A 72,089-nucleotide genomic window follows, 5' to 3' on the forward strand; every position below is an offset into this window, starting at 1 on the left:
ATCAGTGGAAGCAAATGCATATGCTCAACCAAACTGTCCCTCTGATGCGCAGCAGGGCTGTTATCACCATATGCAGTATGGACAGCATGAGCATTATGGTCATGAGCATGGACAGCCATCTGTTGTACATGAGCAGCAAGATGACTATGAGCAGCATGTCAGAACTATTGTTGAGTTGACCAATGGTGATGAGCAGGTGTGTAAATTGCTATCTAAGGCTAAACGCGTTAGACACATTACTAGTGATATGATACGGGAACTGCATGCTGTGGGCTTATGCTATCGATGTGCTAAGCCACTATCTTGTAATCACCAAGCCACATGTAGTGCAAAGTCTGCCAAAATATTCTTGGTATTTGAATATTATGATACAAATGATGGAGAAGATCTTGTTGAAGACCATTTTGGTATGAGTCCACAACAAGAACCTCAGTTCAAGAAAGCAGATCATGGACATCATGTGGATTTGGATGATCATCATGTAATGGTGACTTCAGTCTCATATGCTTCAATTATACAGAGCATGGTGATGCCTGAGAGGCTTATGGAAAAGTTAGTGAATACCATCATGATGATCATGCTTCCAGCTGTACTTGACTTTGATCTTATGAAAGTTGATCCAATGCATGGCAACGATACCACTTTCCCTTTTGATCCGGGTGGCTACAGGCTGATTTTGACCCTCTGTATAGTTTAGTACTACTATTGAATATTAGGTAATCTTTTCTTTTACCACTTGTAATGCTGTACAGAGTAGTACTCTGCAGCCCCTACTTGGCTATACCAATAAGTCCAATATTTGTTTTTGAGGACAAAAACTTCATTTTGAGTGGGGATGGATTGTAAGAAGCTGAGAATAAGGAATTAGTGTAAATAATATTGATATTATGCCATGTCACACTGACATTGGTATAAAAGGAGAGGATATGTAATTTTACACATCTTTTTGACACATTAATACAATTACAATCTTTCTCTCCCTTCTTGCTCACAGCTTCTATGGCTTCCTCCTCTTTCCTGTCTTTCTCTCTCTAAATCTAGTCTTTCTCTCTCCTCGTCACTCTTCTTCTCTCTCTTCCTGCAGTCTTTCTCTCTCTTTTGCAATCTTCTCTCTCCTCTTTCTCTCTCCCTAGTTCTCTCTTTGACATTGCCCATGTAATAATGACTCTACATTGACTGCCTTGGACTTGAATCCATGCACATTAGGATTCAAAACTTAAGGTGTTCAATCAAACACGATGTGTACATATTGACAGCTTGAATTTCTACCTCTCCAATACTCATCGTGCAATAAATGGCATGCATGGTGGTAGCCTAAATTGTGTATCTCTAAATTGTTGCTTGAGTTTTCATCTCCTTGTCTTCTATGGCATCAATTCTTCCATGGAGTCATTGGCCTAGTTTGCTACTCTCTAAAATTCCAACTATCCTCCTTAGTGCATCTCTCCATTAGACCCCAATATACCTTACAAAAAGGAAAAATGGAGGCCACATAGATCATTCAAGATGCCATAAAGGTTTGTGCCACATTAGTCTCCCTACCAATCCTATTGTAATGCCAATTTATCTTGGAAACTTAATTCTTTTCTTTTTAAAGAACCAAATGAAGTGATCTTCAATTATAATTTCTATCTCAAGTGGACAACCTAGATATTGATTATGATGCATGGTTTAATGAACTTAAAGCTTAGCCCATGTAGCCTATTTGGAAACTCATTTGAGACAATGTAGACAAGATTTCGTTTAGAGCATGGACTCATCTTGCAAGTTGGCGACCTACATTGTTGAACCATCCATAACTCAAAGTTATACATGTCAACCCTCTCCATATCAAGAACATGGTGATCCTTCATATGGTAAAACTTTCCAATCCAATAGGCAGATAAATATTTAGAAAAAATGAAGATATGCTATAAGCTCACCCTAATGCAAGAACACCTAAGATAACTCAAACTTGTTGGGTGTAAAGGCTCATGTGCCCACATCGCCCATGTATTACTACACTAAAGTATCCATAACCATGTACACTGCAAGTGGCAGGCACCCATCATTGTCACTTCATTCTTTATTCTTTTAGTGGCTTTTGAATAAGGGAAGGATGGTCACACATTGTGACTATTGTAGTTCTAATATCTGACTCTCTCTCTCTCTCTCTCTCTCTCTCTCTCTCTCTCTCTCTCTCTCTCTCTCTCTCTCTCTCTCTCTCTCTCTCTCTCTCTCTCTCTCTCTCTCTCCATCTGCCATACCTCGCTCCTCCATTTCTTTCACTTGTTTGTGCTCTCACTTAGGCTTCTCCCTTCAACTAGTATCAAAGCATTGGTTTGAGGAGCTTCCGTTTAGTGTGCTTTATCCCAGATTTGAAACCTACAACTCTCAAGGTTTAATGGCCGCCCTTCAAGAAGGTATGCATCAATCTTATATTTCATAGATGTCTTCCAAACTTGTATGGGATCCTTCCTAGTATCAAGTGGACTTGACTGAGCTTCAACAACTACTCTAATGTGGCCACGAATACTAGTAAGTAGGACAAAATTGCTATTTACTTTGTGCATTTACTCTATGCAAGATAGACCTGCTATCTACTCTTTACATGATAGACTTGTCTCTACACAATAGACCTTTACTATCTACCTTGTGCAGGATAGACCTCCTATTTACTCTGTATAGGATAGACTTGCTGTTCATTGTGTTGCAAATAGATCTATTGTTCACAGCATTAAGGACAAACCTACTATTTATTGTATCTAAGACACATTTTTTGTTAATTACTGTTCAAGATATACCACGTGTATACTCTCACTACAAGCTATTTGACTATGAAAATTATGCCTCTTGCCATTAGATGCCATTCGGGTAGTCTAGTAGATATATTAATGTATGACATTGAAACTATGCACCCAGATATGCTTATGGAATGTCTTGAGTTTTGCATTTGAGCTCACTTATATGTATTGGGGCTTCAGCTAGTTGCTACAGTTATCATTAACATTATGGGCTTGAAGATTCTCATGGGTTTTATGCTCCCAACTCTATGCTTCGTGTATCTAGGATTCAAGTGACTCCCAGTAGAATAAAAACAAATGCCAAATAAACTTAGCTATTTTGCATTTGAGTAAATCTTTGGATTTATGTAGTTGAGCTTACTTCAGTGAGACTATGGGACTCGATTGAGTTATGTCTATGCTCTTTAGATGTTATTTCGATGTAGTTGTTGCCTAGTGGGTTGATTTATGTAGTTGAGCTTACTTCAGTGAGACTGTGGAACTCCATTGAGTTATGTATATGCTCATTAGATGCTATTTGGATGTAGTTGTTGCCTACTGGGTTGATTTGATTCATGCTTTAAGCCAATACCTATCTTTGTCAAGTTATTGTTAGTGATGTATTCATTCTAGTTGGCTATCTATTGAGCTTCTTTACACTTACTCAATCATGTATCTATAAATTCTCTTCTGTTATCTTGAGATGTACTATATACATGACAATTGTGCCTATTGGATGTATCCCACTTGAACACAATTCTCTTCAGTTATCTTGAGATCTACTATATACATGACAAATGTGCCTATTAGATGTATTCCACTCTAACACAATTATCTTCCATTATCTTAAGATCTACTATATACATGACAATTGTGCCTATTGGATGTATCCCAATCTGACACAATGAGTTTGACAAGTCTTGATACTGGTTGCATGCTCCTTTACCGCTAGTGGTTTGTACATCATCTATGAGGGTAGATGCTTTGACTTGATTGTCATTCTTTAGTTAGTGGGAATAGCCCTCCTCTCTGTTGATTTCATATTCTTAAACACTATTTTGGTTGTGGTTTTGGCCTATTTTGCTATAATTTATAGTAACTTATTTGTCTTAGACTATGGTTTCATTCATTACATTATGGTTGATGAGTCGAATGACAGTGCTATCTTCAACATTGATAAGTGGGATGGCATAAATTATAGCTATTGGAAGGCACAAATTGGATAGGTTCTAGTGTAGAAATTGTAGATTAAGCCATTGAGACATGAGGGTGTAAAGCCCAAACACTTCAATGTAAAGGATTGGGCCAAACTGGATGAGTTATGTAACTCTACGATCATTTTGTTACTCGTAAGTAGCTTTTCTATAATGTTGTCTCTGAAGGAAAGACCATTTGGTAGTTATGGGAGAAGATTAGTGATATCTAGAAAAGTTTTGCTTCATAGATGTAATAGCTAAAGCAACTCACGGATCTTCATATGAAAGGAGGGGACTTTGATGTGTACCAACTTGAATGTGTTTCATTCTATTTTCAACCACTTATCTTTGTAGAGGATTGACTTTAAGGAGAACTTCCTCCCTTGTTCCTATTAATTACTTTTCTTGAGTCATGGGACACATTTCATATTGCTATGTGTGCAAATATGCTTGTTGATAGGTGAAATTGCAAGATGTAGAGGGTATACTCTTGAATGAAGAGATTAATAGAAAGAATATTGATGCTTCCTATAGTTATAATGCTTTGATAGTCATAGGCAATAATGGTATGAGTAGTAATGATCATCGTGGGAGAGACTCTCAGAAGTCTCATTCTTAATTTGCAATAGGTATGATGGTTGTAATTCCTCATTGACTTGTCATTATTGTGGGAAGTAAGGTCATATTTGGCCACAGTGCCATAAAATGCATAATAACAAGTGCAAGGAAAGGGGAAAGAGCAAAGTGCAGGAAAAGACTGATGATTGCAGCATTGTCCCTAGCAAGTCCATCATCAAGATAGAAGAGATTAATGTCATGCAAACTCATCCTGATGATGATTACATACTTGCAACTTTTTCTCTTAATGTTTCACAATTCTTTGATGCCTCATCCACCTATGCTCAATATCATCTAATTGATTTAGAGGCTTCATTTCATGTTACCCCTCACATCAAGAGTGGTTTCACTCCTATTGTAGCATGACAAGATCTATCATATTGGGCAATGACTTTTGGCATTGGATATTGTTGGTATTGGATATATCTAGCTGTAGTTTCCTTCAGGTAGTATGTTTACTTTGCAATATTTATGCCATGTTTCGGCTTTGCTATTTATGCCATGTTTCAGCTTTGCCTAAAATGATACTTTCTGCTAGATAATTGGATGATGAAAGTTATGTTGTATCCTTTGGAGATTCCTCATGGAAGATTACCCATGTGGGAATCTTATCTTGGCACGAGGTGCCAAATCTAACATTATTGATCCCCTACTTGTATTTGCATCTATTGAACCATGTGTTAGCAATGACTATAGTACCACATGTATCATTATGGCATTGTCACCTTGGGCACATGTCCTTAAAGGGAATGAAAATTCTTACCCATTTGTAGTATCTTTCACCCCTTCACTATAAGTATTTTGATTCTTGTGATAATTATTTTTATGGTAGGTGGACCTATAGTTCCAATAAGAAGTTTGGCCTTATGTGAATAGGGGAGCCTCTGGCTCTTATTCATTCTGATATTTATGGACCTATGTCCTTGAAGTTATTAGGTGGCATGAAGTCCTAGGGGATCTACTTATAAGAAATCATATATATAACATGTGTTTAAAGGATATTAAGAAATACATTTTCTTTACATACTATAAGGTTTCAAAATGATTCCTTTTACTTTACTAAACTTATAATTTTTTTTCAAATTATAATTTACAAAATCCTTTTGTAAATATAATCCTATAAAGTTTACTAAATATAATACCCTTCTTTTTGAACTCACGTGATATCTTACATATTTTATAAGGTGGACCTCCCCAGGCATGAAGTATTTTGTTACTTTCATTGATGATTACTCACATAAGGTATGGGTATTGCAAATTGAGAAAGAGCCTTTATGGCCTTGAGCAGGCACCTAGGGAATGGTACCAAAAGTTTGATGCCATTATGCATTCATACGTATATTCCCATAGTGATATGGATCTGTGTTTATACACAAAGAAGGCTTGTGATGGTAGCCTTATGATTTTGATACTCTCTGTGGATGATATGTTGATTGCTAGGAGTACTCATGATGAGTTTGATGCCTTGAAAGGTTAGTCCAAGAAGAGCTTTGAGATGAAGGACATGGGACATGCCTCACATATTCTTGGGATGCACATTATACATGATCGCTTCAAGGATCTCCTTTATTTGTCATAGAAGAAGTACTTCCAAAAGGTCCTTAAGCAATTTTATGTAGAGGCTGTTAAGCCTATTGGCTATCCTTTACCTTCTCATGTGAAGGTTAGTCAAGCCGTTTGTTCGTAGTCTAATGTGCTGAAGACCAAGATGGCCAAGATCCCTTATGCATCTGTAGTGGTAGTTTGATATATGCCATGATAGCCACTCGCCCTGACATAGCATTTGCAATGGGAGTTGTGGCACGCTATATGGCTACACCTAGCCGATGGCATTGGGATGCCATCAAGGGTATCATGTGGTACTTGAAGGGCACAACAGCTATGTGCATCTATTATAGTGGCTAGGATACAAGAGTTGTGAGGTACACTGACTCTCATTATGCAAGGCATGAAGACAGTAGGCAGTCCACCTCTGGCTATATCTTCACCTTTATTGGAGATAATGTTTCCTAAATATCTAGGGTACAAAGAAATGCACATCCCTATCTACTTTAGAGATAGAATATGTTGCAGCCACTAAGGATTGTAAGGCAGATCTCTAGTTAAGGCCATCTGGTGGCAAACCTTGGCATTACTAATGTGGTCCCTACACTCCATTCGATACTATGAGTGCTATTTAGTTGGTCGAGAATGTGGTCTTCTTTGCAAAGACAAATAACATTGAGATATGTATATGTTACCATTCTATTAGAGAGGTAATTGAGGATAAGTCCATTGAGCTTGTCAAGATCTCAATTGACCAAAATCCTACAGATTTACTCACAAAAAATCTTTGAGCGAAGTGTTTTGCCTTCCTTAGGAAGTTGATGGGTGTTGGATGAAATGATATCTTTTCTCATCCTATTGTACCCTATGTGCACTTGTACTTTGTCCCTTTTTTCTTGTTCTCTTCTCACTAGGGGCACATTCATCTTTAAGTGGGAGGTTTTTGGGGGTAAATGTGCATGCCATGTATTAGTTACACTAACAATTCTGCACCATCTATTAGTTACCCCCATACCTATATACTACAGGTGGTGGGCGCCCATCACTATCACTTCATTCTTTATTCTTTTAGTGACATTTGAATAAAAGGAAGTCCAATCACATATTATGAATGTTGGAGTTTCCACATCTTATATATATCTCTCTCTTGCTCTTACTTCTTCCACCGTAGCTCTTGCTTCCACTTCGTGCTTCCACTTTAGAGCTCCCCCTTCAATAACCCCTGTTACACATATGATAGCTATGTATCTCATCACTATGTATACATGGCTAAGTTTGTGCAAGATGTAAAGCGAACTAGTTTTGAAGATGTAGTGGGTAAAGAGCATTGAGATAATAATATGGATAAAGAAATGATCGCACTTAAGGCAAATGACACATGGAATTAGATTTCTTTAACAAAAGGAAAGAATGTTATTGGCTGCAAATCAGTTTAAGGTAAAGCATAAGTTTGATAGAATAGTTGACAATGCTAGTTGCCAAATGGGTGTGCACGGATTCACGGTATTAATTATGAGGAGAACTTTTTCTCCAATGGCTAAAATGGCTACTATAAGGACTATCATAGTAGTAGTTGCATCAGAAGGTTGGATTGTGCATCAAATAAATGTCAAAAATCCCTTTTTGAATTGGCAATTCCAAGAAGAAGTTCATGTTGAGAAACCACCTGATTATGTAGATAACAATTATCCTAATTATGTGTGTAGGCTTCATAAGGCCTTATATGGGCTGAAGCAAGCACCCAACTAAAGAAAGGACATGTAATGTTGTCCCTTTTGATTCTTGAAAAACACAAAGTAAAGAACATGGACGTTTACTTAGAGCCTTTGATCGAGGAGCTAGAAATGCTATGGAGAGGTATTGAGGTGCAAGATGTGAGTGCATCATTGTCCTCTAGAGATTTCACTTTAAAGGGCATGTTGTTGTGGACCATGCATGACTTTCTAAGCTATGGATAGTGTTCAGGTAGTTGCATACTCTATTTTATTCATTCTTACCCTTAATCAAATATATGTCATCATTAACCCACTTGTTTTTATAGGTTTAACTACATCAGGATATCATGCACGTCCAATTAGAGCATGATAAGATTGTAGAATATCTTGTTCACTTTGGATTCTACAAACAACATACTAATCCCTCACTTTATGTATATGAGGGTGATGTGGGTATTATGATCATTACTATATATCTAGACAACTTGATTACCGTGGGTGACAGTGAGATGGCAACTGACCGTGTGAAGGGTCTTCTCAAGGTTGTGTTTAAAATGAAGGATTTAGGAGAGCTGACAATTTTCTTGGTATAAAGATAATCAATATCCAAAAGGGTATATGGTTGTCATAGAGTCAGTATGCTTAGGATATGTTGAAAGAGTATGGTATAGCTAATTGTGAGCCAATCTTGATACCTCTAGATATCAATGCTAAGCTTAATGCACATGAGGGTGATGTGATTGAGGATATTAATATATATAAAAGGACTATGGGTAGCCTTATTTATTTGACAATCACTAGGCTGGATCTAAATTACATAGTTGGTTTGGAGATTCAATTTATGTAACTTCCACAGAAGTCACATTTGGATACCGTGCAGTGCATATTGTGATATGGAAAATCTACACTTGATATGCCTTATTTCGGACTGCATGTGTACCATTGGACTTGCATGGTTACACAAATGCAGATTGGGCTAGTAGTATTTTAGGAGGTCTATCAATGGTTTTATGTTTACCCTTAGGAGTGGTGTTGTTACTTGGAGCAACAAAAAGTAGCCTACATTTGCATTATCTAGTACTTAGGCAAAGTGCAAGGGTGCTACAGTTGCAACATGTGAGGTGGTTTGGCTATGCAAAGGTACTTGGTGATTTGGGACTTTAGGTGGACAATAAGGTTATCACCTATTGTGATGACCTTGATAGCATTCAATTGGCCAAGAATCCATTGTGTCATGCATTGACTAAACAAATAGAGATCCATTATTGTTTCATTTGAGAGTGGATTCTAGCACATGATATTAACTTCGTTTATGGTGGTGTACAAAATCACTTTGCAAATACTTTCACCAAGGCCTTGGGAGCTAAGAAGCTGCGCTACTTCAAAACTATGATTGGATTACATAAGCTAATGCTAAGCTTGAGAGGGAATGCTGAGATGTCGAGCTCCACATGACTTGTCATTCACTATGTGCCTTGGTCATATGGCAAGACTGTACTCATTAGAATGTTAGGTGATTGACATGGAGGATATGCTAGTGATTCTACAACTATATCCATGTAGTCCACTGTTAGTTATGGCACATTCATTGTGCCACCTCATCTATCCTTAGTAGGTTTACACTTAATAACTGCATGTACATATGTTCTACTACTTTCATATTATTATTTTATCATGTTGTATACTAATTACTTTTTTGTTTAAGAAAAATAAAGAAGAAGAAAGAGAATATTTTATCCCCATGCCTCTATGTGCTCAAGTCTCTATTGTATGTGCATGGTTGGTTGCTTCCCCTATCTTTCCTCTTATCTATTTATAAGGGATCCCCGAGGGATTATTTTCATTTCTTGGCAATATCTGTATTTGCTATTGGGAAGCTTCTAAGGCCAAGTTAGTGTTAATTGCAATTGGCATGGGTAGTTATACGACCTAGGTTATATTGTGGGTAGCCAAAATTGAGGTCCAACCTTGAGAGTCTTCATAGAGCTCTACAATATGGGATATCATGCCCAAAGCATCTATAGCCTATGCAAACATATGCTAGCCTCAAGCACTCCAAAGAGAGGTGATCTCTAGTGCAATGAATGCACCATATTTTGATGATAGGTTTAGGATAGCTTAAGGGTTTCAACCATTTTCAAGAGCTCTTGTTGCATAGCATCCAAGATGCTTGGGAAGCATCCAATTTCAATAGGCATACAAGATCCCTGATAAAATAGTATTCATCCCTACTTATTATAGCAATAAAAAAACCTCTATAAAATTGAGCAAATGAGTGCTCAAATCAATCCAATAGTATCTCACATAAATGCCATATCATTTCTCAAGTATCTAGCATCAATACACAAGCATATAAGCATCTCGAGAGGCACATGCATGCTCCAATGTCTAAGGAAACTTTGTTCACACATGTGTAACAACAAGTTTGTTGTACATAATAGCAAGGAATGGAGATTGCGAGCTCCAAAACTCAAGAGATCAATGTCGAGCAGGAGCGTTGAAGATGATTGACCAAGTGCCAATGACCATATAGGAGCTACATGAGTAATCAAATTGAACAAGGCCAACAAACTAATGTGAATCATGCTAATTTTCTAGTCTTGTTGGCTACCATTGCTACCCATAGTAGGGCCCCAAAACAGTGCTAAATATGTCCAAGAGAAGGCTTGGAGCAAGCCTCAGAGAGCCTTTGATCACCAAGAAAGTGAAGTGTACCAACTCATATCTCTCCAAGTTGAGCCATGGTTGCCATGAAACCTATGAACTGTAGGTATCCTCCACAAGCTGCAATGCTAGGTTGAGCTTGAGCTCTTGAGGAAGATGGCTCTATACTAGTTGAAGGGAGTGAGCCCTAAAGTGGAATCACAGAGCGGTAGTAAGAGCTATGGTGGAAGCAGCAAGAGCAAGAGAGAGAGAAACACACAATGTGAGAATGCTAGGTCAAACTCTAGCTCTCGAGGAAGATGGCTCTGATACCAATTGAAGGGAGTGAACTCTCGGGGAAGATGTCTCTAATACCAGTTGAAGGGAGTGAACCCTAAAGTGCAAGCATAGAGCAAAAGTGAGAGCTATGGTGGAAGGAGCAAGAGTAAGAGAGAGACACACACACGATGTGGGAACTCCAACAATCACAACATGTGACTGTCCTTTTCTTTATTCAAATATCACTAAAAGGATAAAGAATAAAGTAACAGTGATGGGGGCCCACCACCTGCAATGTACAAGTGTGTAGTAACTAATACATAGTGCATGTACTATCAATGTAACTAATACATGACAGACATCTTTACCCCCAACAGTTATCATGCCCTAATCCCTTTTCTCAAGAGAATATCCCACAAATACACATTTTTTAACGTTGGAATCCAATTTACTACACAACTCATCAAGAATGTGTACACAAGCAATACATCCAAATACTTTTAGATGGGACAAATTTGGTTTTTAATATGTATACCTCTCCTCACAGGTAGTATCATATCATATATAATACTAATAGATGTCATGCTCATAATCTATATAGTAAATAAGTGCTTCAGGCTAATAGTAATGAGGCATATCTCTATGCCCAAGCCACCTTTGCAATATGCTTGTTTTTCTACTCAATTACTTCATTTTATTGTGGATTGTACCTATATCTAAACTATCTTTGAATATCATTTTTGTCCAAGAAATTAGAAAACTCGTTGGCGAAGTACTTTTTCTCTCCATCAGACCATAGACATTTAATGTAATCCAATCTCCTTCTCAACTAAAGCTTTAAAGCTTTTAAAGTAAGTGAACACCTCATTCTTACACATAAAATAAACCCATACTTTTCGAGTATGATCATCAATCAAGAAGACATAATACTTGCAACCACTCATAGTTGCAGTCTTTGTAGCACCCTACACATGAGAATGTATAAGCTCAAGTGCTTTTTTGAATATATGCCTATTTCTTAACACTAGCCATGTGCATCACTTGTTTCAGTCTTTCCATGGCTTAGTTAAGTGTTTAGGCCACTCTGTTTCTCTCTCAATGAAGGTAATCAATGCAATTGTTTTCTTGAGCATGAGGTTGATGTCAAAGTGGTTAAGACCTAATTTGCTCTACCATGGTTTCATAAATCCTTCCATCTCAGATAATGTTGATGAAACTTTTGGTTACAACCTAGTGATGGGTCTCTCACTATGACTAGGATATGCTTAAAGAGGCTTCTTACTTTTGGGACATAGTCTTGCATGCTCTATTTCTCTTACTACTAAATGTTCATTGACCAAATGGTGAGGTTATCATTATAACTAGTATTTATGAAGTGTTTAATGAAAAGATCCTCAAGTTATATTAATGAGTCTTTCTTAGTGGCATCAAATCTAGTAAACTAGGTTTGCCCCTTTTCTCTGAGGCATAATTTGAATACTTGGGCTTGCTCAACATCCCTAGTGAGGCTGTTCATCTCACAAACTTGTTCAAATTGTTCCACAAAGCCATAATTTTACATCCATCAAAGTAAGTAGCCTGCTAGAAACTATTAATGGTGACCCAGAAGTTATTTGAGGCTCCCTCCCAATTCTTGACCCTTTTCATTGTCCTCACAGTCCCCATGGTTTTTAACACTCCAATTTGTAACCCTTACAATGTTTAAACCATTTAGACATTCGTATGTTCAAGTTTCAATGGTTCAAGTGGTTTTCTAATTGTTTTTTCTCATTTGTGTTGTTTTCCCCTTTTAGTCATTCAATTTTGCACAACTTTCCTTTCTATTTGTTTGGTAATTCAATCAAGAGATAGGATGAATCAAAATTAATTAAAGAAAATCAAAGAAGAAATCGATAAGCTTTTGTAGGTGTGATTCATCAAGCTAGTCAATGAGGTCACATGGCTTTCACCTATTGTAGTTGTGCCAAAGAAGAATGGTGAGGCTAGTGTTTTATGAGTTTTGATTTGAAGAATAGTCATCATTTTTTGAAGCGGTAAAAAGAGTATTATTTGACAAACTTCATGAGGGCGTTTATGGATGATTTAAATGTGCCTATAAATAAGGACATGTATCTAGAAGACCTCAAGTTATGTTTTCATAGGTATTGAAAATTAAATATATCTTTGAACGCTTACAAGTGTGCCCTAGAAATTACAAAGAGGTGTTCTATTGGGTCATGTTGTATGTCAAGAAAGATGTTTGTAGAGGTGCTAGAAGATTGAGGCTATAAAAAAAGCTCCACATTCAAAGAAATGGCATAATAGAAATTTGAGATACTTGTTTGAGGTAAGCACTCCATTATCTCATTTAAGGAAGAAATTGAGTAACTTTGTTTAGGGAGATAATCAAGAAATGACATTTTAGATCTTCAAGAAGACAATGTTGGTAGTGCAAGTAGTAGATTCACTTGATTGGAAATTTCTTTACATTTTCATGACACATTGTATCTATCATGGAAACATCTGGTTTCTAATTTCTAGAAAATTCTAAAAAGTTCTAGAAGATTCTAAGAATGCTGTAGAACATTCTAGAGGTTCTAGAATATTTATGGGAAGGTTCTAAAACATTGCTTGTATTAGCACATATATTAATATTGCCGATGTCACCGATCATGTCAATAATGCTTATGCCACCAATGATTTCATCAAGATCATGTAGTGCTTATGTCATCTTATATCTATAAGCTTTCCCTTAATCTCCTCAACTCTAGTATAAATAAGGGTCTTGGGCTACAAGCCTTTCAATCTTGCCAACACTAGTTGTGAGGCTCATGCAAGGTAAGTCCTCTCCAGTTCTAGTTCAAGCCTTGTATTTGTGATAATTCCTTGTAATTTTTGAGCCAACAATTCTTGTCTTGGGCCAAGTTCTTGTTGCCCTCATAATATTTTGCAAGCCTCCATATTTTGATCTTGCCTAGTTGTTATGGATATGGTGATGGAAAGTGTGCAATGGGTGTGCAAACACACCAAGCACATAGTGTATATGTGCAAGGTGCACACATAAATGGTGCATACATACACACTTGCATCAGCCCATGACACAACCACCTTCCACACCCTTCTACACATGATCCTCATGCACATATGTTGTGCATGCATACATCTAACAATCACATTGTCACATCCTAGTGCTCGTGCCCTAGACCATTAGTACTCTAGTGCAAAATTGAGAGCACATTCCCACACTGGGATATCCCTTACACATCATTTCTTGCATTGATTAACACATACAGACCTATTTACATATGCATTTGTACCCACACACATTCTTATCCATACAATATGCACACAAACCACAAAAAGTAGCACAACATCACATGGGGTGCATGGGCACAACCTTACTTAGCCAAGAAAATCAAACAAGTTACAATCAACAACAAAAATGGGAAGGGTATTCCTTCCTTTTTCAAATTAATTTTATGCTAATAAAAATGTTGATCTATTCACTTCATATTTGAGTAATCCTAGGTAAAAAATATTTTTTTATTTCGACAACAAATTTTACATTTATGACTTCAACTCTCCCTAAAACTAAAAATTAATTCTGACTATTCTCCTCTATCTCAAAAAATAAGATCATAAAGCTCATCTTTAGTGACTCTAGCAGACTTCTTCATTGTTGCCTCATACCTCGATCCGACTGCAATAATCAAGATTTAATTTGATTAATCTATATCCTTATTTGATTATCATACAAACCTCATTTAGCCATTAGATTAAAATATCCATTGGTCAAAACCGTAGTCTCACTGATCTTGCCTATCATTCCACCATTTAGATCATCAGCTTGGTCACTTTTAGCCAATTTTGAAGAGTGTTAGTAGTCACTCCTAATAACTATCAACTACTGCAAGAAGATCAATATCAACTAGGATGGTGGTTAGATTGGCTTGAAGATATTCCTCTTCTTCATCTTCCCCTACTTCAAAGGTAAAATCAATTCATTAAGCCCATAACTATAGATTTGATTATTGCATTAACATTGTCAAAATCATGGTAAATTCATATTCCCCTACTTCATAGGTAAAATTAATTCATTAATCCCATAATAATAGATTTCATTGTTGCATTAACAGTGTCAAAATCATGTAAATTGTACCTTCTTACCCTTTCTCAAATTGATGACTTCACCACCCCCAAACTTGTCTCAACTTAGCTACTTCAGACCAAGAGCTTCCTAATATATGTACTAAGAGACTTCTTTAGTTACATGTTTAAAACTACAAATTTTACTTTAAAGCAAAGGCTTGAAACAATGATCTTTCAGTTATTTAGAACACCAAGTGGTTGTAACCTCCTCTATTCAACCATATTTAGTTTTAACAATCGTGAATCCATTCCAGAACACCCAAATTGAGATATGTAGATTTAAAAAATGCTAACTCCAAATCAACCATCAAGCAAAACTCCTCTAAGCTTCTTATATTTGAAATATAATAACATAAATTTCTAAGTCACCTTCCTCTAGTGCCGAATGAAGTAGCTTAGCTTGAATCTTTGCCTAATAAACAATTAGATTATCCTTCTCCTTCTAAAGCTTACAAAAAAACTTCTCCTAAACATAGATACCAATGTCAACAATTGCTCTAAAATTATATAATATTTGCATTGACCAAAGACTAGAATAAAGCATCAGATATTTGTAATTTGGATATGCTATCAAAATGGGGAATTTAACCGTCTCTTCTTTCCTCCTTATCCAATATATATTTGGAAGCAACTAAGTAGTGAGTTGATTATCAGATTTCATCTAATCCTTTTTTTTGGCTCCTTCCTTTAAACGTTCTCTTTCTCTTTCCACTAAATAGGACCCTTATGCTTCTTAGCTACTCTTGTGCCACTAAATTGAGAACCTAATCACTAGGCTCACAAACATCCTAAACTAAACCACAATTTTAACAATCATAACATATATGATCTTCACCTTCAACTTTTTTATAATAATTATCAGAAGATTCCAAATTTTGAACCTTTAATTGATCTTATGTCTCCATTTCCCCACCAAAACTGCACTATCTATGGATACTTTTGCCTTTGAGTCATAGGCATTCTCTATATTCTACTTCCTAAACAATAACAAATCACCAAAATTTATCTTTCTTCCCTATGTTTGCAACAAAGCTCACAATTTGGGCCAACTTTATGACCCTCCTTGATCACTATAAACACATTTAACTGACCATAAGGTCCTAGTGGATTTTTCCACAACCAATCAGTTTCTTCAATAAGGTCCTCTAGGTTGCCTAGTACGTCCTAGTGCATTTTGCCATAGCCAACTAGTTCTTTGATAAGGTCCTCTAGGTTGCCTATTAGGTCCTCTTCTTCATTGGATAGGTATGGCCTAATTTGCAATTAGATCATGTTGTTGCTTTTGTTGGGAAATATGAACTAAATCCTAACCTCTAAAATTATTATTGTAGTCAAATGACATGACCTTTTACAAATATGACAAAATAGCCTCTCCCTAGATGCCATTGGCACCAACCTAAGGACTTCGATATCTTCAAAGGCAAATCATCCTCTAGCCGATTGTCATTCTTTGCTTTACTCTTCTACTTCTTCTTCTTAAGAGAACCCTCATTTTTTCTTGGTACTAGTATCTTATTCATCAAAATCATATGAAATCAATATAAAATTTTGAATCATTACTACTAAATCCATCCTTAGATTTAGAATTAGAGTCTAATTATATTCTTCTTCTTCTTAAGCATATACACTACTCCATCTCTTTTCTCGACTCTTGAAGCAACATCCTTCTGCAACTTCGCATTTGCAAATGTAGATCCAATTTTAGGCATCCAACCTTTCAAAAAATAAGATGCTTTCATCTCATTAAGAAACTAATCTATTACTTCTAATCCACTTGCCAACACCCTAAAATTTTGGGTGAAGCCCTTTATTAGCATATTCTTTTGTTGCATACCTTAGATTTTCTTGTTGATATCATTGATTATCTTGTCTTTTCTTTTATGAATCTTCCCAAAAAATAGCATTTAGTTCATTATAGAAGCATAACATCAAAGCCCATATGGACTAATCAAGGCATCGCTATCCCCTCCAATGTTGTTGCAAACTAATACATTTTCACAACATTCCCATAAAGGTTATTAAAGCCACTAGCCTGCCACCTTGACAATCAAGATCCTCTTTGGGTTTCCCTTGTTTTTTTTAGAACCTAACTTTGGGTTCTATGGTTTGGTGGTGGTAGTCATGGTGGTGCTTATCATGAAGAACTTGTATTTGTCTAAATGAGTTTCTTCTTCTAATGTCTTGTTCTATTTCCATTGAAATATCTAATACTATTATGGTAATTGTTTTATCTATATTTCCAAATATTGAGAAATAGCAAAACTCACCCATTGATTCGGGGGACCAAGAATTTTTGAAAAGGGTCGATCCTCTATCTCACAAAAGACATATTCTAATTCTTCTGGAATATCCACATCTATACTCGTTTTTGCTTGCTCAAGACTTCAACTTCTAGTAAAACGACCTTTACCTCTACTTGTATAGTCCCGATTTGACATTCATTGACTTAGAATGCATCTTACAAATTCTAAAAAAAACACTCTAAATTCAACATCAAGAGATTCAAAGATGTAAGATTGCCAATGTCTACAAAGCTACCTCTGATCATATACAATAAATATGATCTTAGATAAAGCTCCAACATTTCAAACATTGCATCAAAGATTACTAAACAATCAGGAAACTCAAACTTAGAATATTGCATGCTAATGGACTATATTTCTTCCCTAAATCTAATCACCAAAGACATGTCTCTAAATCATCATAACAAACTTCTCAAACATTATAATCATCATTTTTTAGCATCACTAACTTTGAGACAATCCTTTTGACACTCTCAATCCATGTGACCATAATGAATGATCACAATGACATCAATATGATTGTTCAAATCACAAGCATGGCTTATGACTAAGGGGCTTATGAGTTACCATGGTTTTTCCGATCTCAACAATACCTCTTGCCTTTAGCGAGTAAGTTAGGATCATGGCCAAGATAACAACTGGGAATTTTGCATGTGATACTAACCTTACTAACTAATCTTTAGGAGCATTTGAAGGAGTATAATGAACATGTTGCCTTCTAGTTCTAAAACATTTCATTCTATAGTTAATTCATGTATATGATGGCTAGGAAAATTTCCAAATAATGACATTTCATACATCTATCAAATTACTAAGAGTATATTTGGCTTGCTAAGAGCCTTTGCTACAACTGCTCCCCTTCCTCTAAAGGATTCTCTTCCACATTAGCTTTGACATTTTGGAGCTTTCCATGATTAATTATAAAGCTTGAACGAGGAACCTTATAGTCTCCTCTTCTCCTAAAGGAGCCACATACCCTAGTGCCTTCACCTTTGGGAATAGAAACTCGCATTTTTAAAAGTGGTATGGATCTCACTTTTACTGAAATAGACACATCAAAGGACATATATTCTAGTCCTATAACATTTAAACACACACTACATTATCTACATTAGAAACATGGCATTGAGCATAAGTTAATTGGATATAGCAATTGTTTTAATTCAAGTGACATATTTGTCACTAATTGTACCTTTTCTTTCCTATTATTAAACTATTAATTCAATTAAAGTTTCTATGTATATCCAATATAACTTCATAATTATGTCCCAAGTATCATTGGTTATGTGTGTTAGTGATAATCCATTATAACTTGATAATGATTTTCCAAGTATCATTGGGAGACTTGCAACTCATAATGTGAAGAATCATCATCTTAAAATTACAAATAGATAACCAATGTAGTGCCACTCTAGCCGCTTTAGTCATTATGTTTTATTAATTGCTCAATATGGGACATTCTTTTGGATGTGTAGGTTCTACTTCAACTCTTGTAACAAGGTTCCAATAACCCTTGCCCTTGCCAAACCAAAAATTTTCAATGCAAATTTTCCATATTAGCAAGTTCAATGTATCAAGTTTCTATCCAACTACATTGGCCAATTGGTAAGTTAATACTCGAACAAGTAGCATATGCTTAACTATAAACTTTAGAAAGTATCCACATACCAAGTGCTTAAGACAAATATCTATCACCAACCACATTGATGATCCACAACCAAAGTAAATATTGATCCACCATTAACATATCTAGGACGAGGTAGAATGTAATTGATATAGGATTTCCAAGACAATAGATACCCAATTCAAAGACAATAATTTGCATCATTTAAAACTCAAGGTTCATCTAATTTGTGAATTACACCTAGAAGGGAAATTCTGGTTTATTCTATGACATAGGGTAAACTAGTCAAATATTTTTTTGAAACAAGTCATACAAATGATATTTGTATAAACATATTTTTGTACAAAAGCAATTTGTAGAAATATGATTCGTACAAATGCTTTGCTTTGCCTTATGCATAGATGTATTGTAGTATTTCGTATCCCAATAGCCTTTCTCTCATATGGGAGATGAATGAGCTAAATATCAAATGACTAACCAAAAGGTACTAGAGTTGAAAATCATATATATATATATATATATATATATATATATATATATATATATATATATATATGAAAATTTAGACATAAGAAAATTTAGATCAGTTATTTAAATAGTTTTTAGAAATATTTTAGTCGATAGGGACTATGAGTAAACTATTGATTAGGCTAAATTAGATTTTATCAATAATTTACTATAGCCATGTATATACATTGTGAGAAAACTATTGAGTTTAGAAATAAGGTAGATTTTAGTCATGGCTCTATCATAGCCATGTACATGGACTATGAATATGTTATTGATTTAAGCTAAATTAGATTTTTATCAATACTTTGGCATAACCATGTATATGAGCTATGAGTAGACTTTTGATTTAGGATAAGGTAAAGTTTGATCAATACTTTATATTAACCATGTATATGGGCTATGAAGAAACTATTGGTTTAAACTAGGTTAGATTCTAATACATACTTTATCATAGGCATATATCTAAGACATGAGTAAACTATTGATTTGAACTAGATTAGATTTTCATCTATTACATTACCATATATATGGGTTATGAGTAAACTATTGATTTAGGATACTTAAGATAAGGCAAATTTTTATCAATACTTTATACTAGCCATGTATATGGGCTATTAAGAAAGTATTGGTTTAAGCCATGTATATGAGCAATGAGTAGAAAATTGATTCAAGATAAGGTAAATTTTAAGAGACTGTATACTAGCCAAATATGTGGGCTCTAAAGAGACTATTGGTTTAAAGATAGGATAGATTTAAATACATACTTTATCATAGCCACATTTGTATGGGCTATGGATAAACTAAAAGTATAGGATAGGAATGATGTAAATTTTAATCATACTTTATTATAGCCATCTATGAATAAACTAATGACCTATTTTTGGTTAGGCTTTAACCAATAGCTTACCATAACCATGGATATAGATTATGAGTAAATTATCAATGTAGGTTAAGATAAATTTTGAGCAATACATTATCGTAGCAATGTATGAACAAATTATTAATTTAGGATGACTTGGGTTTTATATGAATTATAAGTGAACTATGAATTTAGAATAAGGTAAATTTTAATCAATATTTATCATAACCATGTACATAGGTCATAGCTATATTATTGATTTAGAATAACTATTTTCATAACTAATAAATTATTATTATTTTTTTAATGACGACACCTCAACTACCCTTAGGGTGCTGAAAAGCGTGTCGAGTTCTTCCAAGTACTTTGACCACACACTTGGAGGGACAAATTCATAACTTTCAAGGGCTAGTATAGGAGAGAGATCTTGACTTGATAAGGTGATGTGACTCAAAGCCTCTTCTCACCAACTCGAGATCAAGACGAGGAGAGCAACCCGCATCCATAGTTTCAAATAATGACCACACACACTGCCCCTACACAAAGAGGGATGATAGTTCATAGAGCTTGCGAGATCAAAGTTGCACATCAACCAAGGGTGCAAGGTTACTAGACATGAACAGCACCCAGCAAAGCTGAGAGACCAATCCAGATCCTACGCGTGCATTTTCTCATCAAGAATGTATGACATATTACACCCACTGATCCTACCTGGATGGAGACAAGGTTGCACCACATGGTGGGATCATTGTCACCTTAACACACGTAGCAGCCCATCATTTAGTCATATAGCTAGTCATGTAGCGCTCCATCCACGCACACCCACTTTGTATCCCTCCAGAGACATTCTATTGTGCATCACTTTGCTTTGCAGTTTGTATCACAGATTACACTTGGCATGATACACTTTGATATTCAGTGATTACTACCCATTGTGCACAATTTTGTCTCATAGTCTACTTTTGCCTCCCCCCCACCCATCTCTCTCTCTCTCTCTCTCTCTCTCTCTCTCTCTCTCTCTCTCGCTCGTAATCTAGTGCCTACCCCTACTAGACACCTGGGTTCAAATCTTCCATTTTTCTTTACCTATACTAAATGACTGTGCGAAATGTAGGAGTTGAACCAAAGACCTTCTGATCACCATGCGTTAAACTTACCCAACTGAGCTACATCTGTTTGCTCTCTCTCTCTCTCTCTCTCTCTCTCTCTCTCTCTCTCTCTCTCATTGTTCTTTTCTCTAACAAGCACAATACCTTCACTCCAAAGTTCTTTTTCACCCAGTTTTTCTTCTGCTTGATAGTACCCAAAAACTTTGTTGGTTTCAGATTCAACAAACTCAACCCTTCTGGATTTGTAAAATTCACACTTATGTGCGGACTCCATTTATTGTTCCTCTCCTAGTCCCCCCTGCATCCATCCAATTTCCTGCTCTGCAGATTCAAAATCAGATTTCCCCATTTTCATAATACTTCACCTGAGGTGGGTTAAGTTGGTTGGATCCATGCTAGAGTCTTATATGATAGGTTTAAATGTATAACATCACACGAATAAGTTTGACTAGTGCCAAAAGAGAATCTAGATCTTGACAACAGTGCTCAACAGCACGGACTAATAACTGAGTCAAAATTTTCCAGGATTTTAGGCAAATCTATCAACTTGGTGATCTGCTTCAACATATATGTGATCCAGCCAGCACCTTTAACTGACAGAAAATTCGATGGGCAAAATCCCTCCACTGGCATGGGCAGATTGTATGTTCAACCACAAAACAGAGGTGCTGATCTCACTCATAATGTTGCAGAAGTAGCAAAATTGAAAGCCTAAAGGAATTGTAATGGGAATAATGCATGCTCATGTCTGGCCAAATACATTTTCATAAGAATGTGTACAATAGATGTAAAATCTTCTCTACATACAGTATTTAGAGTCATGAGAACAGGGTTCTGAAAATTCCAAATATACACACTCCAGCACAAATGGTGCACAAGGAATTGCTAATAAGTTAACAGCAAAATAGGGATTCCACATACTGGTTGTAGAATAGAACAGATGAAATGGTACAGCCTGATAATACCAAAAAAGAATGCATTGAACAGCTGCAAAGCTATCATGTGCCATTTTAAGACACTAAATACATACAACACGCCACAGACTGTCCTGTCATCAAGAATTTGGACGTGTGTTTCTGGTGCTTGAGGCCCAAACGCCAAATACCAAAAACCAGAACACCACTAAGATAGCCCAGTATCGTGCTGGTCCATACTTGATTCTTGGTAAAACACCCTGCACAGTGATTCCATATTAAAGTGAACTGATCAATACTGAAGCAGCCAACAATCTTACAGGTAAATGCTGCAGCTAGGAGTGAAGTAATAAAAATGCATTATCCAGGGGGAAAGAAAAGAGAAGAGGAGCTCATACAAAGCGAAGGAAAACAACGATCGAAAGAGCGCAAAATCCACCGAGGAGGATGTTTAGCCCTTTCCTTGCAATTCCCTGCACGAATTCAAAACGTGATCACTTTTCACCCTTGTACCAGGTCATTTTCCAGGCCAGATTATGCAGCCACATAGCTTTTAAAAGCTAGCTTGTGAAATAGTTCAAATTCAAAGAAAATTTCCAGCCAGCAATGCCTAGCTTCCTCTACAAGAAAGTCTCTCTTTTTCACCAACATTCTGGAACTCTATAGTTTTTTAAACACTTGTTTGAACAATGTATGCAGTAATGCTGGAAACTCCAAAGGAAGGAAAACAGGCAGCGTAATGAGATGGAAGAGTGACTGTCAAGGAATGCAGATCAGCACGACAGAGTGAAGCCTATGAGACTTTGAAAATGTCAGTATGGAATTGCAATACATTATGGCTGGATGCAGGTCAGTTGGAAGACACATTTAAGGGAAAGGACATTGCCATGTACTCCTCAATCTTTGGCTAGATCTGGCAGATCTGGCTCTCCAAGGGGAGGGAATCTGCTCCACAGCAATCAGTGTCTATCCTAACTCGGGCCCCCAAAAGAAGGGGGGGTGCGTGTGGGGTGGGGTGTGAGTAGGTGGGTGTGTGTGTGTTGTGGAGGGGGGGGAGGTTTGGGGTTGGGTGGGTGTGGTAGAGTGTGGTTGGTGGTGTTATCTTGCGACCATGCGGTACATCACTTTCTGTTGGGCATTCTGTAAGTCATGCATTGGTCAAGTGAAAAGCCTCCTCAAGAACACTTGGAGATCATAGGCCCAAATAGCTAGAACAAAGCCTTATTGGCTAAGCTCATTGTCAAGGGTTGAAACTAGCCTTCAGAAATAATCTAAAGGGCAACGAATTATTCATTCCATTTCAACATCAAGGAGATGTTAGCGGCCACATGTGTCATGCATAGCCATCTCCTACTTGTGAGCCTCACTTTGAGTCAAACAGGGGCATTAGGAGCTCTGACACTCAGTCTATCATTTGTTTTGATGGAGGCGGCAGCTCTTTCTAGAGCATGTATTTCTTTATTAGTTGGATTTAGGAGTGTTCACACTGGCTGGTTATTTTTCAGCTCAATGTCTTTCTTTTTTAGTGAATCTAGATGTGTTTACATTGGCCATGATGGGATGATCAACATTTATGATGGTGACAGCATTTTTCTTGATTATTTTATTCATGATGAGCAACTGACCAGCATATTTATAGCCTTCCAGAGCAGGTCAGCCAGATTTGGCTGATTACAGCTATTTATAGCTGTCCTCCACCCTTGGCTGGTCATTTATAGGTTTTCCTCTTTTGTAAATGTTCTACAAAGAGAAGACCACACTCAGCTTGCTGTTTGGAGCAGATTTGTCACAAAGAATGCAGATTTTCTGCTTGTTTGGGCCTACTAAGTGTGTGGGGCAACTACAATTTCCTTTTGTAGGGTGTAGCTGATTTACCCTCTACTCGGGCATTCCAACACCAAAACACAAATTTCCTAGTGTGTTTACAAGCTCTTTTCAAGAGTTATGGACCATCGCTTTGACAAGTTAATGATTCAAGATACAACACCATGATTCTTATTCCAAAACATGATGACAAAATGTCAACATTCAAAATGAATCATGATTGATCATGTATAACTCATAAATAAGACTAGAGTCCTAAAATCAGCTTTCGAGACATGAATTCATACTACAATGGTAAAGTCCAACAACTAAAAAATTGCCAAAAAAAGTAAGTCTCGTCCAAAATCAACTTTGGTGGGCTAGGAGGGCACTACTATTTGCACATGACAAAGAAACAAGAGTGACGGGATGAGCATGGAAGAAGGAAAAAAAAGGACCCCAATTAAGGTCCCATAGCATCGCACAACATTTTACTAATTGGGCTTCATTGTTTCTTTATCATGGAAACATCACTTTTTTTACTCATAGAAACGTTTTTGACTTTTAGAAACATTTCGGAAGATTCAAACCCAAAGTAACGTGTTCCTTTGCTGCTATGTCCACCAATTTCCACAACCCTCGGCTCAACAATCCACTTCACTCCACCAAGAGAAAGAAAAAGTCATTACCCATTCATGGCTCCACAAGAGTTGCACATTTCCACTCCTCCCTCGTATGACTACACGAACATCTACTTCAATGAGGACATCGAGAACATCATTTGTGAGAGCCCTCCCTCCCATACTTTTGCTCAGATTCAGGAGGATGCCTTTAGAAGCTATCTGGCCTTTGTTCCATCAAAGCCTCATATACCTTCCTTCACACCACCAACGGTCATTCCATTATCATCAAATACATTGAAGGCCATGATTCATGAGTTTCCGAATTCCTTATCTCATTCAGAGGAAGATTCAAAAGGAAATTGTCATGAGGACATGTATTTTTGAAACCTCACTTAACATGTGGATTAATTTATAATCACATGGTTAAGTAAATGTTGCACTTGTGAGGTGTAATTGGGGTTAGAGTAAATTTACAAGCCCAAGACCCAAGGAAATCACGGAATGCCAAAGGCAAAAGTTGCTATAAGTTATGCCGCACAGGTACTTAGTGATATCTGGTGTCAGTTGTTAGCCTAGGTCATTCATTTGGCCGTAAGTGTCAGTCGGTGACAATAGAGAAGTGACGTTTAATGGTACCTAATGCCAATCTAATGGTCAAAGATGGCGCAGAGACATTCGAAAATGAAAGTTTCCTAGCCAATTTAATTATTGGCCAATTAGATTATTTTTCAGGGCACCGAAATAATTATCAGATTAATTTTTAGTATTTAAAGACTGAAAATTAATATTTAATTATGGATAATGCTGGAAAAACCATTTGGGAAGGTTGCCACTTGTCAAAAATGCCCATGCAAGACTGAAAAACGTCTTTAGAGACTAGAGAGAGCCATTTTTAGTGTATTCAGCCTGCAAGAGAGAGGGCAAAGTGCTGCTTGTTTGATTTGCAACCATTGAAGGACCTTTCGGGGCAATCAGGGGCAGGAGAAGACCAATCAACAGCAGGTGACAACATCTATAGGCTGTGGAGATTTGGCAGCAACATTAAATGGCTGATTTTCTTCAGTTCTTTGCATCTACAAGCTGTTGAGATAGGGCAACAGCAGTAAATGACAGATTTTCTTCAGTTCTTCGTGCGAAGAAAGTCTGAATTTTCTCTCTCCTCAGCATTCTCTCTCATCTCCCAGCCTTTCTACAGCCTTGCTCCGAAGATTTCAGCAGTAAGATCACCAGAGGCTAAGAAATTCCAAATTTCTCTATTGTAAACCCTAATCTACAGAGCAGAAATTAGGATTTAGCAGCAGCCTCAAAAAGCATGCCAAAAATTGGAAACTACAAGACTTGGATTCAACAAGGCTGAAGCTATTTTTAGCCTATTCAAGTGGAGGGACCAGCAAATCGTTGAATTTGGGGCATTTTCCATCTCCATCAAAGCGGGTGAATGACAATTAATTGCCCGAATTAAGGGGCAAATCAGATTAAAGACTTGTTAGTCATTTTGAACAACAAGGGAGTTGGAATATCGAAAGGGATTGGGAAAATCCCATTGTACATCAACTTCTTCAATTAAGTTAAATAAATACTAAAAGGGGCGCCAGTTTTGGGCCCAATAGGGTGTCCAATGTCCAAGATTATATGGTAAAGTGTACTTTTCAGTTTTGTGAATTTATTAATTGTTGTAAATAGTGCTTAATCAAGTTATTTACCACCTTATCTGAAGAGGAAAACTGGTTTCAAAAATCATATTCCTTTAGTTTCAAAGGGAGTCACTACTCATCATGCGGTCCTTCGTAGACCTTGGCAAAAAGCTTTTCCATACCTCATCTACCTTTGGAGAGGGTGGTCGACCTTGAGCTGCCCTCTCATCTATCGATTACGTAAGATCTACAAGTTCTATCCAAATTAGAGCCTTGGATGTTTCAGCCATGACTTTTTGGCTGCGCCTTCATATTCTTACTAGTATGGAGACATAGAACTAGTGGCTTCTCACCCGAGGTCAAGTTTCAAGCACCCTCCGCTATCACCTTGTCCACTTTTCTTCTTTACAAGTTTCCTTTCCAATGGAATACTTGGATTATTGGTGTTTCCTTCATCGACTAACATTCCCCCTAAATGTTCCTTGGGGATCCTACATTGTACCATGCCTTCCTTGTACATTTAAACAGTTGTATGTGGGTAGAGAATGTCTCTCACTCCTCTTAGGGCATCTTTTTAGGACTAAGAGGGGGTATTGAGCAACCAAAGTCATTAAATACATTAAAAATAACTGTACTACATTAATTCCAAATTTTGGCCTCTATTTACAGCCCCAAAAAGGATTTATTTGTATTATTTGGCATTTGTTGTGCATGACAACAAATGCCCAGTTTTTCCATATAAATAGGGTTGGGTGTTGTCACCACACATGCTATTTGGGCCAAACAGATCCTCAAGAGGCAGATCAATTTTGTGGAGCAAACATTGTCTACCTGCTTCCTTGGGAGCCTCCCATTAGCCAGCTTAAGACGTCAGATTGCTTTCCTTTTGATGCCCTTGCTCAGGGAATATTGCATGTACTCTTAGCAAATCCTTATTCCTTGCATTAGTGGATAGTAGCAACAAAAGTTGGGCTTCTATTCTTTGGATACTGCAAGAGATAACACAGCTTTTTGGAGATCTATACTCTTTTCTTTACTGGACATTTTGTGAAACTTATTTGGAGTTATTGTGTAAGCACTTGCTTCTTCTGTGGGCAATTTGGACATCCTCAACCAGGATGTCCTATGGCAAATCTGAGCCTGCTATGCCTCAGTCATCTTCTGGTTGCATACAAAGTAGAATCCACAAGCAATCTTCTACAAATCAAGGTGGTCAAAGATGAGTCCACTACTCCAAGCTTGGTGGTCACCTCTGATGATGAAGTGGCAGTAAGTTGACCATTAGGCATGACCTACTTATGCGTAGAAATTTTCATAACTCTCTTCTAGTTGATTTCAACATGCCAGATACTCTACTAAATAAAACTCCTTCTGTGGCCATTTCTGGCTCTGAAGCACATGTATGGAATGATTATCTGGAATCCTACAATCGAAGTGTTCTTTGGTTGGCTGAGCTGCATTCCAACAGAGCTTTCACTTATTCATCATATACCTCAGTACAGCTAATCATACTACACAATAGATTAGAGCACCTTCAACAGCACATAAGTGCAATATTGTCTTGTTCTATCCCACATTATTACGAGTACAGCATTTCATGTATAAATACTTTAGATTCTACACAATCAACAAGCAAAGTGGCTGTAACAGTTTCTCTCTATAAGCAAAGAAAACATGGCTTTTGTGTGGCATTTCCTTGAGACTCTACACAATAGCAATTTATCTTGAAGCCTGAGGTAGAAAGTACTTTTTCCTTTAAAATGGTTTTCGGAGCCATAAAGCTAATGAACTTGCCAAAATTGTTCAAGTTTTCAAAGAAACAGCATTCTACCTACCTTATTAACCCGAGGAGCAATAAGCCAAGTTATTGTCACAGTCAGCAAACCAGTTGCTATTAAGATTCCTGTCCCTTCTACTGCCCACTTGGCTGCTGGACTGACAGAATTGAGTATGCCCTCATCAGGAACATTGATTGCTTGCTCTGCATCAATCCTTTGCAAACCAGATGATGTGTTGCCATGCAAATCAAACCAAGCCAATGCCTCTGACGACTCCCCACTGCTAGTTGATGTGACATGTGTAGCACTCTGTTCTACGATCAAAACACTAGGTACAATCTGTCCCGTACTTCTTATTCTTTGTTGTCCTTGCAGTGATTCTCTTTCTTTCAAGAATGTGCTAACCTTATCTCGATCAGAAATTCTGATGTTTAAAGCAGGTGCCCCACATATTTCACATACCATGGAGCCCCTGCTCAGAAACCAACGCAATGCACATGCATAGTGTGCCAATGCAAGATCATTCCTGCATGCACAACCCAGCTTAATAAGAGAGTCTACAGAGCCTGCTTCTAAATCATCTCCAATGTCAACAGCAGGAGTGGTCGAATGTTCGTCCTCAATACCATCAGCTTTTGACTTGTCCTTACCCCCTTCAAGTTTCTTTTCAAATATAGATTCAGCAACTTTACTTGGGTTTTCATGAAGAGCATGAAGGGGTAAAGAGATACGTAATGCCTTAAGAGCAGCTTCTCCAGTTTTGTCTGGATCAGCACACTGACAGACTCTGCATACCTCAGCAGGCTCCTGCCTATCCGTCTCTGTACAGGCAGTACCTTGGCTGGTGGATACACCTAGATCCAGAGCGTTCTGTTCCTTTCCAGTCAACTCATTTGTTTCCTTACTGATTTTAGATTCTACATCATCCTTTACAGAGCTAGAACATTCTACCTCGCTGGCTCCTGAGGGATCACCAATCATTTTCACTAAACAGACACTGCATAATACATGTACCAATACTGGATGGTTTGATGAGCACTAGGGTATATATTTTGAGAAACCAATGTTCATAGATAAAAATCATTCCTCCCCTGGCCAAAGATTCTTTCCAGACTGAAAATCTGCATTGTTGAGAACAAAAGATTATCAGAACTTTTAAAACAGCACAACCCAGCAAATCAGTTAAAATGCACCAACTAAAATTTATCAATTGTGTCATATTGGAGAAAAGAAAATCTAACCCAATTGAAATTAGGAAAATGACACTACTAATAACACTTTAAACCCTACACTTAAAGCATATTTATGTGACTTGCCAAGGGTAAGTTAGTGTATGATACAATGTAAAGTATCAGCTTATATACTAGACATGTAAGTAACCAAAATTAAGTGTCAAAGACCATTACCAGTGTGCTAGGACTTATTTTGAGTGGTAAGTCTTCCAAGCCGAAAAAAAAGTGATATGCTTACAAAAAACCCATGTTTTCAACTATTCTAAGAGGATTTTTGCAATTCTACCCACTTAAGCTTGTTAATTAGGTATATCCACTTCAATTTGAGTACCTAGATCACTCTATTTTAAGTTGCAGCCAAGCACAAAAAGAACATAAATACGGGAAACGCAAACACCAAGAGTTTGGAAGGTGGAACGTGACAATTAATAACGTTATGTTTAAAGCATAAAGAATACACTATGTTTTGCTGAAAACATTTCGGGCTTGTTGGGAAATGGGGCAAACTGAGACATTTCCCCAAGGGGAAACGCCATGTGGCAGCCATTTCCCCAAAGGGGAAACTTTTCAAACAAGAAAATGTGTTTTGAGTCCTCATCCACACATTTTGGGTCCTATAAAGGGACATTTCCAGGCATTTCCCGCTTCTATGGCACTCGGCCCAAAGCAATAGTGAGGGCACTGGACCAGGCTGGAAAATGACGACAGCATTAGAGACAATGATGAAGACGGTGACAATGATGGAGACGAAGTATGCAACCAGCAGTCCTCAATGGATGCTGCAACCTATAAAGCTCTTGCTGAAGACAAAAAAGAATGATTTGCCCATGCCTCACAATGGCTATTAAATAGCCACAAAATGCCAAATCTTGCCAACTGCAGCCTAGACGGCTACATAAATGCAGTCCGACTGCATTTAATGCAGTGCAAAATGCTGATGTGGCAAATCTGGGACTTATCACAGCCATCTTGGGCAAATTGCTGATACCCCTCAAAGATCCTAGGAGTATCTGAAGACCCAATCACCTCACATGATGAAGCATAGAAGCCTTGGGTAAAGACTTCTTGAAGTGATCCATTGCATTTTCCTCCATGGGACAGTAGGTCACCACTAACTCGAAATCCACGATCCAAGCTAAGGCACTCTAGTTATCCACACACAATTGTGTGGGTCCTATCTGTGGAAAGCCAACCTCCACCAACATCTGGCAAAGCCAACCTACCTTCATAGCCGTAGAACAAATAGCTCAGCACTCTACCTCCATAGAAGATAAGGCCACCGTAGGCTACTTCTTACTGCTCCATGAGATAGCCCCCAATCCAAGGGAGAGAACCTATAGTGGATCATCTTGACTCCACATCACCTACCCAATCTAAGTCTCCATCTAGAAAGAGTGGCTCTCTCCATACATGATCCTATAGGATGGAGTCCCTTGTAAATAGTACAACACGCACAAAACTACTCACCAATGAGCCAGAGTAGGAATCTTCATAAAAGAAGATAACAATGCTACTACAAAGGAAATACCGGCCTAGTGTGTATAAGATAGATCAAAGAACCAACGAGGCACCTGTAATGGGTAGCATCAAATAGGGATTCTCCAATTGCCACAAGCTTGGACTCAAGGTCCATGGTGCAAAAAATAGGCTGATACTCAGAGATACCAAACACCAAAAGAAGCTTGGAGACATACCTATGATGGGAGATGAAGATGCTCTGTGCTATTTGATAGATCCATCCCTACATCTGTCATGTCGAACTCCTATGGCAAGATCTCAAGAGTCTGATCAACCTCCTATGAGTCACTTGCTATGATAATCAAGTCATCCACATACAAGACGAATAAAATGCAACTATCACCCCCAACATTGTAATAAAGTGTTAGCCAGTCATTTCCTGGACACTCAGTGCCACATCAGCACCGTACGTCAAAGGAGGTGCCACACCAACAGTGCAGTCGGCCAGTTTTTTGCTGTCGGCTGCATTTAATGCAGCCGACCTGATGCTGTTTTTTTATTATTTCTTGGCTATTTATAGCCGGTTCCTGTGGCACACTTTATTATTCATTCTTCAATGATTTCAGATTCTGATCTTGAAGATCTGTTGGCTGAGATAGACTGTGCTCGGGCTGACGGAGATCGAGGTCATCAAGTCAGAGACATACACAAATATTTCCTCTGTCCCCTTGTGTATTTCTGCACTCTTATACAGCATACTACACCGCAGATTTTCTGCGTTTACACTGTCTCCTTTTCTCTCTCTCTCTTCTCTCTGTGTTCACTCTCTCTCAGTCTTTGTCCTATACTTCTGCATCGCTGCACTCTGACATGGTATCAGAGCAGTGAAGATGGACTGAAGAGGAGATTTCAGCGCGACACAAGGCTGTGTTTCCAGGTTTCGAGGGTGAGCGGGAGGGCTGCGCATCGGATCAAGGCTGAAGCGAGCGTGGACGTGCGGGAAAGGACTAATCGGTGAATTTGCTGCAGGTTATTGCTGTTCGAAGGGGAGGAAGGCTGCGTTTGAGGCCTTCCATTGCAGATTTTACCTTTTCATCGCCTCCGACGGGTGAGGCAGTGGAGGAATCAGTCCTAGAAGGCTGCGTTTTCACAGTCAGAGGGGGCTGTTTTTTGCGTTTGTGCAGGTATTGCAGGTTAACATGTCTACAGAGACTGATTTGGAGTTCCAAGCGATCATGGACAAGAAGGTGCCTGTCCTACCGGCTCTTCCAACGGATCAAAAGCTTGACGGTAACAATTACCACATCTGGCGGGTGATGATGTTGGCCATTTTAGAGTCTTATGATTTGGCGGAACTGATGGTGGAGGAGATTAACAGGCCCTCGGTGAGGGATGAGTCCAAACTCTCTTCCAATGCTCGTGCGGAGTTGACCACGGTTCAGTCTCATTGGAACAAACTAAATGCCAGGATTCGATCTTTTATGTTTCCATCTTGCACTACAGCCGTGATAGCTCACATCGAGCACTTGACAGTGGCTCGTGAGATATGGCTAGAGCTCGACCAGATCTACAACTAGATGACCCTGATGAAGAGGGTTTCTTTGGAGGTGCAGATGCGGACTTTATCTGTGAATAAGTCTTCTTCGCTTCGGGAACACATCAACAAGCTTCGGCAGCTTCAGATGCAGGTTCAAAATGTGAGGAAGCCTATTTCCTCCGAAGACATGGCGATTACTTTACTATCTCAGTTGCCACCACGATTCGGTACTTTTTATTCCGCTCTTATTGCTTCAGGGCGGAAGTCGACTCTTCGGTGGAAAGAGTTGGTTCCTATGGTCTTGGAACAGGAGGAACAATTGAAGGGACAAAATGCTTCCAAATCGGAGGCATTGGTTGGTCAAGCCTCTCAAAAGAAGGGGAAGGACCAAAAGAAGAAGGAGGACAACAAATCCAAGAAGGACAAGGAAAATGAATCAACTTGCCATATTTATGGTAAGATCGGTCACTGGAAGAAGGATTGCCCCGACAAAGACAAGAAGGATACCAAGAAGAAGGACACGAAGGACTCTAGAGCGGTGGCTGCACCCTCATCAGCTGCTTTTCTACACTTAGCAATCATTGAGAACTCCACCGACAACTTCTGATGCTGCAATGACAGCTCCCCAAGCTCGAGAGTGGATTATGGACACTGGTGCCTCACGGCACATGGCTCCTTCTTCCGTTGGTGTTGCCCATTTGTGACCTTCGCGTGGGCAGATTCTCATTGGAGACAGCTCTTCTGTGTCTATTGCTGCGCAGGGTGAGATGCAGCTTATTCCAGATGGACGTGGTGGTACCCACACCTCTGAGGTGTTGCATGTGCCAGGATTGGGGTATCATTTACTTTCGGTTCATAAGATTTGTGCTTTTGGCCTCTTGGTGGAGGTAGACAGTGATACTGTTCGAGTCCTTGATCGTGGATCGAGGAAGGTTCTCTCTACAGGGTATGAGGAGAATGGAGTCTACAAATTGAAGTCTTCTTCAGCTTTTACTTCTCTTCTTCTTACTTCTCAGACACAGTCAGAGCTATGGCATGCTTGATTTGGCCACCTGAACTGCGAGTACCTTCGAAAGGCGTCACGAGGGTCCTTTGTCCGAGACTTGCCGGACATAGTGGTGAGCCATCAGCCATGTGTCTCCTGCATTCGTGGGAAACTGCATCGGGATGCGATTCCCAACAAAGCTTCTAGGCGGTCTACTTCACCCATGGAGCTTGTATCTACGGATCTTTGTGGCCCGATGAGAACCGAGTCCCTAAAGGGAAGCTTGTACTTCATGTTGATCGTAGATGACTACAGCAAGATGACTTGGGCCTATTTCTTGACTTTGAAGTCGGAGACTTTCTCTCATTTCAAGGATTGGCTTCTCTTTGAGGAGAACCGTTCTGGCCGGCGACTAAAGACCTTGCGTTCAGATAAGGGAGGTGAATTTACGTCCAATGAGTTTGCTCGTTTTGTGCAGATAGGGGCATTCACCAAGAGAGCAACACTCCCCAAGAGAATGGCATTTTGGAGCAGAAGAACCGAAGTGTGATCAAGATGGCACACACCATGATGGAGCACCGACAGACATCTCAGTTTCCGTGGGCCGAGGCAGTGGCTACCGCAGTTCACATCCTTAATCGATCTCCCACTTCGGCCATTGACAGGATGACACCTTTTGAGGCTTATTTCGGGACTAAGCCTCATGTCTCTTATTTCAAGATCTTTGGGTATGATGCTTATGTGCACATTTCAAAGACGCGGCGTGATAAGTTCGAGACGGCTTCCCGACGACAGGTTTTTGTTGGCTATAGCTCCCAATCCCAAGGTTATCGTTTGTTTGATCCCGTTAAGCGGGATGTCTACACGAGCCGAGATGTGCGGTTTGTGGAAGTACCGGCCACAGAGGGGTTTGAGAAGCACCCGTCCTTGGAGATCCAAGGAAGAGTTGGGCTCCCGAGACAGTTTCTTTGGAGCCGGAGCCTCTTGATGGAGATTCTTCTTCGGATTCAGAGTCTTCTCTTCCACCGGCCACCCCCGAGGAGCTTTCGCCGGTGGATGTTCTTGAGTCTTCAGCAGATGGAGAGCAACGGGGAGAGGTTTGTCCTCCTCGTTGGGCCCATGACACCCTCCGAGATTCAGGGATCGAGGGAGTCCCTGAGGAGTGGGAACCACAGGATGGACCGCAGAGGTCACGGAGGAACCAGGCACATTCTTCGGAGGTTGTCTACTTCAACTATTGGTTACTAAACCGTGTTATGCAGGATCAAGAGCCCACTTCAATGAAGGAGGCTTTGCAGTCTGATCATTGGAGGAAGGCCATGAAAGCCGAGTTGGAGGCTATTGAGAGGAATGGCACTTGGTCTCTTGTGCCTCGTCCCTCTCACAAGAAGGTGATTGGTGTCAAGTGGGTCTTCAAGACAAAGTACCTTAGCGATGGTTCTTTGGACAAGCATAAGGCTCGCCTTGTTGCTAAAGGTTTTGCTTAGCGCCCAGGCATTGATTTTCATGATACTTTTGCCCCCATTGCTCGTATGGCAACTATTCGAGCTGTTCTTGCCTTGGCTGGCCATAATTTATTAGTTGGATGTGAAGTTGACCTTTCTGAATGGTGACTAACAGGAGGAGATCTATGTTGAGCAACCTCCTAGCTTTGGATCCTCAGATGGGAAAGTTTATAGGTTGAAGAAGGCCTTGTATGGCTTCAAGTAGGCTCCGCATGCATGGAATGAGAAGATTGACTCGTTTCTTAAGTCGAAGTTGGGATATCGGCGCTCCAAGGCCAATCCGCAGCTTTATGTACACACTTCCAAGGTTGGTCGTGTGTTGTTTGTGTTGTATGTTGATGATTTGATTTTGACAGGGGATCATGCACAGCAGGTCCGAGAGACCAAGACAGCTTTACATCAGGCATTCGAGATGACGGATTTGGGGCTTCTTCATTTCTTCTTGGGTCACGAGATTTATCAATCTCGGAGGGGGATTTTCATCTCTCAACAGAGGTACGTTCAAGAGCTCTTGGTGACTTTTGAGATGGAGACTTGTCGGCCCATTACTACTCCTATGGATCCGAATGTGAAGGCCACTTCACACTCAGATTCTCCCGTGATGGATGCTTCACGCTACCGTCAGTTGATTGGATCCTTGATTTGGCTTCTCAACACTCGTGTAATCTTTGTTTTGTTGTGGGTCTTTTGGTTGGGTTCATGATGGAACCCAAACAAGTGTGTTGGCAGGCTGCCCTGAGGATTCTTCGGTATTTGAGGGGGACCTCTGACTTAGGGATTTCTTATCCCGCAGGTACGATGCTTCCGATCTGGTTCTTGCAAGTTGGAGTGACTCGGATTGGGCTGGAGATGTGGACCATCGATTTATCTTGGGTACAGGTGTTATCTCTTGGAGTAGCAAGAAGCAGCCCACGGTAGCCCTTTCTTCTACTGAGGCGGAGTATCAGGCTGCGTCTTTCACCACATGTGAGGTTGTGTGGCTTCAGAGATTGTTGAAGGAGCTTGGCTGCCCCCAGACTCGTCCTACTCTTTTGCCGTCCGACAATGAGAGTTACATTGCCTTGGTACAAAATCCAGTATTATATGCCTGGATGAAGCACATTGAGATCTAGTATCACTTCATTCGGGAGAGATGGGACCATTGATGTGGAGTATTGCAAGACGGAGGATAATCTTGCAGATTTGTTTACGAAGATGCTTCCCCAGGCTCTTCTTCGGCACCATTCCAGATCCCACACCCTTTTCACCCGTCCAGGATCTGAGAGGGGGTGTTAGCCAGTCATTTCCTGGACAGTCAATGCCACATCAACACCGTACGTCAAAGGAGGTGCCACGTCATCAGTGCCACATCAGCAGTGCAGTCGAACTGCACAGTCGGCCAGTTTTTTGCTATCGGCTGCATTTAATGAATGCCAACCTGATGCTATTTTCTTACTATTTCTTGGCTATTTATAGCTGGTTCCCGTGGCACACTTTATTATTCATTCTTCAGTGATTTCAGATTCTGATCTTGAAGATCTGTTGGCTGAGACAGACTGTGCTCGGGCTAACGGAGATCGAGATCATCAAGTCGGAGACATACGTAGATATTTCCTCTGTCCCCTTGTGTATTTCTACACTCTTATACAGGATACTACACCGTAGATTTTCTGAGTTTACACTGTCTCCTTTTCTCTATCTCTCTCTTCTCTTTGTGTTCACTCTCTCTCAATCTTTGTCCTACGCTTCCGCATCACTGCACTCTGACATAAAGTTGGGGTCATGATCTGATCCGTGGAATAAGAAGAATCAATCAATCCACTCGTACCACTAAGAAACATAAATCTCCTCCTCTAGAATGCCATTCAAAAAGGAAAACTTGACATTCATCTAAGAGATAGGCTAAGGCTAACGTGATGGGCTGCAAGAGCCAAGATAGCTCGAATAGTAGACATCCAAGCCATAGGTGTGAAAGTCTCTAAATAATCCAAACCTGCCCTTTGTGCAAAGCCCTTGGCAACAAGTCTAGCTTTGTGCTTGTCCTAGGATCCATCAACCAGGTACTTGATCTTAAGAGACCCACCTCACACCAATCACCTTCCACTTCAATGGACCAAAACCAACTCTCAAATCTGGTTGTGCTCGACAAATTCGAGCTCCTCCAGTTTAGCATGTTGCCATATATCCTATGCAAGATCCTCATCAATTGTGGTAAGCTCATGATCCTAAAGAATCAAAGACATAAGGGCGTAGTTCACACAAAGTAACTTGGCTAATCTACATGGGCCTGAAGGTCACAAGAAAATGAAAAATGCCTAGATTCACCAAGAACCGTCGATACCACCAAGGAATTGTGATAGGCTTATCCGACTTCGAGAGAGGTCGACAGACCTCAGGTACCTACAATGCATCTATCTAGGAGAGGGATTCCCCCTCATTAGAAGAAGAGAGCTCTTCCTCAAACAACTCTAATCCCCGAGAAGACACCTTACAAGATAACAGGAAAGTAGAAACACTCGATGAAGAAGGAATGGATAGACCTGTCAAGGGTGGAAGAGGACCAAAAAGGGGGGGGGAGGGGAAGAGGAGGGGAAGGAGTCAAAGAAGAAGAAGGGTCGCCAATAGGTAACGGTGAAGGAAGGGATGAAGCCAGGGCTGTCCACATCTGACAAAAGGATCAACCCATCCATTCCATCCTGTCTACTACAACCCGTCCGATCCTATCTCGTACGACCCATCTAATCTTATCTTGAGGCATCCAATGGCTTCCTTGCGGTGGTCAACATGTTCTGTCCAAGGTCAAACTAACTATTTGGCAACCATTTTCTATGCTTTTTGCTCCAATTTTCTCCAATGGCTCTCTCTTCTCTAGCACCTAGTCTCCTCCAACAGCTCTCTCTCTCTCTCTCTCTCTCTCTCTCTCTCTCTCTCTCTCTCTCTCTCTCTCTCTCTCTCTCTCTCTCTCTCTCTCTCTCTCTCTCTCTCTCTCTCTCTCTCTCTCTCCAAATACACTGGAGACATATCCAACATTAAGTATAGACTTTAAATTATATGTAAATTTTCTTTTCATCGGACGTAGATCTGAGATTTATTAGTTCGATTAGTACCGTACTAATATCGAAGGCCATCAAACATGACAACCCTGGCTGGTGCTGATGGATTTTTTGGGTGTTTTGTGGTGGGAGAGGGAGAGGGGGGAGAGGGACAAGGGGGGTATGGGAGGGGGGATAGAATAGGGATTAGACGATGAGGAGGAACCATTTGCACATGAATCACCGTCAATGGGATCATGAAAGGCCTAAGCCTCATCAAAGATAACATCCCAACTCACAATAATCTTTCGTATCAACGGGTTGTAGAGCATGTAGTCCTTCCCAGTTGTCATGCTATAGTCTACGAAGATAAGCATCTTCAACTTGGGGTCTTTAAGACCAAGTACCTCAACAATGGCACACTGGATAAACACAAGGCACGATTGGCTACCAAAGGTTTTGCATAGTCGCCTGGTGTGGACTTCAACAATACCTTTATATCTACAGCCCACATGGCTACTATTTGGACAATTCTTGCTTAGCTAGCCATAGGCGATGGCAAGTTTATCAATTGGATATCAAGTCAACCTTCTTAAATGGTGATTTGAAAGAGGAGATCTATGTTGAGCAATCTCCTGAATTTTGATCTTCAGATAGTAAGGTATATAGGTTGAAGAAGGCTCTATATGGCCTTACACAAGCTCCTCACGTATGGAGCAAGAAGATTGATTCTTTCCTTAGAGAGAAGTTGGAGTACCGGAGATCTACTTTTGATCCGAATCTTTATATCTATACTTCAGCCAAAGGGTGCACATTGTTTGTACTCTATGTGGACGATCTCATCTTGACAAGAGACCATGCTCAAATGATCAAGCAAACTAAGGAGGCACTTAATGAGAAGTTCAAGATGACAAATATGGGACTTCTTCATTTCTTTCCAAGTCATGAGATATGGAAAGTTGAGAGGAAAATATCTCTCCCAGTAATGGTACGTATCACAAGGACGTGTGATTTTTATTGCTTTGCTTAGAATTCAATTAAAAGTTAATCAAATGTGCAAATGCAACTTGCACATGTGAGATGCACATCAATTATTTCACAATGTGGGACCTAGAACCCCGAGATATCAATTAGTACCAAGTTTTGGGCCAAATAGGTTATCCAATGTCCAAGATTAAGGGGAACATTTGCATTTTCAGTTTATGTGAATTTTATACTTACTGTAATTAGTGTCAAATCAGGTTAGTACCACCCTATCCGAGGAGGAAGGCTGGTTTTATGGTTCCATTGTCAGGATACCATCAAATCTCTTGACTTGGTGGGCTTGGGACACCCGATTGAAGATCAAAAGTTTTGCTCTAGTGCTAAAATTGCATTCCACTAAGCATTTCAACATGTAATCTTACTATGAGATGGGATCAAGCAGTGATGATGCATCTCATTCTAAAAGTGCACATAATGAAGAGGGAAATGCAATGCCTAATCTTGGAACAGGCTTACAACATGGACAGCAAGGAGAAAACATGGTTGTTGACCAAGAAGCAGGTCCTTCAAGGCCACAAGATGCTAATGACCAACAAGGAGATGAATATGACCAATCCAAGGCTCCATTGCAGATAGTAGCTGACATCTTTGTTCAATTGGCCAAGGATCCAAAGTTTGAGAAATTTTTTTATTCTCCCAAAAAGAACAAGAAGGCAAGAAGAAGATGTCGTCTTCAAAGGCCTTTGGGCAATAAAAAGCTTCCAAAGGACAGCCAACTGCAGCCTAAAGATGCACCCAAGGTTAGGGATTAGCAAAAGCAAATAGTACCAATAAAATTGGATACCCAAATGTAAGGCCTCCATTTTGGACAGCCCGGCATGCATGCAATGATAGGACAAACAAGAGACTTTGGTGGTGGCACTATTTTTCATGTGATGGTGGGTCAAGGACCGCATACGAGAATGTATAGCACAACTCCTTATGGTATGCAACTGTTAGAGAGATCACAGCCAGGCAGGAGGTTTCAGCCTGGTGCAGTCGGACTGCACAGTCGGACTGCCACGTGGCAGTCCGACCTGCAGCAGCCAGCCGGCTGCATTTAATGCAACCGCCTGGCTATTTCTGGCGCCCTATTTTGCCCCATTTTTCGGCTATTTATACCCGACATTCTCAGCAGTCTGGTACACACTTCTCTGCTCGCAGATTACAGACCGGTGGCACGCGCAGATTCCGTCTCTGTTCGCAGATTTCAGACAGCAGACAGTGCAGACTGCAGCGGACTTCGAGGTGGACAACAGGTTGCATCGTCGAGGTGGAGACACGCAGTCCAGCGCACTGCGCCCGTGTATATATCTGCATATCTTTGTATTCAGCATTCTTTATACAGCAGATCTTCATCGTCCACTGTCTCTTTCTCTCTCTTCTCTCTCTGCGTTCTCTCTCTCTCAGTCCTACGCTTCCGCACCGCTGCACTCTGACATGGTATCAGAGCAGTGTTTGAGGGCTGACTGAGCACAGAATCAACCTGAAGAGGAGTTTCCATCGCAACACAAATTTGCGTTTTTTGCGTTTAAGGGCAGACAGGAGGGCTGCGCCTTGGAACAAGGCTGAAACGAGTGTGGGCGCACAGGAAAGGAGTACAGGTGGTGGATTTGCTGCTGTTTACTGCTGTTTGACGCGGAGGAAGTTTGAGTTTTCAGCCTACAAGTGCAGGTTTTGCTTTTTCATCGCCTCCGGCGGGTGAAGAAGTATCAGGACGCGGAAGAGCCTTAGCAGGCTGAGTTTTCCCAGTCAGAGGGGGCTGCTTTTGCGTTTGTGAAGGCATTGCAGGTGAAGATGTCTACAGAGATTGACTTGGAGTTCCAGGCGATTATGGACCGGAAGGTGCCTGTCTTACCGGCTCTTCCTACAGATCAGAAGCTCGACCGCGACAACTACCGCATTTGGCGCGTCATGATGTTGGCCATTCTTGAGTCCTATGATTTGGCGGAGTTGGTACAGGAGGAGATTGACCGGCCCTCGGTAAGAGATGAGTCCAAACTCTCTTCCGATGCTCGTGCAGAGTTGGCCAAGGCCCAGTCTCATTGGGACAAACTGAATGCCAGGATTCGATCCTTTCTCTTTCTATCATGCACTACAGCCGTGATCGCTCACATCGAGCACTTGACGGTGGCTCGGGAGATATGGCTGGAGCTTGATCAGATGTACAATCGGATGACCCTAATGAAGCGGGTTTCTTTGGAGGTACAGATGCGGACCTTGTTCGTAAATAAGTCTTCTTCGCTACGGGAGCACATTAACAAGCTAAGGCAGCTACAGATGCAGGTTCAGAATGCGGGGAAGCCGATTTCCTCCGAAGACATGGCGATCACACTATTGTCCCAGTTGCCACCACGATTCGGTACATTTTACTCTGCCCTTATTGCTTCGGGGCGAGAGTCTACTCTTCAGTAGGAAGAGTTGGTTCCTATGGTCTTGGACCAAGAGGAACAGTTAAAGGGACAAAATGCTTCCAAGTCGGAGGCGCTGACAGGTCAAGCCTCTCAGAAGAAGGGGAAGGACCAAAAGAAGAAGAAGGGGGATAACAAGTCCAAGAAGGACAAGGAGAAGGACAAGGACAAAGACTCCACATGCCATATTTGTCGAGAGACTGGCCATTGGAAGAAGGATTGCCCTGACAAAGACACGAAGGACACCAAGAAGAAGGACACCAAGGATTCTGGAGCGGTGGCTGCACCCTCATCAGCTGCATTTCTTCATCTAGCTGTCATTGAGGACGCTTCACCGAATGCTTCTGATGCTACGATGGCGGCTCCCCAGGCTCGAGAGTGGATTGTTGATAGTGGTGCCTCACGGACATGACTCCTTCATCAGATGGTGTTGCCCAGTTGCGACCCTCGCGTGGGCAGATTCTCATTGGAGACAGCTCTTCAGTTTCTGTTGCAGGTCGGGGTAAGATGCAGCTTATTCCGGATGGACGAGGTGGTACCCATACCTCAGAGGTTTTGCATGTACCAGGATTAGGGTACCATCTCCTTTCAGTTCATAAGATTTGCTCCCTTGGTCTTCTGGTGGAGTTTGACAGTACTACGGTGCGAGTCCTTGATCGTGGATCGAGGAAGGTTCTCTCATCCGGATATGAGGAGAACGGCATTTATAAACTAAAGTCTTCCACCGCCCTCTCTACTCTTCTTCTTACCTCTCAGTCACAGTCAGAGTTATGGCATGCTCGGTTTGGTCACCTGAACTATGACTATCTTCGGAGGGCGTCACGTAGACAACTTGTTCGAGGGTTGCCAGATATAATGGTGAGCCAGCAGCCATGTGTCTCCTGCATACGGGGGAAGCAGCATAGGGATGCCATTCCCCACACAGCTTCGCGGCGGTCTACTTCACCGATGGAGCTAGTATCTACGGATCTATGTGGCCCTATGAGGAATGAGTCCCTGCGTGGGAGCTCGTACTTCATGCTGATCGTGGATGACTACAGCAGGATGACATGGGCCTATTTTTTGGCACTAAAGTCAGAAGCTTTCTCGCACTTCAAGGATTGGCTTCTCTTTGAGGAGAACCGATCAGGCCGGAAGTTGAAGACCTTGCGATCCGACAAGGGAGGTGAATTTGTGTCTAATGAGTTTGCTCGGTTTTGTGCAGATAGAGGAATTCCCCAGGAGTTTGCCAATACCAACACTCCTCAAGAAAATGGTATTCTTGAACGAAAGAACCGCAGTGTGATCGAGATGGCACGCACCATGATGGAGCACCGACAGACCCCTCAGGTTCTGTGGGCCGAGGCTGTGGCTACTGCAGTCCACATCCTTAATCGATCCCCTACTTCGGCCGTGGAAGGGATGACCCCATTTGAGGCTTATTTTGGGACGAAGCCAGATGTTTCTTACTTTCGGGTCTTTGGGTGTGATGCCTAAGTTCACATCCCCAAGGCTCACCGTGATAAATTTGAAGCAGCTTCCCGAAAACAGGTATTTGTTGGCTATAGCTCCCAGTCCCAAGGCTACCGACTGTATGATCCCGTCAAGCGGGATGTGTATACTAGCCGTGATGTGCAGTTTGTGGAGGTTCCGGCTACTTCAAAGGGTGAGGAGCATCCCGTTCTTGGAGATCCAGGGGAGAGTTGGGCTCCTTCGTCAGTTCCACTGGAGCCCGTGCCTTTTGATTATGATTCTGTTTCTGACACAGAGTCTACTGTTCCATCGGACACCTCTGAGGAGTTTCCGCCGGTGGATATTCCAGAGTCTTCTGCTGATGGAGAAAGACGAGGGGAGGTTCGGCCTCCTCCTCGCTGGGCCCGTGACACACTCCGTGATTCAGGGATCGAGGGGGTTCCTGAGGAGTGGGGACCGCAGGATGGTCCGCGGCAGTCACGGAGGCACCAGGCACATTCTACGGAGCTTGTTTGCTCCAACTATTGTTTGATGACCCGTGTTATGCAGGATCGAGAGCCCACCTCCGTGAAGGAGGCTTTACAGTCCGCACCATGGAAGAAAGCTATGGAAGCCGAGTTGGAGGCTATTGAGAGGAATGGCACTTGGTCACTCGTGCCTCGCCCCCCGAAGAAGAAGGTGATTGGAGTCAAGTGGGTCTTCAAGACCAAATACCTCAGCGATGGTACTTTGGATAAGCACAAGGCTCGCCTTGTTGCTAAAGGTTTTGCACAGCGCCCAGGGATTGACTGTCATGACACTTTTGCCCCCACAGCTCGTATGGCGACCATTAGAGCTGTTCTTGCTTTGGTTGGTCATAGGAGATGGCCTGTTTATCAGTTGGATGTGAAGTCGGCCTTCCTCAATGGTGATTTGCAGGAGGAGATCTATGTTGAGCAGCCTCCTGGCTTTGGATCTTCAGATGGGAAAGTCTACAGGTTGAAGAAGGCCTTGTATGGCCTCAAGCAGGCTCCGCGTGCATGGAACGAGAAGATTGATTCGTTCCTCCAATCTCAGTTGGGATATCGGCGGTCCAAGGCCGATCCGCAGCTGTATGTTCACACTTCCGAGGATGGTTGTGTGCTGTTTGTCTTATATGTTGATGATTTGATTGTCACAGGTGATGATGCACAGCAGGTCCAGGAGACGAAGTCAGCTTTACATCGGACGTTCGAGATGACGGACTTGGGTCTACTCCATTTCTTTTTAGGCCATGAGATTTATCAGTCTCAGAGGGGGATCTTTATCTCTCAACAGAGATATGTACAGGAGCTCTTGGTGTCTTTTGAGATGGAGGATTGTCGGGCCCTATCTACTCCTATGGATCCGAATTGCAAGGCCACTTCCCATTCAGCTTCTCCTTTGGCGGATGCGTCCCGCTATCGATAGTTGATTGGATCTTTGATTTGGCTTCTCAACACCAGGGTTGATCTATGTTTTGCTGTTGGGCTCTTGGCAGGGTTCATGAGTGAACCTAAGACGGTGCATTGGCAGGCTGCTCAGAGGATACTTCGGTATTTGAGGGGGACGTCTGATTTAGGGATTCATTACCCCGCAGGGACAGATGGGTCAGATCTTGTACTTGCAGGTTGGAGCGACTCGGATTGGGCCGGTGATGTGGACCACAGGCGGTCTACTACAGGTTACTGTTTTACTTTGGATGCAGATGTTATTTCATGGAGTAGCAAGAAGCAGCCCACCGTAGCCCTTTCGTCTACTGAGGCGGAGTATCGGGCCGCGTCTTCCACCACATGCGAGGTTGTGTGGCTTCGGAGATTATTGGAGGAGCTTGGGTGCCCCCAGACTCGTCCTACATTACTGCGATGTGACAATGAGAGTTGCATTGCCTTGGCAAGGAACCCTGTTTTTCATGCCCGGACGAAGCACATAGAGATCCAGTACCACTTCATCCGAGAAAAGCTTCTGGATGAGACCATTCTTGTGGAGTACTGCAAGACGGAGGATAATCTTGCGGATTTGTTTACGAAGGCGCTTCCTCAAGCTCTACTTCGGAGACATTCCAGATCCCTCAGGCTTCTGCCCTGCCCAGGCTCTGAGAGGGGGTGTTAGAGAGATCACAGCCAGGCAGGAGGTTTCAGCCTGGTGCAGTCGGACTGCATCTAGTCGGACTGCCACGTGGCAGTCCGACCTGAAAAATGCAGCCGCCTGGCTATTTCTGGCGCCCTATTTTCCCCCTTTTTCGGCTATTTATACCCGACATTCTCAGCAGTCTGGTACACACTTCTCTGCTCGCAGATTACAGACCAGTGACACGCGCAGATTCCGTCTCTGTTCGCAGATTTCAGACAGCAGACAGTCCAGACTGCAGCGGACTTCGAGGTGGACAGCAGGTTGCATCGTCGAGGTGGAGACACACAGTCCAGCGCACTGCGCCCGTGTATATATCTGCATATCTTTGTATTCAGCATTCTTTATACAGCAGATCTTCATCGTCCACTGTCTCTTTCTCTCTCTTCTCTCTCTGCGTTCTCTCTCTCTCAGTCCTACGCTTCCGCACCGCTGCACTCTGACAGCAACAACCAATGCATGGTGTACAAGGCTCAATGTATCTGGACATGGTTGGTAATATGCATAACCCCATGTATAGGAGCATTGGCATGATGCCTAAGGCGCAAAGTGGTAATGCATCTACAACCTCAAGTGTTTATGCAGCTCAAGGAATAAGTGCTAGTCATGAAAATGCTTCTTTTGATGTTGGTCGTGATGCAAATACAACAAATGCACCCTTTTTGCAGTAGCCAGTGTATGATAACTTGACTCCCATGTTAGCAGTCATGTTTGTCATGCCTTGTCATCTCCTGCCTGTGAGCCTCAGTCTGAGTCAGACGAGGACATTAGGAGCTCTGACTTGTCTATCACTTGTTTTGACGGAGGAGGTAGCTCATTCTAGAGCACTCAGATGTGCATTTCCCGGGGCAGTTTTTGCATTCATCAGCTTGCCTCACCTGCCGGACATTGTCCACCCTTTCCGGGATTTTTTCTGAGCATTCCTGGCATTTTTACCAGCATTAAATGCTGGTCAGATCAGCATTAAATGCTGGTCGGACATATTTATGGCCTCAAATTTCAGGTCGGCCAGTTTGTGGGTTTTTTGGCTATTTATAGCCATTTCCCACTTGCCAGTCAGTTGTATTATCAACTTCCCTCCTTCTTTGGCAGGTGCACACTCCGACTCCGTCATCTTCCTCCGTCTTCGGTGCTGCCATCGTCATCAGCCTGATCTGATTCCCTTACTGACGCTTCGGGCTGCGTGCAGGGACTGATCAGTCCATTTCAGTGTATTCAGCATTCATTTCAGTCAGTGCAGATTTTCTTCCTTCATTCTCTGCTTTCTCTCCTCTCCTCCGTGTTCGTATTTCCTCTTCCGTTGCGCACTCTCACATGGTATCATCGCCAAACTGAGAGTACATGGAGCTGAGTTTTACGCGGGAGAACACCCACAACTCTGCGTTTGCTGGTCAAGACGTCTCCAACAGCTGAGGCGTCATCCTCTGCACCATCTCCTTGATCAGGGCGGCCTGTTTTGGTGTCAACAAATTTGCGTTTGCTGCTGGCGCCTTCTCCAGTGGCTGCCACGTCATCACCACCCTCTTCCTGCCTGCGTTTTCAGCCTCGGCGGCCTTCCTCCAGCTGGGCGACACCCTTCCAGCCTGCGCCTTGCTGTTCTGGCTGTTGTTCCTTCGTCCGGCGGCTCTTTTCCTGCTGTCGACTTCTTCCCAGGCTGCGTTTTCAGGCAGGCAGCTGTTTTTCTGTGGTGATTGCATCGTCAGCATTTGCGTTTGACATCATCCTTGCGTTCTGTGCAAGGCGGCCAGCTCAGGAGCTTCTGGTGTTTGTGTTTCGGCACCGGCAACCTTTCCTTGTTGTGTTTTGGTGTTTGCAGATTGGAAGATGTCTTCTCATCAGTCTACAGGTTTTGATGGCTCAGATGATGAGCTTTTGTCTCGACATTCATCTGAACGGAGGCGTGATTTCTATCGCGAGGATCGTCATACGGAGTCTATTCCTCTTTCCCGTCCCCCTTCTATTCATGTATCTCGGCGATCCCCTTCCAGTGGGCCGAAGATGCAGCCTTTGGTACCCCCTGTACAGGTACCCGTACTTCCTCAGCTGCCCAAAGAGGACCGGTTGGATGGCTCCAACTTTTCTCTATGGTCCTGCAAGGTGGAGTGTATCTTGGACACCTTCGATCTTTGGGAGCTTGTTTCTGTTCCTATTCCCCGGCCTAAGGTGGATCCCGCAGATGGGACATCTATGGATCGTGCAGCCTTATGGGATCGGCTTAATTCTAGAGCCCGATCTTTCCTCTTTCTGAGTTTGCAGGATTCTGTCCTTGTTCATGTTCACAGGTTGAAGACTGCAGCGGACGTGTGGAGAAAGCTCGCGTCTCTCTACCAACAGAAGACGTTTGCCCACCGGATATCTCTTGAAAAGAAGTTGCGGATGCTCGCTATTGATGATAGTTCTTCCATGAAGGACCACATCAACAGATTACAGGATATGAGGGATGAGCTTGCATCCCTCGGTCGGACGATATCTTCTGAAGACATGGCTATGATTCTTTTGACTCAGCTACCATCGCCTCGGTTTGATGTCTTCTACACCAGCCTTCTTACATCGAGGACCCGTGAGAAGCTTCTATGGGAGGAGCTATCCCCGCTTGTCTTGGAGCATGACGAGCGACTCAGAGAGGTCAATGCTAGTGGATCCGACTCCACCAGAGCCTTTGTTGCAGGTTCGGGAGGACAGAAGAAGAAGAAGAAGTCAAAGGCTAAGCAGAAGGACAGTTCTTCAGGCTCTGACTCAGATTCAGAGAGACCGAAGTGCCCACACTGTGGGAAAGGGACACATCCCGAGGAGAAATGCTGGAAGAAGTACCCTCACCTTCGTCCGGGAGCGCAGGGTGGATCTACATCGGAGCCTTCTTCTACCTCTACACCAGCTGTTACCCATGAGTCAGTGTTCCTTCATATCCATGCTTTGGAGGAGGATCCTTCTTTCGTGGCTGCAGTGTCTTCTGCGCAGCCTTGGTTAGTGGACAGTGGTGCTTCGAGTCATATGACTCCCCGAGGTGATTTGTTACAGGATCTCCGTCCATCAGAGGGTTCAGTCACTATTGGTGACATTTTATCGGTGCCTATTAGTGGTGTTGGCACATTGCCTTTGTTTACAGACCGACCTACGAGCTTCCTTTCACAGGCCCTACATGTTCCGGACTTGGGCCTTCCCCTCCTCTCAGTTTATGGCCTTACGAGGCTTGGCACACGAGTGATCTTCACCGAGCATGCCGTTGTTATTGAGGATTCTTTTACAGGAGCTGTCTTATCTACAGGTTGGCAGGAGAGCGGGCTTTACAGGCTCCATTCCCCTTCTTTGATGCAGGGTCCTCCGAGGCAGTCTATTGCTACACCCGTTCCCGCTTGTGCACTTTCTATTCCACAGGTTCCTTCCCATCCCCCACCTTCTCCTCCGGTGGTTCCCTCGTACCCCCCATCCCTTTCAGAGGGGGACGATCTCGGTGATGCGGCTGTGGATTCCCTGACCCCTAGTGTTTTAGAGGGGGCTTTCCAGGATCGTGAGGAGCTCCTTCAGCGGCAGTCTACTTCGACGGACTTCATCGACATTGGCATTCCTCTTGCCGCCCCAGGATCCATTTCTTCTTCGGCCTTCAGCCACATCCAGGATCTGAGAGGGGGTGTTAGCAGTCATGTTTGTCATGCCTTGTCATCTCCTGCCTGTGAGCCTCAGTCTGAGTCAGACGAGGACATTAGGAGCTCTGACTTGTCTATCACTTGTTTTGACGGAGGAGGTAGCTCATTCTAGAGCACTCAGATGTGCATTTCCCGGGGCAGTTTCTGCATTCATCAGCTTGCCTCACCTGCCGGACATTGTCCACCCTTTCCGGGATTTTTTCTGAGCATTCCTGGCATTTTTACCAGCATTAAATGCTGGTCAGATCAGCATTAAATGCTGGTCGGACATATTTATGGCCTCAAATTTCAGGTCGGCCAGTTTGTGGGTTTTTTGGCTATTTATAGCCATTTCCCACTTGCCAGTCAGTTGTATTATCAACTTCCCTCCTTCTTTGGCAGGTGCACACTCCGACTCCGTCATCTTCCTCCGTCTTCGGTGCTGCCATCGTCATCAGCCTGATCTGATTCCCTTACTGACGCTTCGGGCTGCGTGCAGGGACTGATCAGTCCATTTCAGTGTATTCAGCATTCATTTCAGTCAGTGCAGATTTTCTTCCTTCATTCTTTGCTTTCTCTCCTCTCCTCCGTGTTCGTATTTCCTCTTCCGTTGCGCACTCTCACATCCCAAAGGGACAGCAAAAGACTATGATGAGGGTGGAAAAAGGGTAAAGTTTAAATCCTTCAGTGGTACACAACATAGGCTGAAAGTTTTGGACTTTTATTCAACAGCTTGATGCAACCTATTCGAGTAGAAATTTCACCAAATCCTCAAAGATTCGAAAGGTAGCCACTGTCTTGAAGAAGAATGCATTGCAATGGTGGTCCGTGCTTGCAAGGTAGAGCACTATGAACATGAGTAAAATTCAAGCAAATGTTTGCACCGACTTGGTTAACTAGTACATTTGAGATGGACATCATGACAACTTGGAACAAGCTTGATGCAAAGCAATGCAAGAACTTGGAACAGTATAATAAGTAGTTTTGGGATGCCTTGCTGCCAGTAACTTCTTATCAACCAGTTCCTGTTCATAAGTAGAAAAGTATGTATGTGGGTTGCCTAAGGGAATTTGCATTAAATCCACCATGTCTAGCATGTCTCAACTCATAGAGACTACTAGTATAGCTAATACATTGTTGCATAGGGCTTCCAAGAAAGTAGGGAGAAGCTGAATAAGAAGTCAAAGATTGAGAAAAGGGACAAATTTGAAAATCTGTCTGAAAAGATATTAAAACAACAAGGAAAGGGCTAGAAATCAATTGCACAACGTAGAGAATTAAGAGCTACAAATAAATGCTTTGTTTGTACACGGGAGAGTCACATGGCTAAGGACTATCCCAATAGACAACCGGCTGAAAAATCGAAAAATTAGAGAGATCCCACGGGTAAGAAACGCAAAACATCAATTGGATTGATGGCAAATGTTGTTTAGCGATCAATTGCAAAGCATGGGACAAAATCAAAGATCAGCATACTTTGATTTTCTTTAATAATGGAGCACAAGCCAATTTTATCTCTATGGATATGGCAATCTGTCTGGGCATCAAAGAGGATGAGATGGAACCCACAAGAGAAGTTGGTATGGCATGCAAGGGCCATCCAAAGCCTATTACACACCTTATTGAAAAGTTCCATTTACATATTCAAGGATATATGGACAGTGAAGACTTCTTTATTGCTCCACTTGAGGGTTGTAATGTCTTGCCTAGTATGCCTTGGTGCCATCATATACATATAGTGATTGATTCATATGCTAAATTGATCACTCTTCAACATAACGGCAAGGCCCATACTTTGAATGTAACGTCAAAAGGGAAATATGTCCATGTTGTTTCAGTTGCTGCCAATGCCAAAGTAATGAAAGTCCGCCTTTCAATGTACTTGGTTTTTACTAAGAATAAGGTTCATAATGAAAGTGTTCAAAATATGTCAAAGCTAGAGAAGGATCACATTTCATTTCTGAAAATGTATATTGATTGCTTCTCTCAATCACTTTCAGGATAGTTATTACCTAAAAGGCTAAAGGATCGTGGCATAGTTCTTATCCCTAGAAATAGACCACCTAATAAGCCAACCTACAAGGTAAGTGCAGCCCAACAAGAGGAGATAATGAGTCACGTGAATGAGCTATTGAAAAAAGAGCTGATGTAACCTAGCTCATCTCCCTTTTGTTCTCCAACGCTTTTGGTATAGAAAAATGACGGTTCATGTCATATGTACATTGACTATCGTACTTTGAATAAAATCACAATAAAGAATCGGTTTCCAATCCCTCGGATCCATGATGTTATGGATAGATTGCAAGGGGCAGCCGTATGGATTTGAAAAGTGAGTATCATTCGATTCGCATAAGACGTGAGGATATGCCTAAGACATCTTTCGGTTGTATGAGTTTGCTTGTTCACTATATTCTTTTAGTCCAGTCACACTTTCACATTGCAACACCCTAACAAATAGGTGATAAGCTCTTTAGAAGATTCGATGAGTTGATGTCCCTAACTTTCATCGAGTGGTTGTCTACCCATTAGGGACAATTAATCACCACCATCATAGAAGAATACAGGGTAAAGCTATATAAATAGCAGGGATCATAAGAGAGGATTTAAGAAGTGTGGATATAGAGATGGGCCTTAATGTGGGTTTAAATCCTACTATCCACTACAAAGGATCAAATAAGAAGGATTGAATAGTATGAGATTTAGCATCTAATCCTATGGAGAATCGGAACTAGCATAGCTAGACACAACTCACTATGGCTCTAATATCCTATTGAAAAACATGGTGATCTAGAGCTATGCTAAGCTATGGTTGTTGAAATTCATGTAACAAAGCATGAATAAGGCTAACGAATAATGGACAAAGAACAAACATGGAGCAAGCTAATCTACACTCCAAGATAGAAGCTTAGAGGCATAGAGAAGCTTGATGTCAAATCATCTGCATTGAAACTTGAGCCAAATACATGCTTATATAGCTTTTTGGGTGCTCTCTCTTCCTATCTTTGCTTATGGGATTGTCTCCTGTCTTTTCAAACACTCTCCTCTACCCTGGTTTTTCCAGCATCCCCTATCTCCTCCCCTAGGCTTGGCCATCCCCATCCCCCATCCCATTTTCTATGCTCTCAAGGTTCAATCACCAAACTTTATCTCAAATAAGATTTAGTATTCTATAGACAGACCATTGGCCTTCTTCCTTTCTGTGTTTTTCTCGGACCTGTGTCTCTCATCTTGCTCATGATGCAATCTGCTTATATAATGTCTCATCAAGCCTATTAGGTCGATCCCAAGTATCTATTGGCTCCCAAAACAATTCGGAGAGATAGACACTTTTTCAGAAAGGGAAGGAAGAAGGTGAGTGGAGATGGGAGGCATGCACATATGTTTCTATCCTCTCAAGGTTCAATCACCAAACTTTATCTCAAATGAGATTTAGTATCCGATAGACCAGCCATCAGCCTTCTTCCTTTGCATGTTTCTCTCAGTCCCCCTCTCTCACCTTGATCATGATGTATTCTGCGTATACAATATTTCATCATGTCTATTACACTGATCCCTAGAATTTATTAGTTCCCCAACAATTCAAAGAGGTTTCTGTTAGACCCCTATCAGACTATGCTCCAAAATTTGAGTTCCAATATAGATACAAGGGCCAAAGCTAGAAACACCTATGGGAAAATTGAGCATGGTGAAACTTGGGGAGACATAGTACTGATGTGATTCATGCAGTGCAAAGCTACACCAAACAACATTTTATACTCATTCAAGAGTTACGGTTGCACCTCACCTCTTGAGCCTAGGAAGATAAAAGGAGATGTTACAATGAAACAATGGTAAGTTAGGTTCACCCACAACTCAATCAACCTTACACTTTATAGAATAGCCCTAGTGCTCAATGGCATCTAGCTTGGCGTAAATTCGTAAGCATACGCTCTGAAGTCTATTTTGTTTGCACCTATTTCTCCCAAGCCTTGCACGGAGTACGCCCAAAGCCGTTGTACTGTATGAGATGAGAGAATAACCATTCTCGAGAACTCTCCGCAGTTCCTTTTGCAATTCTAGCAGGGGCATTTGCTGGCACCGAAGTGGGTTACATCTGTAACGGACCTGAACATCAGATTTCTGTCTCAGAGATCCATTGCATGTTTAACATCAGATTTTTGTCTTTGAAGCGCATTGCATGTTCTCTTCTTTTCAAGAGATGATAACCCCTATTCGTCTTAGATCACTTGCAGAGAGCTAAGATCGATGCCTTCCCATTATGCACACGTTATTGAGGCTCAATTAGTTAATTAGAGAACAGCCTGGGCTAGAGCTTTCCAAGCTTATGCAGGTGATCGGACGTCATTCCGAGATTAGGCATCCGATCGACAGTTCTGGTGCCGCGGATCTAGAGAATTCCTACAGCAAATCCCCATCTGACAGAGAGAAAATCAAACGCGATTGAAACCACAAAAACAAGGAGCAGAAGGAAGTCCGAAGAGTTACCAGGATTGGGGACAAAAAAAAAAACCAGATGATGATGATGATGATGATGAATTCTTCTACTTAAAGCGATGCTTCTTTTGCCAGCGAATCTTCTTCTGTGATTGACAGGAAGATCGACACAGCGAGAGGGGGGGCACGCGAATATTATTATCCCTTTGCTTCTACAGCAAACCAGGAAAGATGCCACCACACATACACAGACAGACAATGACACAGAGACAGAGAGAGACAGGGGGAGAGAGAGAGAGAGAGAGAGAGAGAAGGGTGTTGTCTGTAAGTAGCCGGCAGCCTCCCTACGGCCAGGATCACCCCTTTGGCGTACATCGACGGCTTTGCATGTGCTTCACTGTTTCTGTAGCCTTCACCTCTTTTGGGTCAAGATTCACCACCTATTTCAAGTCAAGTCCCCCATATTAATTTGGAAGATAACTATTAACAACAATATCATACATAACATGAGATGAGACATTTTCTCAATGTCCCTTAAGCTTTTACCCTTGAGATAGGCTCTCATAAGGTAGATGAGCCAATTAAAGAATGGGTATCAGGCCGGTAACACTTTTTTGGAATGCGGAACACCTTTTAATGTTACAGGAGTAGACCATTGATGTGACTAAGGGAGTTGCCTTTGTAGTTAGAGTCATGAGTAAGTAACCTACCATTGGTTGAATCAGGGTTTTCAAATCCCATCATCTTACTACTCATCCAATAGCAGATTTCTTATTGGGCGCTCCATTGTCGCAAGTTAAACGACCTTTTTTTTTCCAATGTGATTCACAAATCCTAGCCAACGCAATTGTGTAAAGCTTCACCTCAAAATTCATCGATTACACGATCACAGAGCAACATCAGCAAGGGTGCTAAGGATATATTTTAATTTATGATTGATTTTCAAATAACTTTGCACTTCTTTTAGGGGTGTCACATAACTAGCTTCTCTACGCTAAGACACACATGCTCCTAGGGTCCAAGGCCTACCATCATAGGCTATAGCCCTTGCACATAAGCTTTCAAAGAGCTTACCATGGCGATTTCAAAAAGCAAGTGGGGTGGGATGGCTTGCACATATCTAAGCAACATAACACAATTGATAGAGCAGCTTCCTACGAGGGGAGACTAGATGTTGGTAGACACGTGGAGACTTTGGTGATTGAACTATGATTAGGGTATCTGACAAAGAATTTCCCCATGGTTTTTAAGAAGAAAATTGGTTAACCAATGGTTAGGAATATTCAAATGACATGTCAAAAGTACTCATAATGGTGAGGTCTAAAGCCTGTATGCGCACGAGCTATGAGAGGCACTTTTTTTCTTTTGCAATGAAACCGTGTTACTATTATTAGTAGTAGTCACTTTTTATTGTTAACAATGCTTTTAAAAAATCTAGGTGTAGTCTAAACCCACCTTCAAATTTTAAGTTAGAAGGTATCAAAATTATAAAAATCTAAGGGATTTAGTGTTAGTTTTTAATTTTACTTTGATTTTTCACTAAATTACCTTTGATTTTTCTAAGACATAGGTATTTCTACTTTTAAATATTTTTGTTTTTTTCAAGCAATAACTATGTATTAAGTAAAAGGCTAAGCACTCCATGCCTAGATTCTCCCGACAAGAATCGAGATTTGAAAGCACATTTCATGTGTCAAGAGGGTTCATGGAAGTTTGATAGAAGGAACATAATCTAAACTTTAAAAGCTTTGGTAACTTAAACTAATACAATGTTGAATGCACAAAGCAATATATGGGGATGTGGCACTCATTGATATATAGGAAGTTCATGACCAATATCAAAAGGATAAAACTTAAACTATATCTCCAAATAACCCTTTTGATTAGTTCTCAAAGTTTCTCAAAGACAAATATGTGTAATTGTGATTTCTATTCACATTGAGTCCATCATGGCATGCATATTATCCTCATACATTAAGACTACAACATTACATGATTTCGATAGCCCATGAATTATATTGAGAATTTCTTTTTTCTTCTTCTTCTTCTTCTTCTTCTTCTTCTTCTTCTCTCTCTCTCTCTCTCTCTCTCTCTCTCTCTCTCTCTCTCTCTCTCTCTCTCTCTCTCTCTCTCTCTCTCTCTCTCTCTCTCTCTCTCTCTCTCTCTCTCTCTCTCTCTCTCTCTCTCTCTCTCTCTCTCACACAACTATCATCCACCCATTGGAAACAAAACCATAGATATGTATTAAATTTACTAGCAATTATCTATGATATTTGATTGCAATATGTTTGTTAGCACTTCCCTTTAGAGCATATGCTTATACAAGGGTGCGATTACAAGGGGTGTGTGTGTGTGTGTGTGTGTGTGCAGATGCGCGATTATGTGCATGCACGCGTGCATATGATTAACCAGTTTTCCTAAATGTCTCCTAATCCTTGATATCTCTCTATAGTGAGCTTGCGGTTGTCTTGAGTCAAAAAAGCCTTATTGATTTCTTGGAGGTGGAAATAATCATATCGAAGAGTGTGCACTTTTCTCCTTCTTCATCTTTCCTAAGATTTCTCCAATAAATCCATTACCTTTATCCTTAATTTGTTGCAATATTGCTAACTATCCTCATAAGTTACTTTTGTCCTCCTCTTGGCCCCTCTTCATGGAGCACATTTCCTTCTTTCTCTTGTTGAGGTTCTTTAGGAAACACCCTCTCTTCAGTTACAATGCAACACCTCTTTAGCTACCAATCTCTTGGCCTCTCTTCACATAATATGTGTTGCATTGTTTGCAATGAAGCTTTCCCAGTTTTCTAACTTCCCTATACACATTTACCATGTGATTGTTCTCTTGTTGTATGTTTTAAGCTCTTTGATTTAATCCACTTGCTTACTACATACCACAAAACAATTTCCAATATCATAAAAGAGGTGACCAATCGCATATATTTTTGCTAGCCATTCTTTTACTCTATTTCATACTTAAACTGTATGTAGAACTCTAGAACTGAAAATTTGAAGCTCTTTTTGTATCAAGCCATATATTGTGCTATTGGCATTAATTTTTGGTCTTGAGATTTACCAAAGGCTCATGCAAGTAGTTCTTCACCAATTGAGGCCCCATATGTTATCATATTAGCTAATCTTGATGAAGAAATGTCTCATTGTTTAACATCAATTGTTCTAGGGTTCTGAATTCTATGAATGTGGTGCAACCTATGCTTATACAATGGTGCAGTGACAAGGTGGTGCAAGTCTCAAAAAAATTGCCTCCATGGTTAGCTTTAGTTAAGTAGTCCACTTAGCCCTTGAAATGTGTGGATATCTACAAAAAAAAGGGGGAGCAATGCTCTTATTCACAATAGTGCACCCTTGTTGACTTAGATATTTTTCCCATGAGAATAATCGAATACCATCAATGCATTTTATTTAAGTAAAATATAGGCACATCAACCCACTAATGGTGTGGGGGTCATATGGGGAACCCATATATCAAAACGTTCCTTAGAACCATGTCACACCTCTCTTTAAGAGGGAAAGATAACACCCCTTAACATAGTGGGGTTTCAGCACCCTCCCCACAACCTCCACAAACTCTTGCAAGAAGGGAGTTTTATTGGAGAGCTAGCAAGGTTTACAAACATTATCAACACCCATTGGTCCACATAATGTTCAGTGCAGACATCCATCAATTAGAAGAAAAGTTTGACATTTTGTCAACAACCTTTTTCATCCCACCTCATTCTAATCTACAAACATTGTGGTGAGATTGTGCTATTGTTAAATCTCCCACTAGACTTCTCCAAGCATTGTTTGCCTTGATACGACTAGTCCTTATTAGAGCCTGATAAGCTACCTTGTACACTGATCCCTTCTTAGATCATGTGTCACATGCACATATCAACTAGATGTTTCTTAAGACTTGTAAAGAAAATTATCCCTTATCATAACATGTAACATGGTTACATAAGGTGCAACTCACTTTACCTATTACAAGTATTATGTATAGCATTACCTTGTAAGTAAGACGCTTCAAGCTCACACTTTCTACTTCATATTGCAATGATATTTTCCCAAATGTGAGAGTAAGAAGCAATGTGGAGCAAAATAACTAGGAAGTGTAACCCAAAAAGGATGTGAATAAGAAGATATATTAAGGCCTCTACATGTAAGAGCTATTTAAAAGCTTAAGTAGATAAGATCTCCATATGTGAGAATAGTGAATGAAGAGGAGTAATTCCAAGTTTATATTTCAATAGTCTAAAGGACCTTTTGAAAACCAACCTATGGTGGTTGATGTATATATAATTTCCTTTATCTAATATATTTCACATACATTATCAAAAAATTTATATATGTCAAAAGTTAGTAAACTTTAAGAAACTCAAGTAAAAACCTTTTAAAACCCCACATAAGAAAGACTTGAAATGTCTAAACAACTAATTGTTACATCATAAATGTCCAGATTTTGCCAAGTAAGCACTTTAAAACTAATCTCTATTAACGTTCACAAGGTACTAGTAAATAGCATTGTTGGTAAGCTTAATATATTTGACCACATAACAAAAATCACTATCAACCTTAATGACTTTGTCTTAATAATAAGCATATTGTGCCTATGTTTTACCTTTTTTATGAGACCAAAAAGGAGCCAATTAGGCATACCATATTACTTTATTTCCATCAGAATAAGTTTGACACCATGTTCGATACAATTTAAGAGGATTAGTTCTCCACAAGGCACTTTCTCATAGATTCCAAAGGTTTTTTCTAACCATGAAGATGGATCCAAAGCTAATCAAAGAAATTGTGGGGCCATGCATTTGTAAAACTACTTCAAAGTTGTGAATGTTGGATTCGTTTGCATTTGTGTGGGGCCTAAATAATAGTCAAGCCCTAATGAAGCATTTTATCTTTCTTTTCCCAATCTCCGCAGCATCCATCATTGACTCTACATGCCTTAACTCGAGTTTCTATGTGTGAATGTGGACATGTTAACTTGTTTGCTTGCATTTTTGTTTGAAATTCCTTTCAAATAGATGCTTTAAGATGGTGCATTGACTAGTTGCTCAAATATCTTTAGTGTAATTGGCCCATCCTTAGAGAGATACGCTCCCTCAATGGATTAAATTGAAGGGTTGGTTTAGGTGGATTGCTTTGGCATGTTAAGCTATGGTCTATGCATGTTGAAAGATTGCAAGTTAATCAATCCTTTTAAAGGTTGGCATTCTCATGTGATTTTATATGAATAACTGGTCACTCACCCATCATTTTATTATATTTTTTCTACATTAGAAAATGTACTTGTCCAAATTGAATGCAAAAATCTTGAATAGGGAGGAAAAGGGTTACAACTTAAAAATGTGCAATAGATTTTGTAAAAGATGATGATTAAACTCTTTCCAAGTGAAACCATACGATCAAAACTAGGAATGCCAAAAGCTTCAAATGCACAATTGCTTATGTGAACAAAGTTTGTTTAACTTTGTGCATTGAAAGTGTGTACCTCAAAGTGCACCCTTAATGGAACTTACAAAATATCCAAGCTCATTTAAAAACAATAGCCTTCTAATTGGAAGAAATATAGTAAGAATATAATAATTTAGCTAATCTTTTATGGTTTCTCAACTTAGTTGTATGCATGAATGAGCCCATTTCTTCTTAGAATGTTTCTTACCATTTACTTCATAGTAATTAAAAGTGTGATGGTGTGCTTTCTTAACATGACATTATATCATTCAACATCCAAATGGAGCTTCCAATTTGACTTTGACTTTTATCCTTTTTGCTTTTCAGTGGCACACATGATTCTTACTGCACTTATACATTTAAGTTTTACCCTTTTTGCTTTTGAATGGTACATGTGTTTCTCTCCTCAATTTATACATCAAAGTTTTGCAACAAGCAAAAGTTGTGTTCACTTTTTTCGTGATGGGAGCTTTATACTATGATGATAAATAATAAATAAGAATGTTTATATAAGCAAGCTTCAAGCCTCCAAATCTTATCATTTGGCTACCTACTTATGCATGACTTTGAATGCATGTTTGGAGGAAGCTTAAGGTTTAAATCTATAGGATTGAACGAGATGATTAGAATGAGATCAACATTATTCAGAGATCAAGGCAAGCATCAGTATTGATAAAGAGAGGAAAGCTTCTATAGAGCAAAGATAGTTTAGCTATATTTAGGGTTTTGACAAAATGTAGATGTGTGCCCTATGGAAGTGGTTCTTTAGAATAAAGCTATGTTCTTAAAATCCCATAAGCTTGGAGCCACTTTAAGTTAGGCAATATTAAGTGTGTACAATTAGGTCATCAAGACCTTGAGAGATCTATATGAAACATCATAACTTGAACATTCATGAAGTGGCTACTCTTTGTTGACTCTTGCAACCCTCCTAATTTGGTGTAGGAGTTGAAATACTTTCATAAGACTTGGAGTTACACATTAGAAGTCTAACACTAATTTTCTTTTTGTGAAGCTCAAATAATTGTTATTTCCAAATTTTTAATTTTCTACATTGTCTATAAGACAAGCCTTAAAATAGACATCAAACAAGATAGATATTGTTCACCGCATGGAAATAACCCCAAGGTTCCATTTTGGTATAAGAAGTCTTTATTTGTCTCATTTGGCTTAACCACTTTTACAACTATGATTAAACTGTAAGAGTGTGATCAGTCATAGACAAAGTGAGAATGTTGGCTATATAAAGACTAAACATCCTAGTGTGTTTTTAGTGACATATTTGGACCTATTGTATGTTTGCTAATTGCCATGATTTTTCATCAACAATATTATGATATTTTCTAAAAAGTTTATAGTAGGTTTTTTCTTACCTAAGCAAGGACTAAGGTGTTGCATAAGTCTATTTTTTGCAAAAAACATGTGGTAATTTGCTTGAAGTGTAGTGTGATAATGTATTGGAGCAAAATGTGAAAGGTCTCATCAAAGTTGGAGCTTACATGAAATAGATATAAAACCCCTCTTATAGGAAAGGCCTAAAGGACTATATATCCACTCAGCAGTGCCATATACTAAATGAAAAATGTTCTTTTTTCTTTAAATCCCTATTCTCATATTACCTCTCTCTCTCTCTCTCTCTCTCTCTCTCTCTCTCTCTCTCTCTCTCTCTCTCTCTCTCTCTCTCTCTCTCTCTCTCTCTCTCTCTCTCTCTCTCAGATGTAGGCTATTGTATCTCTAGCAAAGGCTAAATTTAGGGAAGAAATGTAGAAGAATAAAATGTATGCAAAATAAAATTGGTAGGACACAAAGGAATCACAACACCTTTACGAATTCACCATTCATTCACCATAAGGGGAGATACCCTATATAACACTATATGAGGATATCGTGCACTTTTCCAACATGGGAAACATATTCTTGGTGGGTGATTTTATGCACATATTAGCTCCTTACAAACATGGCATACAGACACTATAGATAGACAATTGCCTCTAAAAGAGGCAGACTTATAGAGAGCCTCATAGAAAAGAGAGGATGTAACATAGCATGGGACACACCTCTTAGGATGCATGGATAGGCTAGTTATTTATAATGGCTTAGCAAGGTAGCTAAATTCAAATTCTCTCACTATTTGGAAGAATGGAGTAGGAGATAATACAATCCACTACCCTTGATCTTGATTTGATATACCACATCCAAAACTTCATAATTTTTGTAATGGTGCATAGTTCTAATACAAAGAAACTAGTAATAATTCAAGAAAACACAAGCGAATATGTATCCATAGCCATGCCATGATTATTATATTCTAGTAAACCATGACACATCAAAGCCATAGTTGCAAATGAACAATGAGCTTACAATAAAGAATTGCATGATGTGCACATCATGATGGTGGACATGGATACACACCTTCATGTCTAGTGGAGAATATCAAGAAGATAATATTGAAATTGATTAATAGAAAAAAGATCCACACAATTGTTGAGTTGTCAAGCTCAATACAAGCTAACACCTGAAAGGTGAGAAGGATCGAAGCTTGCACGCGAGCTATGGCGGGAGAGCAAGAGCAAGAAAGAGAGAGACAAGAAATGGGAACTCCAACAGTCACAATGTGTGACCGGGCCTTCCTTTATTCAAACTGTCACTAAAAGAATAAAGAATAAAGTGACGTGACGGGCGCCCGCCACCTGCAGTGTGCAGTGGCGGGTACTGTCAGTGTAGTAATACACGGGGCGGCACGGCGGAGGCGCCTTTACCCCTAACAACCTCCCACTTAAAGGTGAATCTGCCCTAGTGAGAGAGAAAAGAAAAAAAAAGACAGTACAAATGTACATAGGTGAGGAAAGGTGACATCTCATCCAACGCCCATCAACCTCCTGAGGAAGGCAAAGCGCTCAGTAGTGAGGCTCTTCGTGAGCAAATCTGCAGGATTCTCGTCAGTGGAGATCTTGACAAGGTCAACAGACCTGTCCTCCACGACACCACGTATGAAGTGATACCTCACCTCAATGTGTTTCGTCTTCGCATGGAAGACCGGATTCTTAGCCAACTGAATGGCACTCATAGAATCCGAATGCAGTGTAGGTGTAGCATCAATCCCAAGGTCAGCAACTAGACGGCCTAACCATATGGCCTCCTTGCAAGCCTCAGTGGCTGCAACATACTCGGCCTCAGTGGTAGACAAAGCCGTACACTTCTGAACCCTGGACATCCAAGAGATAGCCCCTCCAGCATAGGTGAATACATAGCCAGAAGTGGACTTCCTACTATCTGCATGTCCTGCATAATCGGAGTCAGTGTACCCCACGACCCCTATATCCTGGCTGCCATAGCAAATACACATATCTGTTGTGCCCTTCAGGTACCTCATGATACCCTTCACGGCATCCCAATGTCTGCCACAACACCAACTGCATGTGCAATATCTGGACGAGTGGCTATCATGGCATACATCAAACTGCCCACGGCTGATGCATAAGGGATCTTGGCCATCTCGGCCCTCTGCTCATCTGTCTGCGGACAATCGGCTTGTGATACCTTCACATAAGAAGGTAATGGACAGCCAATAGGCTTTACGTCCTGCATGCGGAAGCGCTCAAGGACTTTATGAATGTACTCCCGCTGTGAGAGATACAAAAGTCCCTGATGCCTATCGCGCTTAATGCGCATCCCAAGTATATGTGAGGCCTGTCCCAAATCCTTCATCTCAAAGCTCTTCTTTAGCTGAGATTTAAGAGCATCTAGCTCATCATGAGCTTTCCCTACTATCAGCATATCATCAACATAGAGTACCAAGATAAGCAAACTGCCATCACGGGCTTTCTTCGTGTAAAGACACGGATCCATAGCACTCCTGCTGTAGCCCTGTGACTGCATAAAGGCATCAAACTTATGATACCATTCCCTAGGTGCCTGCTTCAAGCCATACAAGCTCTTCTTCAACTTGCACACTAGGTGCTCCCTGCCAGGTTCTGCAAAGCCCTTAGGCTGATCCATATAGATCTCATCATGCAAGTCCCCATGCAGAAAAGCCGTCTTGACATCCATCTGATATAGATCTAAGTCAAGCTGTGCAACCAAAGCCAAGACTAAGCGCAGGGTGGTCATCTTAACCACAGGAGAGAAGACCTCATCAAAGTCCACACCATGTTCCTGCTTAAAACCCTTTGCTACCAATCTAGCCTTGTATGCCGGCTTGGGGTGTCCAGGGGTACTTTTCAGCTTGTACACCCACTTGCATGGCAAAGCCTTCTTGCCCTTAGGCAAGGCAACCAAATCCCAAGTCTCATTCTTATGCAGGGAGTCTATCTCAGACTGCATAGCCCTCTCCCAGGAGTGACTGTCACCCCTGCGCATAGCCTCATCATAAGTGAAAGGCTCTCCTGCATCTGTAACCAAAACATAATGCATAGAGGGCTGAAATCTGTCAGGTGGACGTCTATCTCTAGCAGACCGTCTCACCGCAGGCTCTGCTGCCTGTCTAACTACTTGTCCAACATCCTGGCCCTGTGGAGGAACTGCTGCAGGCTGTACTACTGGCTGTGCTGGAGCTTTAGGCTCCTCCTGAAAGATCACTCTGCGGATCTCAACCACCTTCTTAGGCTGCCTGTGCATCTTGTCTTCATGGAAGACGACATCATGGCTGCGTACTATTTTCCGCGCCTGCGGATCCCATAGGCGATAGCCCATCTCTCCTGACTCACCATAGCCAAGGAATATGCATTTAATGCTCTTTGGATCCAATTTACTCCTCTTGTCCTTGGGCACATGGCAGAATGCCTCACATCCAAAGACACGGAGATGCGCATAAGAGGGTGGCTTACCAGCCCAAACTTCCTCTGCAACCTGGAAATCCAATCCACTGGAAGGCGATCGGTTTATGACATGCACTGATGTACTAACTGCCTCAGCCCAAAAAACTCGGGGGTAGGCCTGCATGGCTAAGCATAGAGCGCACACGCTCCTGAATAGTCCTGTTCATGCGCTCAGCCAAACCATTCTGGGGTGGGGTGTAAGGGGCGGTCAACTGACGCTTAATACCCCTGTCATCACAAAACTGCTCAAAAGCATGCGAGACATATTCTCCCCCATTATCTGTCCTAAGGCATTTCAGCCTATACCCAGTCTGGTTCTCAACAAGAGCAAGCCATCTCTGAAAAACTGCCAAGACATCGGACTTCTGCTTTATGGGATAAGCCCACACTTTCCTAGAAAAATCATCAATGAAGGTAACGAAGTACTTCGCGCCACCCATAGACATGCAAGGCATAGGCCCACAAACATCGGAATGCACCAATGCCAAGGGCTCACTCATGCGTGGCCTACCCGATTTCTTATGCGTAGACCTATTCTGCTTACCATAAAGACAATGATCACACAAGTCAAAACATGCATAATCCAAAGGCGGAAGATACTGCAAACCAGATAACATTTTCATTCCTTTCAAAGACATATGCCCCAAACGGGCATGCCAAAGTGATACATGTGGGATAGAGCCCACTGCCAAAACATGGTCTACAGAAGACCCAGATACAACAAGAGGATAGAGGCTGCCAGCCTTGGCGCCTCTAGCAAGCACAAGTCTGCCTTTGGTAATCTTCCAGGTAGAATCCCCAAAACAGACATGAAATCCTGCATCATCCAACTGTCCTGCAGACATAAGACTACGCGTAAGCGCAGGTACATGACGTACATCCCTGAGCAAAAAGGAACTGCCAGTGGAAAACTGCAACTGAATATCTCCACAGCCCACAATATCAAGAGACCTGTCATCTCCAAGTTTGACTGATCCAGATACAGTACGGTAAGAGTGAAACCACTCACGGTAAGGCGTCACATGGAAGGACGCACCTGAATCCAATAACCAGCACTGTGCATACATACTAGGTGTCTCAGTCAAGTGTGAAGCATCAGAAGAACTAGCTGCAAGTATAAACTCATCACCACCATCGGACTCTTCAGTCTGCGTGACATTAATTTCCTCAATCTTGACGTTGGACTTCGCAGGTACTATGCTGCGATCAGAGGACTTCTCCTGCACTTTATCTTTCCCCTTATCCTTGCGCTTCTCATTGCGCAACTCATGACACTGTGGTCTAATATGGCCCTTTTTCCCACAATGATGACAAGTGACATTTGCATTGCGTCCACGCGACTTACTACGCGACTTGCCACCACGAGATTTAGACCGACCCTTCTGCGAGTCACGGCCTCGGCCATTACCACGGTCATACCTGTCATTCCTGCCTCTAACTGTCAAAGCATGACTACCACGAGAGGCATCCAAGTTTTTGCGATTCACCTCTTCCTGAAGAAGAGCACTCTCAACATCTGCCAATTTTAGAGTAGCACTAGAGGCACAAAGAGCAGTGCGGAATACATCCCATGACTCATTCAGAGTTCCAAGCAAGAAAAGAGGAGTTACTTCCTCTCCAAAGGTGATATCCTGCGAAGTCAGGTTCTTCAGTATAGCATGGAACTGGCTCAAGTGAGCAGACATAGTCGCATTATCCTTCATGCGCAGATCCATAAGCTGCTTCAACCAGTACATCTGACTCGCCGGACTTTTCTTATCATAAAGATTCTTGATCTTATTCCATAGATCCCATGCACTCTGTGCTTCCTCAAATACATTATAATGTACCTGTTCAGTGAGAGACAATACAATCGTGGACTTGCATAGCTCATCAAGTTCAAGCCAGTCGTCAATGTCCATAGTTTCAGGCTGCTCCCCACTCAACCGAAGTGGCTTAATCTGAGATTTCTGCACCAAAACCTGCCATATTTGACTCTTCCAGTAAGAGTAGTTGGTACCATCCAACTTTGTAATGTTAAAGATGGCACTATCATGCGAAGATGACGCCATTATGCAGGCTGGAAATGCCCAAACAGTCCAAAACTGCTTGCTATTTTACTGCAGAAACTGCCCAAAAATGACCAAAACGGGGTCCAAAGGGTGAGCAAAGTGTGCCAAAAGTTGCTGCCCACTTAGTACTAGGTGCGGTACACCAAATCAGGATATTTCAGCATGAAAAGTACACCTCAGTCCACCAATAACTGCTTGCTGTAATAAATTGCAGGTATGCAGTCTAGAGAGCAAACTGTCCCAAAATAGGATCCAATGTCAAGCAAACAATGCTAGGTCCAAAGCCGGCATGAAACGGACATAAGCAAGGCCAATGACAGTGAAAAGAACATGAGCTCAACACCAAGCATGTCAAAATAACATCTGCCAGTGAAAGGCACACCCCCAGACACTCTAGGCAAAGTGTTCCTGTAACTGCCAAAACCTGACATAAATAGGTATCTGCTCAAAGAGAAAGATCCAAATATGAGACTCAGCTCATAAGCATCCTGTGAACCAAGAGTACATCAATGCATATCCATAAAGATCGGAGTATGATCCCAAAGTCTCAATGTGTATGTAGCTGCTCAAGACATAAACTGCTTCAAATACATGTAAGTGCTCCAATAGCATGCAACTGTCAAAGGTCAAGAAAGCATGTAAAATGCTCCCACTGGCACAAAAGGCATACAAAGCGAGCTCAGAAGCTCAAACAACCCAAGAGAAAGCACCAGTGATAAGTGACCCTGTCAATGCATCAAGCGCATCCGAGAGAGCATGACATACATGAAGCACCGGTCGTATTAACCATGAAGCAATACATAAGCCCAAATAAGCTCTCGGTCAACTCAATGACATCCAAATAGCAACCAAGATCAGTGATCAAGTAAGCCGGGAATGCTCAAATACATCCAAATCCAAGCTCCAAATGTCGGTATGGCATACACGAACCAAATAGCATATGTCACGAACCAAAGCATGTAATGCAAAAGCCTAACTGTCAAGCAGAGACATGAGGCATAGGTGGTCCACGAGCATGCCGAGTCGGTCCAAATGCCAGTGAAGACGGAGCTAATGCGAAGCTCAAAAGCATCCCATAATCTCATACATATGCTCCAAGTCGTCCCCAAATGTCAGAGATATCATGCCAAAGCTCAAAGCATACATCCGGTATCGGTAGGTAAGTGCCAAAGCATGTAAAGTACCTTCAGCCCACTGTTATTCCAGCATGTATTTACTGTTCTAAACAGTAGATTTCAGCCCCAAATTCAAGCCAAAATCATGGTCAAACCAAATGCATACATCCCCAATACATCCGGGTAGGAAATAGACCGCATACGGGCATCAAACAAGGTAACCGGAGTAGAGTATAAGCATTAAATGCCAATGCCAAGTGTGGCTGCCCTGTTTCCAGCACTGTATAACAGTAAATAACAGTCCCAAATCAGCCAATATTTCAAGCCAAAATCATGGCATAATCATGTGCATACATTCCCAAGGCACTAGGCATCATGTAGACCGCATACGGGCATCAAATAGCACAACCGGAATGGAGTATAAGCAACAAATGCTAATGCCAATGGTGCTGCCCTGTTTTCAGCCTGTTATGACAGTTTATGACAGTCCCAAATCTGAAGAAATCAGCCCCGAAAGATCAAGACCAATACCCAAAGCTTGAATGACATCAAACATGAAGTCTATAGCCCTCTTGATCAAGGTAGAGAGCAAGAAGCAATGGCCAAGTGTGGAGCTGAAGTAGATGAGTGCTCACAGCCTGGAAAAAATGATGCAATCTGCCCTGTTGGTGCTGAACTTGCTGTTGCTCCACATGGGCTGAAAAGGGGGTAATGGGGGGCTCAATGATGGCCCAAGGTAGGCACATACCAAGCCATGAAGGTCCAATGCAAAGGGGAGGGAAGATATGAGCTATGGAGCTCAAGAAGAGTGGCTGCCCTTTGTTCCTGCCCTGTTTCAATCTGAGAATACACTCAAATGCCTGCAAATGCTGAAGCAATACCTCAAGGGCAAGGCCCTGATGAAGCTCAAGAAGGCCAGGATGGAGCTCGGGAAGCCGGGGAGAGTCGGGAGCTCAAGAGGTCAGCTATGGCTGCCGGGATGGAGACCCAATGCGTGAAGCGAGTCGATGCGAAGGTCGGGAAGCACCGAGTCGAGCTCGAGCAAGAGAATGCCAAGCTCTGATACCAGTTGAAAGGTGAGAAGGATCGAAGCTTGCACGCGAGCTATGGCGGGAGAGCAAGAGCAAGAAAGAGAGAGACAAGAAATGGGAACTCCAACAGTCACAATGTGTGACCGGGCCTTCCTTTATTCAAACTGTCACTAAAAGAATAAAGAATAAAGTGACGTGACGGGCGCCCGCCACCTGCAGTGTGCAGTGGCGGGTACTGTCAGTGTAGTAATACACGGGGCGGCACGGCGGAGGCGCCTTTACCCCCAACAACACCCACATATTTAGATTATTGTTTTCTCATTTATATCACTGATGTGGGTGGTACATGCATCCATATATTGTTTCAATGATACTTTATAGTTGGACATCAGTTAATCCACCTACTTGATCTATGAGATATCTATCTAGTCATCTTTCTAGTTAGCTTGTTCACATTATGTAGCACCGCTTGTTATGTATGTTGTACTTTCTCTTATTCTTGGTAGAAAATTATAATGAAGAAGAAGAAGAAGATAGATTAGGGTTTTTAGCTTCCTATCTTGTGTGTATTCTCTGTTGTGTTTCTTGCAAAAGCTCTCTCTCTCCCTCTCTCTCTCTCTCTCTATATATATATATATACATGTATATATATATATATATATACATATATATATATATATATATATACATATATATATATATACATATATATATACATATATATATATATACATATATATATATATATATATATATATATATACATATATATATATATACATACATACATACATACATACATACATACATACATATATATATATATATATATATATATATATATATATTCATGGTATTAGAGTGGCATTCAAGTTAGGAGTTGTGAGTTGTGAGTTGCAAGCACAAGAGTTTACAAGGAAGCCTAGTTGTGGAGTACACCCATAGAGATCTCTCTTATATGATCTTTGATGTGCATTTTGGCATTCATTGAAGAGTTAGAGGCTATTCATGTGAGAATCTAGTAAGGTTCACAAACTTTGCAAACCTCATCATTTTGCAAATAGGTTGCAAGCATTAGGTGTGCCTGAAAATATTTGTAGATTGTTGGACATTACAAGTGTTGCTTAGGGTATGCTTAAGTACTAAGTTCAATATAGGTGACAATTTACCTAAATTAGCAGGTTATTAATAAAAGTATATTTTTGGGTTTTACTACACAATATGTAAGGGGCTTAATCAGATTATATGTGATAAGCTTGACAAGCATAGCTTCTATGCTTGGAAGTTTAGATTGACCAATTTTCTTATGGGATCAAAGGTCATTGGGACTACATTGAAGGAAATAATGTTGATGCTCCAAAGTCACCAGAAGAAAATGTCATGCCTAAGTAAGCTAAGGTATTTAAGAAATGGAACCAAGATGCTTAAAAAGTTATGTATTAGCTTTCCATTAGTGTTTCAAACAACATGATTGGGCATATACATTATGCAAATAGTCTTGTAGAAGCATGTAATAACATAGTCAAGCTATCTGGTACAAATACAAAAGCTAGAAAGTTTCAATTGAAGTCTGAGCTAAACAATGTAAAGTGTAGCAATCTATCTATTAATGGCTATGCATTGAAGATTAAGAGCATTGTTGATGCTCTTATCTATCAAAGTGCAAATTGATAATGATAATATAGTAGCTACATGTTTGAATGGTTTGGGCGAGGAGTACAAGCAGTTTTGAACCTCCATCAACATAAGAGACACCATTTCTAATTTTGCAAATCTAATATCTATGATGGTATTAGAAGAGAAAAACTTGGGACTTGCTAAAACCTCATAACAAAGCAATAACAATTCAAAACAAGTGCTTTACTCTAACATAAGTAGAAGTAGAGGTCGTGGTCATAGAGATGGCAGTGGTGGTGATAATGGGAAAAATCAAGGGGAGTCTCATGACTCACAAGAATAGTCACATACAAGTGGTTAAAGTTGGTCTTGAGGTAGAGGATCCATAGAGCATGTTGCTACGGGAAAAATCAGGGGTAATCTCATGACTCAAAGAAGAAGCCACATACAGATGGTAAATATTAGTCGTGAGGCAAAGGGAGCCATAGAGGACATGGCAAACAGAATGCATGTTATGATAACAGAGGATGCTATAATTATGATTAAAAAGGTCATATCGCATATGACTATCCAAAAAAGAGAAGAGGTGGAAATAAGAGAAATGGAAGAAGATAGCATAATAATTATGCATCTATTAATAATCCAGTTGATAATGAGAAGTTGTTTGTTATGCATCACATAGATAGCATAATAATTATGCATCTATTTTAATCATGTTGATAATGAGAAGTTGTTTGTTATGCATCATATGATGAATGTAGTGAATGTAGATGCATCAACATTAATGATTGATGATGTATGGTATGTGGATTCATGTGCATCTAACCATATGATATCTCATGGAGAATGATTCAGAGAAATAAAAAATCTTGAAATGCCTAGTTTTGTGGAAATAGGTGTTCTTCTCATGTCGGTTGGTTCCTCTAGTTTGATTCCATGTTTACTACTTTTGCTTGGCTCTTTGCTATGATGGACCTTGACCTTGTTGATAATGAGACTCTTGAACTTGGTGCATGATGGAATCCCACATGGGAGGCGAATGAGTATCTCTTCCACAAAAGTCTCCTACTATAAGCTAAGTATGTCAAGACTCTTCCCAAGAAGTGTCTCCAATCCTTGTGCTTGATCCCTACTTATCCTTCTCGAGAAGTGCCTCCAATCTTTGCACTTCATCTCATCTTATCCTTCCTGAGAAGTGTCTCTGATCCTCATGTTTCATCCCATCTTATCCTTCAATGACCAATGTTAGGGCTCGGATTCTACTGTTTATTTAGTAATATTCCATACATTAGTATTAGTATGCATGTAGTCTTTTGGGTCAGCATATGTAAAGCAGTCTTTATACTTCATATGATGTGTCACCTGAAAGTCAGGGTGCAGGTTCCAAAACGTCGGGCAGTTGTATTCAAGTAGTTAGTTTTTTCTGATCATGAAGGGAATATGACTGTGGGCAGCGCTCAGGAATGACTGCTGATGTTTGATCCTATCATTTTCTTATCGTATCTTGAATGTTAATGTTATTCTCTTTCATGTTATTCAATCAATGATGATTATGGTGAACAAAAACAGTGTTGTGTTAAACGATCAGTAATTTTATGTTGCTGAGCATGATGTTTGCTCTGCATTTGAATGTATTTCTTGAATATTATGTGGAGATGAAGGCTAGAAATCTATTCAAGGAGTTTCTTTTCAGTATTGTTGTGTATTCAGGCAAAATGATGTTTCGTGACTGTTATGGTGTGTTAGAAGGCCAAAACACTTTGGCGATCCCTGCCAGGTTCAAGAACATGATTTCTTGATTCAGGTGCAGATCTGGAATCAGGTTCTAGGAGATTCAGGCGACAGGAATGCTGATGGCATTGGGATTGGGTAAGGTGCCTTTTATGGGCAGTTTTTATGTCAGCCAATTACCCTTATCTATCCCATTCTATTCTTACCAAAAGCAAGTCCCGAAAAATCAGGGCGGCTTTGGCAAGACAATAGCAACAGGTTGCAAGGCTGGATGATAGGGGTGGAACAGAGCGTTTGTTCAGGCTGGATGAGGAGCAGTTTATTGATGTTGGGCAAACTTCTTTGGAAGGGGGTGCCTTGGCAGGTACCTCAACAGTTTATCATTCTCCTGCCACTTCATCAAAATCTCCAACTTTGTCAGATGATGAGGGCATATTACCTCTTGACCAGCAGGATACTCCTCCTAGACAAGCATTTGAGAGGTTACAGCATGCAGTGCTTGGAAGAACATTTTTGTTAAGAAGTGCTAGAATTCCATCTCAGAAGGTTTTGAATTTTAACCCATTACCACCTCCAAGGAAGCCCAAGAAGAGACCGAAAATGAATCCAAATCAGTTGGTTAATCCAAAGGTTCGTGCATCCAAATTTTCAGGCAAGAAGAAAGAGGACCCTGATTGCCATGTGGCACAATTTGAGACCAGGTGGACAGCCAGTGGGTTCAATCAAATGTACGGGGATCAGGTTAAAATGCAATAGTTTGTTGCCACCTTTCAGGGAAAAGCTATGGACTGGTTTGCCAATTTTGGTATGGCAGCCTTTAATTCATATGATGCCTTAAAAACAGCATTTTTGGGTAGGTTCTGTAAACATAAAACTCTAGGAGACATTCTTAGGAAGATTAAGCAAATCAAGCAAAAGGCTATGTTAGTGGAGGATTATGCTCAAAAATTTAGGAATCTGCTAAACAGGTTGCATGTTGATGATACACCTTCAGTTGAAATGCAGATTACCTACTTTATGAAGGGTTTGAGAGGTAAGATTCGGAACCCCATTGCCAATGTTGAGATGGGCCAAAATGATACATTGGATACAATGATTAGGGCAGCTATGAGAGTGGAAAAAAGACTTGGTACCTCTAGGTCTAAGAACAGTAAAGATGAGGACTCTTCGGATTCAGATTCTAAGGCAGATTCAGGATCAGATTCTGATACAGAGAGTGAAGATGAGGGCAGCGATTATAGCTCGGATTCTAATGATGATTCCAGTGACTCTGATGAAGATAATTTTAGCCGGAGGAAGAAGAAGAAGAAGAAGAAAGCAGGATCAGCCAAGACCAAAAAGAAGAAAGCAAAGGGAAAAGATAGGAAGAAGTCAGTGGACAGCAAGTTAGATAAAATGTTAAAACAGAAGCTAAAGGATTTGGGTAT

The 72,089-nt window shown here is 41.0% G+C and overlaps 1 protein-coding gene across 3 annotated transcripts; it reads right to left on the reverse strand.

Annotated features, from left to right (window-relative positions):
* Positions 1–21,925: 21,925 nt before the first annotated feature.
* On the reverse strand, positions 21,926–53,218 carry LOC148019450 (uncharacterized). 3 transcript variants are annotated; one of them, XM_087661083.1, is made up of 4 exons: positions 52,274–52,865; positions 28,101–29,164; positions 22,604–22,678; positions 21,926–22,465 (listed from the first exon to the last, which is right to left on the reverse strand). In XM_087661083.1, exons 2-4 carry the CDS (start codon positions 29,022–29,024, stop codon positions 22,346–22,348), a joined length of 1,119 nt encoding a protein of 372 aa, XP_087517209.1. In that variant the 5' UTR covers positions 29,025–29,164; positions 52,274–52,865; the 3' UTR covers positions 21,926–22,345. The 3 variants fall into 3 exon arrangements, with proteins under 3 accessions (XP_087517209.1, XP_087517210.1, XP_087517208.1); XM_087661084.1 differs by having other exon boundaries at positions 52,192–52,298; XM_087661082.1 differs by lacking the exon at positions 52,274–52,865 and adding an exon at positions 52,893–53,218 and having other exon boundaries at positions 21,927–22,465.
* Between the last annotated feature and the right edge of the window lie 18,871 nt (positions 53,219–72,089).

Source organism: Lygodium microphyllum, chromosome 20 (assembly GCF_053477565.2).
Source record: "Lygodium microphyllum isolate KBCC chromosome 20, Lygodium_microphyllum_v1.1.10, whole genome shotgun sequence".
Taxonomy (NCBI): domain Eukaryota; kingdom Viridiplantae; phylum Streptophyta; class Polypodiopsida; order Schizaeales; family Lygodiaceae; genus Lygodium; species Lygodium microphyllum.

Excerpts from the sequence above, each read along its gene's own strand:
- LOC148019450 (XM_087661083.1), bottom strand. The coding sequence starts at position 29,024 with ATGATTGGTGATCCCTCAGGAGCCAGCGAGGTAGAATGTTCTAGCTCT. Across the intron at positions 22,679-28,100 it reads TTGCTCCTCGGGTTAATAAG|GGAATTGCAAGGAAAGGGCT; the intron begins GTAGGTAGAATG and ends GAATTCGTGCAG. Across the intron at positions 22,466-22,603 it reads TCGTTGTTTTCCTTCGCTTT|GGTGTTTTACCAAGAATCAA; the intron begins GTATGAGCTCCT and ends ATCACTGTGCAG.